At 37.8% G+C, this 72,089-nt stretch overlaps 3 protein-coding genes across 4 annotated transcripts; all 3 read right to left on the reverse strand.

The window, feature by feature from the left end:
* Positions 1 to 3,750: 3,750 nt before the first annotated feature.
* On the reverse strand, positions 3,751 to 6,978 carry LOC132890004 (uncharacterized). Of its 2 annotated transcripts, none has more exons than XM_060926806.1 (6): positions 6,893 to 6,978; positions 6,187 to 6,552; positions 5,940 to 6,032; positions 5,202 to 5,324; positions 5,075 to 5,100; positions 3,751 to 4,943 (listed from the first exon to the last, which is right to left on the reverse strand). In XM_060926806.1, the coding sequence occupies exons 1-6, from the start codon at positions 6,933 to 6,935 to the stop codon at positions 4,806 to 4,808; spliced, it is 789 nt and encodes a 262-aa protein (XP_060782789.1). In that variant the 5' UTR covers positions 6,936 to 6,978; the 3' UTR covers positions 3,751 to 4,805. The 2 variants fall into 2 exon arrangements, with proteins under 2 accessions (XP_060782789.1, XP_060782790.1); XM_060926807.1 differs by having other exon boundaries at positions 5,029 to 5,100.
* Positions 6,979 to 19,204: 12,226 nt separating this feature from the next.
* LOC132890341 (uncharacterized) lies at positions 19,205 to 23,491 on the reverse strand. Its single transcript, XM_060927152.1, has 7 exons — positions 23,433 to 23,491; positions 22,872 to 23,249; positions 22,621 to 22,704; positions 22,434 to 22,523; positions 22,307 to 22,350; positions 21,473 to 21,580; positions 19,205 to 19,339 (listed from the first exon to the last, which is right to left on the reverse strand). The coding sequence occupies exons 1-7, from the start codon at positions 23,473 to 23,475 to the stop codon at positions 19,205 to 19,207; spliced, it is 882 nt and encodes a 293-aa protein (XP_060783135.1). The 5' UTR covers positions 23,476 to 23,491.
* Positions 23,492 to 25,883: 2,392 nt separating this feature from the next.
* On the reverse strand, positions 25,884 to 28,055 carry LOC132890342 (uncharacterized). The gene is made up of 6 exons (XM_060927153.1): positions 27,977 to 28,055; positions 27,262 to 27,627; positions 27,015 to 27,107; positions 26,277 to 26,399; positions 26,150 to 26,175; positions 25,884 to 26,018 (listed from the first exon to the last, which is right to left on the reverse strand). Exons 1-6 carry the CDS (start codon positions 28,017 to 28,019, stop codon positions 25,884 to 25,886), a joined length of 786 nt encoding a protein of 261 aa, XP_060783136.1. The 5' UTR covers positions 28,020 to 28,055.
* Between the last annotated feature and the right edge of the window lie 44,034 nt (positions 28,056 to 72,089).

Consider the following 72,089-nt stretch of genomic DNA (forward strand, 5'->3'; position numbering starts at 1 on the left):
TCATCTTGCAACTGCTCTAACAGGAAATCCCCAAAGGACTCCCTGAGAGAGGGAGGAGGAGTGGGCTGCTCCTCACTCTGACACAGTGTTGACTTAGACGTCTCTGTGACAGCTTCTCCAGTCAATGCCACACCAGGATATGATGTGACTTACTAGTGCAGGACCCACTACATTTTAAATATCCCATTAGTTTTTTTAAATTCTGGCCAATCAGCACCCAAAATCAACGAGAGGGTGAGACGGGGACTAACCGCCGCCTTTATTCTATGCATTTGGCCCCAGAATAGAATTTGGACAGACATTAGAGGTAATGGTTAACATCTCTGTGCACACACAACACTTTCACCACTTGTGCTCCCCCCAGTGCCTCACCTTGCACCAGGCATTGGTGAATTGAGGTCTGATTACAACCAGAATCCACCAAAGCATGATATGTAGCCCCTTGACTACTCACCGGTATGCAATACGCCCAATCGGGGGTGGTTTCTGCTGCATTGGGGATCCAGATTACAGCACTCACCTCCCGTGCAGAGCTCTGACCCTGGAGATGCTCTGATTCCCTGCCGCGCCAGCACACCAGCCCAGGCTTTTCCTCTGCACTGGTGTTATGGGTGTCACTCACCTGAGGGGGAGACAACACAGACACAAGAGAGGGAGAGGGGAGGACATGAGTGTGACGGGCCGGCTGGGGAGGAGCCAGCCACCACCTCCGTGGCAGGGGAACAGGGTGGAGAGAGGGATGAGAGATGTGGGAGAAGAGAGAGAGAGAGAAGAGAAGCAAGGGGAGATGCCTCGTCTGCCTGCCGTCAGAGCCGCCTCCAGATGGTCCTCTGCCAGCTCGATGGCTTGCTCCAGCAACGCCGGGTGATGACACTGGACCCATTCCGCCTTTCCTTCCGGAAGTCGAGAGACAAACTGCTCCAGTGCCACCAGATCAATGATCTCGTCAGCGTTGTGGTCTTCCGCCCTCACCCTCCCTTCTGTCTGTCTGTCTGTCACTCACTCACTCACTCACTCACTCACTCACTCACTCACTCACTCACTCACTCACTCACTCACACATGCATTGTGGTTGGGGAGAGAGCTCCTTTTCTCTGCTCTCTCTCTCCTTTTATGCTCCATCCCTGTAACAAACACACCCACACTAATTGACAGCAGGTAGAATGACTTAGCCACTTACCTTCCCCGACCCCACCCTCCATTCACAGACTGCTGCTTGGCCACACCCCCGCTGCCACAATCACACTAAGTGTGATTCTGTCACTTGTTCAATTGGCCTGAGAACTTTCTTATCTAGAGGTTCAGCACTTTTTGTACCTGACTTTTGCACTTGTTGTACATCATTCTAGATAAGAGTGTCTGTCTGCTAAATGCCATGTAACGTAATGTCGTGAAAATGTCTATATGCTAGAATATGAATTGATCTAACTTTTAATTGAGTTCATGAGCATTTTATTTCCCTATACGTTTTTGATTTAAAGAGTAACCTTCGTGGCCTTTAGCAGCTCCAAGAACTTCAGACTGAAAGAGGTTTAAATTCCTGGGACTGAAATGACCTTTTGGACATCCACTGTGTTTGCAACCTCTACAAAACTTAACAGCAGAGTTGTTAACTATTACACATCAAACACAGCCTGTGTTCATTTTCTCTCTCTCCTTCTGTCTCTCTCTCTCTCTCTCTCTCTCTCTCTCTCTCTCTCTCATCTTCATATTCTCTGAAATGTTTTATTTTGATATGATGGTCCAGTGTTATGAGGTGATGAAGTCTGCACCATCATTTCAGTTGATCAGGTTCAATGCCTGAACTGATCAGTTTTTCATTGGCTAATCAGACACAAGGTATGCCACCACTTTTGCCAGGGCAGTTTGGGGTTAGGCATCTTGCTCAACAGCACTTAAAGGAGATGCACAGAGCCCTAATTTTTAATTAAATTTCTGAGTGGATAGTATCCCCATCCCTGACTCTTGTATGCAAAAATTATGGTGAAAGTAAGAAATACCATTACTGACTTGCTCAACTAAGACTGATTTGACTTCACTGATTGTGAATTGACTCTCATTAAAACAGGATAGGTGTTATAACTTATGCAACATATAAGTACATGCATGCATTTTCACTGATAAAACGTAAAAGGCTAATTATGTAAATAATCAGATGAACTCAGACAATCACTTTCTGAAGCAAATTAAATAATCTTATAGCAGGAACTTAAACACACAATACAAGTCCCATGTATTAATCTAAATGCAGGTAAACAATGTTGTTGTTTTTTTTATCCAAATGAGAGTCAGAGTTTACCCATCTGTGTTCTCGCTTCTTGAAGGCTGATTGTTTTTGAAACAATCTGACTTTCATTTGTTCGTTCAGTTCTCCATTCATTCACTTCTTCCATGTAAGGGCAAGATGGCAGCAATATCCAGTTTATCTGCTCCACTCATTCACTTTTCTGCATACTGTGTAGTCTGCCATTATTACTCGGCTCAGGAAATTACGAAAACCCAGGATGGAGCGGGATGTCACCGGTTTTAGCAACAACTGCAGGGAGGTCACTGTCTGAGCGATATGTTCCATCCGGTTCCATCCCAGGTTTTAGCAACAACCCTCAGCTCACTCTGGGAGGACTGGTGCAACTAAACTCACTTTCCTTTAAAAAAAATAAAAATAAATAAATAAATACTTTCCTTTTCTTGTAGTTTTCTTTTTCTTTAATTGTTGGTACTGCACCCTCTCAATATGGGCTTATAGCCAACGCTCCTCAACAGATCAGAGGTTTCGTATGAGTCTTCAGTAAAATGTGCGGAGCAGAGTAGAGACCACCTCATAGGCACCCAATGTGCCCGTGAATTCTTGCAAAATGCGTCCAAGTCTTTGCAGTTTGAAAATTCTTGGATAATGAATGCAACATAAATCCACCTTCTGTCATGTTGCTGCACCGGCCAAAAATACATCTACATGGCATGGCGATAAATTAGCTCAAAATGGAGGATCGGCGTTGCAGTCAGCTCTGTGTTTTAGTATAATGGAAGTGGCAATGAGACCGATAGACTTCCTGCTGTGACGTTACGGACGTCAAGGTCATTCATTCAGACCGCTACCTATATAAATCAGTTTAATCGTAAAAATTACTATAATAGATTTATTGTTAACGCTTAAAACTATTCCTGTGCCATTCTTGAGGTCTCAGGGCATTTATAAACAAAAAGTGAGGCCATGGTTCTGCGTATATGCTTTAAGCTAGTCCTGTTGGTCCAGGGAATCGAGCCAGCAACCTTCTGGTCCCAAAGCTGTTTCTCTAAAGGCTTCCCTTAAATACATCAGTGTTTTTTTTTTTTTTTTTTGCTTACTGCTGTTGTCATAATCCCCTGCACAATCACTGATTTCTCACTAATACTGGTAGTAAACCTCCCACTACTATCTGAGCCCTGGTGTCCTTTGACTCGTGCTGGAAACACGGCCACAGAGTGAATAAAACAAGCCCCTCCCCAATGAATGTGGCTGTCACAGTCCTTGACTTATGTTTAAGGCCAACCCCCAACCATTATGAAATATTTCTAATCATGTTTTTGTTCCATCTTTAATGAAATTGCTCTTCAGCTAAAGATAGTCACACAAATGAGGCCACAAAATGTTATGTTTTGCAAAAATGTATTATTCACATGTTCTCCATTAGTTATGCTTAATTATCCACACTTGAAATAAACACAGGAAAAAATATTGAATATAAGCAAATTTATTGAATATGCCTTCGCAGATTATTGTAAACAGATATGATTATCAGCTTCTCTGTTTTTTTCTGCTGTCATTTACAGCATTTTTGCTTCTAGAAATAAATATATGTCCCATAGCAAGAACTGAAAATGAAGTCTAGTGTTCAAGGTCAAGCTCAGGGTTTGTTCAACCCACTTTCTGGAACCCACCCTGGCTTTGAAATCAGTGAGACTCGGATCCAGGTGATGACCATAAGATTGTGTCTGTAGACCTCACATTACAGGATTATTTGGGTTGCTATTCAGTTCCGACCAGGCTTGAATCAGGAACGCCACCAGGATTATCAGATGGAGTGAACTGGACCCAAAATCAGCCCAATTATCCTCTCGTGTGGGGCGAGCCTTACTCAACACTTAATTCTGAACAATATTATCTCCAGGTTCTGGGCACCACATTGATACACGATACATGATTTTCTGTTCTTTCACTTTTGCCGGAACACAAGCACAACGGTGAGTGATACGACTTAGATTTAAGTCCAACACACATCCTTTTTGAAAATCCACTGAAAGGTTACTTTTGTTGAAACTCAGAATATTATTCATTATTCAGAATGATGATTAAGAGAATGCATTTGGAACATTTTTAATTAAGTTGATTTTTTACATTTATTGTGTATTCAATAAAATTCAGAGGTAGATGATTGACACCACAAAATCTCCACAAAGTTCAAGTTAAATAATAATAATAATAATAATAATAATAATAATAATAATAATAATAATAATAATAATTTTAAAAAAGAATGGGAAAAAGAATCAAACTCTGGGGGGGGGCATCAGGAGATATTTTAAAAATGGATATGGAATAAATGTTGTTGCATGGTAGTTTATCTAATATGTTGAATTTTGGGAAAATTGATTGAACATTTCTTATCAGATATTGGAAATCAACCAAATATTTTTTTTTTTCCTTTTGGTATATTTCTATATTTATTTTATGTTTAGAAATAAACTATTATAATTGTGAAATGAAAAAAAAAAGAAATAAAGAATCATAATGATGTATTTGTAGTGTTACTGTGTGTTATGTTACTTCATGTTCTGTTATGTTTGGTTTTCTTCACACCAGAGTACACACACTCATCACATGAACCAGCATTTCTCTTTTCAGCTTTGGCTTCCTGTTTGGAGAATTTCAGAGCTGCGTAATTCACTGTTTCAGCTTCATGTTCCTGGAAAAATAATAATATTAAAGCAAAAACAAAATAAGAATTTCAGCTCAAAGTAAAAAACAGACAATATGGGTACTTCACTCACTGTATAAAAGTTATAGCAGAAAGTGTTTATGTATCTGCACACGTACCTCCATTGTTCCTTGAGAAGCCTTCACTATTCATGCAGAAACACACATCAGTCTTTCTGATGGTCAACAATAGTTAAATATGTATACTGCTGTGAGGTAAAGTATATTGGTGGACAAAAACACTTACATCTACAGTTTTCACATTTTCTTCTCCTCAGTATGATATAAATGAGGCAGAAAATCAGAAGTGCACAAAAACCCAAAGCCGTTCCCAAACCGAACACTGAGGAGTGCAGAGATCTGGTCACTTCTGAGAATGTTAGGAAGATATGAACAGTTTATGGGAGATGATAAGAAATATATATATGTATGTATATTTCTTACATGCACAGTCCTGTGCAAAAGTCTTACAGAGATGTAAAGAAATGCTGTCGACCAAAAATGGCTTAAAAATAATGAAATGAAATAAAAAATAAAAATACTAAAAACAGTAAACCATAAAAAATGAAACAAAGTCAGTATTTGGTGTGAGATGAAATTTCCTTTGCTTTAAAAAAAAATAGTCGTCTCAGGCACAGTGAGGGCAGTTTTATAAGGAAATGAGCTGTAGGTTTTACTGAGCATCTTACAGAACTAGACACAGTTCTTCTGGACACTTTGACTCAGTAGCCTTCGTTATGCTTTCTTTTTTTATCTGAAAAGTGCACTCTTATGGAATATGCTGCTCAGATACATTTTTTTTTCCTGTAGCATTTAATTTTGTGCTGGGAAAACAAAAAAACAAACAAACAAAAAACATTTGGAACTCTAAAATGTTTTTGTGCTGACTCAGTAATGTAGAAGTCATAAAATAGGAATCGATAACAAAGTTTGTATGAAAAGGGTGCCAAGACTTTTGCACAGTACTATACACCAGCAGTGTTACCTGATTTCTCTTGTGTGTTCATGTTTGTGCTGTTTCCATGCAGCATTGTTTCAGATGCCACTGAATTATCACACAGAGCTGGTTTCGATGTTCCTGATGCAATAATAACATTCGCACATATCAATATTTATCATAAATATCTAAAAGTCTGAATATCACTCTCACTAAAACTCATACAAACAGTAATATAGAGCACAGTGTTACTACATTCAGCCAGTCACACGGTTCATTTCAGTCCAAATCCTACCTTTTACTTTTAACTGAGTCCCAGATGAAAACGTGAGTCCACAGTAGTACATGGCTTCATCAGACAGTGTGGTCTTTGAAATGATCAGACTGAAGCAGTTTCCACTTTTATTAATCTGAAAATGGGAATTTTGGAATTCACTGTGAAATGTTTCTTCAGCAGGGTTGAACGGTCCAGCGATAAACACGGGCGTTTTTTTATTTTGTTGCTTAACCAAGAAAAGTTTTCCTCCTTTGTTCTGGAAAATACAACACCGTAGAGTCACCGAGCCACAGATATCCACACTGAGCTCTTCATCAGGCTGATAAACTTCTGCGTCGGTGAGGGATTGTGCAGCAATCCAGAGTCTGTCAGTTTGCATTGTGCCTAGAAAAGCAAATGTGTTAATTGGGAAACTTAAATAAATAAATAACAATATCCAGGAATAATAATAATAATAATAATAATAATAATAATAATAATAATAATAATTATTATTATTATTATTATTATTATTATTATTATTATTAATTTATTTATTTTTACAAAATTAATCTAAAGACTTTTAGTGATCACTTTTACAGATCAGACTAAGCTAGTTTAGAGTTTTAGTCTCTATAGGTTTTTTTTAGTACTCTGTGATAATAAGAAACCATCAATAATGATGAAAATAAGCATCAGACAATATTTAAATCAGTCAGCCGTAATGCTGAGACATTTTACTTACACATGGTGCTGAAGATCAAAACTAAAATCCACAAACCAGCCATTTTTCATTACATTGAAATTCTAGTGTTCGTATCTCACTGACGAATAGAATATGAATGTACTTGAAGCATGCTTTGAATTTATATTTATACTCTCGGCACTCTGTACTGAACACGCCCCAGGATATGACATGATTGGTTGGACAGGATCAGCAGCCACATGGTTTTCTCAACATCAGCTCACTTTTTTTTTTGTTCCATTTTTGTCACCTTGACAAAGGTCTCAAAATGGAAATGTGGTTTACTTTGACACGCACTCGCTCACATGTGTGCTTCATTGTAGTTTCTTGAAAATCCTTTCTTATTTCTTCTTGTAGAACATCTCAAGAAAGTATTCATGGAAAACTGGAGAAATCAAAGGAGAAGATAGGGCAGTTTTTTATGAGAAATTATATTATCAGTAATAAACTGAGAGAAAAGTAGATTTTTTTAATATTCATATTTATATTACATTGTTGTGTATATATATATATATATATATATATATATATATATATATATATATATATATATATATATATATATATGTATGATTGTGTGTGTGTATTCAATACCATATGTATATGAATATTTATAGTATTTTGTTAATTTATTAGTTTAGATATGAATATTTAAAAAAAAGTATTTATATGAATTCAAGAATTAATGAGTGTGACATCCACCCTCATTTTCTTTAGTTTGTCAAACTGTATGACATCATTATGTATTCATAATGAGTGAATGGCGTCATCTCGAGAGGTGGCTTCATTTTGTTCTGTGAAACAGGACGGCTTTATTCAGTAAGAACAAGTGTTGGCATAAACCTCACATGGTGCACACATGGCACCGATTCTGGTTTACAAAGTTTGAATATATGTCTATCTATCTATCTATCTATCTATCTATCTATCTATCTATCTATCTATCTATCTATCTATCTATCTATCTATCTATCTATCTATCTATCTATCTATCTATTTTACAATCTGAGCTGTTTAAACCCTTGACTGCACTGTGAAACATAGCACCTGATTTTTTAAACAGATTGCAAAAAATCAGTGGTGCTTCTTGCATTTTAGTTCTCATGAAACAAAAGACCTGTAAATAGCATTCAAACTACGGAACTTCAGTCCATCCACAGGGTTGTGGAGGAAGCTGGATCCAATCCCAGATGACTTCCGGTTAGAGGCGGGGTTCATCCTGAGCAGGTCACTCATCTATCGCACCATCAACATTTGAACATCTTCACACTCACATTCACACCTATGGACCATTTAGAGGAGCCGAGTTGACCTCATCCATAAATATGTGATTGGACTGTGGGAGGAAACCAGAGCACCCGGAGGAAACCCACACAAGCATGAGGAGAACATGCCAACTCAACATAGAATGACTCCAAATCGGCCATAAGGTTCAAACTCAGAACCTTCTGGATATAAGGCGACATTTTATATAGATAAAAATAGTCAATAATTATAATTGACAGTTCCATTAAAGCTAAAGTAACAAGTCTGATTTGAAAATGTAAGGAGGAGACAGGACAGATATTTGTGTTAAAGTGTTTGAAGTGAAAGTAAAGTTGTCAGAAAAATAAATACTCAAAGTAGAGATACCTGAGAACTTGAGTTAAGGGCAGGAATGAAGTCTTTACTTCCCATCAGGTGATCAACAAACAAGAAAACAGGAAACCAGAACTTGAGTCAAAACCAGAATAACACTTGTGAAAATAAACAGACTTGGTCACACCTTGAAGCTTAACCAACACATAGAGTACACTTTGCAAAGTCTCTGTGGTGTGTGTGTGTGTGTGTGTGTGTGTGTGTATGCATTGTTGGTGATTGTGTGAGTGAGTCCAGTTGTGTGCAATCAGTATGTAGCTGAACCAACAGTCAGGAGAGAGTTCGTGATGGTTGATGTGATGGTTTCTCAGAGTTGGAGTCTGCAGCGGTCAGGTCTCGATGCCATTGCGTGCTCTGGGAATCGGAGTGCGGAATGGACTCTGGTGCTGACATGACACACTATTAGTTAAACTTGGGGACGGGGGGAAATATCTCGAGGAGTTACTTTAAACATGTGTCCAGGAGTGAAAATATATATATATTTTTTGAATATCAGCAAATTATTTAATATATCTTTTTATAATATAAGTTTAGTTTAAACAAATACCATGTCAGATTATTTCTAGGCTTTTCCATATTTTTTTTTCCTTTGAATATAATTTTGCTTTGGCATGAAATCTATCTGTCAGCAACATGAGGCAAGTTCAAGCTCAAAATTTGCAAACATTTGTAAAATTGATAAGAATTATGATGGCGTACCTCACTCCAGCCCCATCTAGTCCAGAAGGAATGATGTAAAGTGGGCGCAATAAATGTTGCAAGCTAAATACACTAAGTACAAGCTACAGTGGTGCTTGAAAGTTTGTGAACCCTTTAGAATTTTCTATATTTCTGCATAAATATGACCTAAAACATGATCAGATTTTCACACAAGTCCTAAAAGTAGATAAAGAGAACCCAGTTAAACAAATGAGACAAATATATTAGACTTGGTCATTTATTTATGGAGGAAAATTATACAATGTGACATATCTGTCAGTGGCAAAAGTATGTGAACCTCTAGGTTTGGCAGTTAATTTGAAGGTGAAATTAGAGTCAGGCATTTTCAATCAATGGGATGACAATCAGGTGTGAGTGGGCACCCTGTTTTATTTAAAGAACAGGGCTCTATCAAAGTCTGATCTTCACAACACATTTTTGTGGAAGTGTATCATGGCACGAACAAAGGAGATTTCTGAGGACCTCAGAAAAAGCGTTGTTGATGCTCATCAGGCTGGAAAAGGTTACAAAACCATCTCTAAAGGGTTTGGACTCCACCAATCCACAGTCAGACAGATTGTGTACAAATGGAGGAAATTCAAAACCATCGTTACCCTCCCCAGGAGAGGTCAACCAACAAAGATCACTCATGACCTTGAGTTAGACATTTCAGAGTCACTCAATGTCAAAGGTCATGGTGGCAACTGAAAAACCCATATGGGACTTCTTATATGTTGATAATGGTAAACATCTGGCTATCATTAACCATTTTAAATTTATAGCCCTTTGAAAACCCATGACTTTGAATTTGGCCTTCCAAGGTCAATCAAGGTCAAAGATCATGGTGCCAAATAAAAGCCCATATTGCACTTCCTATAAGTTGATGATGGTAAATATCTGTCTGCCATCAACTGTTTTCATGTTACAGCCCTCTGAAAATCTGTGACCTTGAGTTTGATCTTTCAAGGTCACTCAAAGTCAAAGATCATGGTGCCAAATGAAAGGCCATATGGGAGTTCTTATATGCTCATGAGAGTAAACATATGTCTATCGGCAACGGTTTTGAGTTATAATGGAAATATGTTATTTTGACCAATGACATTGACTCCCCGACCTTTAACCCCAACTGCTATGGAGATTGTCCAAGCTACCCCGCCATGCAGCATATGTTTGGAAGCAGAAATGAAAGATGTACATTTGTGTTTTGGTTTGAAGTCAAAAATGATGCATTTGAAGAAAGTTATCACAAAAAAAGACTTTGACCTGTCCAGTGACCTTGAGGCAATCACCAACAAAATTTAATCAGATAATCTACGGACCACTGCTCACTTAGCCTAAAAATTTGAAGTCAATCGGCGTGAAGTTATAACCCTTTGAAAACCCATAACCTTGAGTTTGACCTTTCAAGGTCACTCTAGGTCAAAGGACATAATGCCAACTGAAAGCCTATATGGCACTTCCTATAAGTTGAAATAGTAAATACCTGTCTACCATCAACCGTTTTCAAGTAATAGCCCTCTGAAAATCTGTGACTTTGAGTTTGACCTTTCAAGGTCACTCAAGGTCAAAGATCATGGTGCCAAATGAAAGGCCATATGGGAGTTCCTATATGCTCATAACAGTAAACATCTGTCTATTGGCAACCGTTTTTGAGTTATAATGGAAAATATGTTATTTTGACCAAAAGGTTGACCTTTCCGGTGACCTTGACCTTCACCTTGACCCGATTACACCCAAAGTTTAATCAGATAATCTACGGCCCATTGCCCACCTACGCTGAAAATTTGAAGTCAACTGGTGCAACTGTCTAGACGCTAGATTGTTAACAGTCAGACACAAACACAAACCTCACTGATTACAATACTTCGCCCCACTTACTCCATCGCGGTTGAGGTAATAACAGGCACGGATTTGACCCTCAGTTCACCTGAGAGTGACCATCCTGGAACATGGGCGTGTCAGTGTGGTGTTCTGTTTCTCATGAAGAACAAACATCACCTCAAAATTTGACCATCATGGTGATTCATCAGGGTGCACAAACTATTGACACTCTAATGTTCTGTATTGTACATTAAACACTGCAATTGCTGAGCAACTCATTTTGTCTGTGTAGTTTATTATTAATGATATATAAGGAATAACATTTTATTATGAATGCATGCTGGAAAATCTGTATCATGTTATATCTGAATTTATATTGATTAATTTCATTATAAAATGTCATTATCTCTGACTGTTACAATGCACTGACACTGGAGACTCCTTCCTTTAATATTAAATAAAATCTAGAAAGTCTTGAGTCTTATCTGTAATTTTTGATAAATAAAATCTCATAAATCCCAGAAGTAAACAGCAAAGTCATGTCCTGCTCTGTGACCTGAAACAGATCAGTTATAAAAGGGACTAAAGGCTGAACAGTAAATCAAATAAACAAGACACTGAATTAGAAGAAGAAGAAGAAGAAGAAGAAGAAGAAGAAGAAGAAGTCAATTGTATTACAACTTTTTTTTACACCTAGATTTGACTATCAGAGCTGGACACTGCCTCCTAGTGGTTAAAACTGGTGTAGAGTTAAATCATTTGTGTAAACAGTTGTTTGGTCGCTGCTGGAGAAAGCTGTGAGTTTAAATGTAATTGAACTGAATCCAAATTTCAGATCTCTGGTCTGGTGAAGTGCATTATGGGATTGTCTTGTCTGAGAAGGAGACACGCCATGCTGCCTTCAAATCCCACCTTTTCTCAGGAGAGGACAAACACCACTCAGAAATACCTTACCTTGTACCTTGATCAGGTCTTCATCCGTCTTTCAACGGGTCTGCCTGCTCACAATTACTCAGATGAGATTTGGCGGACTTTAGGAGACGCCGCCAATTTGCGCGATCTGAGGCGATGCGCTTCCCCAACTCAATATCGCAATCTTCTCCTAGGAACATCTTTAGATCACTGCTTATGGCTTTTATTAGATGATGTCTTGGGCATCCAGCAGCGCGAGAACCATGGGAGGGGATCCAGTCTAGTAAAAACTTAGGAAGCCTGCCATCAGGCATACGGGCAACATGACCGAAGTATAGGAGGCAGGCGTAGCTAGTGGTGATACCCAGACTACAGCATCCAGTGCGATTCCTGATTTCCACATTAGAAATGTGGTCATAAAATCGTACTTTAAGGATACGACGCAGACAGTTATGATGGAAGGCATCCAGCCGATGCAACTGCTGCAGTTTAAGAGCCCAGGTAGCACAGCCATATAAGGGAGGTGTTATGACCCCACATTCGTAGAATTTAATCTTGGAGAGAGAAATTCCTCTGTTCCTTCAGATGTTATTGAGGGCATTAAAGGCATTAGATGCTAGGCTGATCCTCATGTTAATTTCTTTGTCAATAGATCCATCACTGGAGATCGTAGAGCCAAGGTAGCAAAAGTGGTTCACTTGTTCCAGGTGTGCACCATCAACCTCTAGATCTAGCATCTCAGACCAGTGGTAGGGACGCTGGTTGTGAAACTTACTGATGAGCATGATCTTGGTCTTGTTGACCCCTATCTGTAGGCCGGCTACCTTGCCGAAATTCCTGATGTTAGTGGTGGTTTCTTGTAAACCAGCAACGGAACTATCCAGGGCAGCTATGTCATCGGTGTAGTCCATGTCAGTAACAAAGATAGCAGGGTATCGTGAGCTCCTGCGGCGTTGGAGTAAGAAGCCACTCGATATGGACTTCTCATTGATGGCTTGTTCCATTACCCAGTTCAGGACAATGTTGAAGATTGAAGGGGCTTGGATATCGCCTTGCCCTGTCCCGGATTTCACCTTGAACCAATCTGTTAAATTGTCTTCGACACGCACTGCACTCACGGTGTTACAGTAAAAGGCTTTGAAGATGTTGATATACTTGTTTGGGAACCCGTAGTGCTCCAGGGCAGACCAGATGTATTCACGATTTACCGAGTCAAAGGCAGCTTTGAAGTCGATGAAGTTAATGTAGAGTGGTAGATTATAGTCAAGAGCACGCTCTATTATGACTCTTAAGGAAAAGAGTTGGTCTGTACAGGAACGTTTTTTTCTGAAGCCACATTGGTTCTCACGGAGTGTGGTTTCGATTCCATCAGACAATCTCGTGATGATGATGATTTGGAATAGCTTGGATGCAACACAGTGGAGAGTAATTCCTCTGTTGTTTTCACAATAGGAGAAATCCCCCTTCTTACCTAGTTTAGTAACTCAGAAATGATGTTTATATAAGACTCGGCCTTCTGATTGGAAGACAGTGCTGGACTATTTATTTATTCATTTGTTTTTGTTTGACACATTTGTCTGTACATTAATATGTGCTCCTCAATTATTCATCAGAATTTGTATTTGTTGTTGATTGTTGTGTTGTTTATGTTGCTCTGGTCAGTGAACTTCATTGGTTTTGTTACAGGAGTTTCAACACCATGGACAGCGACACACTGCATTTCTCACTGATCTCAAACTCTGGGGAAAAAAAAAAAAATTAAATCATCATTAATTACTCTCATCAGTCTGGAATGTATTTATTTATTTATTAATCAATCCCATCCTGAATATTAAGCAATATTTATCAAGCCAGCAGAGTGCATTACATGTTTATATTATATTAATAGTGGGGCTGTTAAGCTCTTATTATCAGAAGAATTGTGCACAAAATGAAAAAAGCATGAAACTTTCAGAGTTTGTTCTTGAAGGCATAAGCTTTAATTTGAGACGTGGAGGCATTCTCAGTTTGACCTCTGGGGTCAGCTAGAGGTCATTGACCTCCATGATGGCACATTTCTATGCATGAAATTAGAAAAGGCTGTATCTTAACATCTAAATGTGATGTAAATGTAAAATAAATGTGTTTTTCCATGTTACTGGGCATGAAAAAATCATATATAATACTGATATTCCTCTTAGGGGTAACTTCAGGGGTCAGGTAGAGGTCATTGACCTTTGAAATTTGAAGTTTCTATGCATGACATTCTAGACGGGTGTATCTTAGGATCTAAATGTGATAGAAATGTGAAATTAATGTGTATTTCCTTGTTTCTGACCATGAGAAACCCATTTTTAATTCTGGTATTACTCTTACGGGTCATCTCTGGGGTCAGCTAGAGGTCACTGACCTCCAGCATAATGCATACAGTATCTATGCACGAAATTAGAAATGGGTGTATCTTAGGTTCTAAATGTGATAGAAATGTAAACTAAATGTGTATTTCCATGTTTCTGGCCATGATAAACTAATTTCTAATACCGATATCATTTTTATAAGTCACCTCTGAGGTCAGCTAGAGGTCACTGACCTCCACGATAATGCATTTCTAAGCATGAAATTAGAAACAATCTATCTTTGGATTAAAATGTGAAATACTGTAAATGTAAAGTTAATATATGATTCCATGTTTCTGGACATGACACAACTCATTTCTGATAAGTAAAACATCTCCAGTGGTCACAAACTATGTCAGAAGCTGAACACAGTTGCCCCATTTCCATTGATAATTTCAAAGTGAGTAATGTTTTGGAGCATTTGCTCTCATTTGCACTAGAGTTGAAGAATACAGTATATTGTAGTTTAATTTTCAGTCATTTTAATGTTGGACATTGATAGGGCAATTCTAAATTCACAGGAATAACTATATGTCAGTCTAGCAGAGGTAGAGATTCAACGGAATTTTCATGTTCATGTTTTGTGCGTAGCCCATTATTTTCCCGTGGTTCAGAGTGGGGCAAGGGGTGTGGTTTTCCCACGCTTGGAACCTTCAAAACCTGTGTGCTGCTCTCTCTTTCTCACTCTCTCCCAACACTGTTCAGCAGCATGGGAAAATAAACAGTAGACTCAGTAGTACAAGTGCACCCTTGTGTGTTTTCTTTCCTTTCTTTAATAATATCAGTATTCTTTAGTAATATCAGTATCAAAAATGGGTTTCTCATGGTCAGAAACAAGGAAATACACATTAATTTCACATTTCTATCACATTTAGATCCTAAGATACACCCGTCTAGAATGTCATGCATAGAAGCTTCAAATTTCAAAGGTCAATGACCTCTACCTGACCCCTGAAGTTACCCCTAAGAGGAATATCAGTATTATATATGATTTTTTCATGCCCAGTAACATGGAAAAACACATTTATTTTACATTTACATCACATTTAGATGTTAAGATACAGCCTTTTCTAATTTCATGCATAGAAATGTGCCATCATGGAGGTCAATGACCTCTAGCTGACCCCAGAGGTCAAACTGAGAATGCCTCCACGTCTCAAATTAAAGCTTATGCCTTCAAGAACAAACCCTGAAAGTTTCATGCTTTTTTCATTTTGTGCACAATTGTTATGCTTAACAGGCCCACTATAAAATATTTAATGTATTTTGTGTTCCGTTAATGTCACTTCCGACCCCGATCCAGGCTTGAGGTAAACTGTGTTTGGTTGTGTGGCCCGTTCCTTTTTGCACACTCACACATACGAACAATTTAGAGGAGCCAGTTAACCTAACCTGCATGTCTTTGTACTGTGGAGGAAACTGGAGCACCCAGTGGAAACCCACACAGACATGGGGAAAACATGCAAACTCCACACAGAAAGGCCCTCGTTAGCCACCGGGCTCGAACCCAGAACCTTCTTGCTGTGAGGTGACAGTGCTAATCACAACACCACCATTTTGTGATCCAGATATTCTTTATCAGCCTTGCAGCGTAGGCCGACTGATGAAAAGCTGTGTGAGAGCTGTAGTCTGGGACAAGGTGGATACAATATGTGATGCATTATTCAGGAACGATGACTGATTGTAAAATTGGTTTCATATCTGTGGCAAAATGTATGGAAGTGTAACATCTCCTGGTCCTGTTAACTGTTGAATTGATTCAGGACATTTAAAAAAATATATTTTCTGTAGAATTAGTTTCCAGTTTAATAATTATGTACTGTGTGATGTAATATGGAAAACGATGTAGTTAGAATTTCAGTGTAGAAATTCAAATTGAAATGTCTCCCATCTGTTTTAACACCCTTCTGGTTCTACACACAAAATTACACAAAAAAACACAAAATTAAGTGCTGCGGATGAAGGGTGCTGGGAGAAACCTTTCCATCAGGTCCGTCATGTACTGAGAGTGAGAGCAGTGATGAAGATTTTGAGGAAGAGATGAAGACCAGAGCAATAAAAGAGACAAAGGCAGTGAAAGTGAGTTGAGCAGTGAGGTGAACTGAAGTAGTGATGAAGATCATCTAGAACAGGAGATGAACAGTTTAGAAAAAATAAAAAGTAGCAGTTGAAAAATATCACCAAGACACAGACAAGAACTGTTTTAACTTTATAGACAAGTGAAATTAGAAAATGAATTCATAGATTAAATTGAGCGTAAAAGTAAATGAAAAGTAAATGACATCGTTATCACAGTTTAATGTATTTTATCAACCTGATCACTCAAAGGAACCACTTTATTATCTTAAACTCTGAACCTAAAAGTCAAACCACAAATAAACATTAAATTAATAATTTACAACTTATTGAAAGAAACCCAGTGTGTGAAAGTCAGTATTAAAGAGTTGGAAGAGCTGAACACACTTCACCGTTGGTCAAAGCTGCTGTTGGATGTCAGTTGAGGTCAGTTGTGAGCTATTGTTAATCTTCCTGTTTAAGCGCAGTGACGTGCCAACAGATACTTGTGCAAAATGCTGTAACCACAATGAACAGGATGCAATAATGCACATGAAAGTGAACCTGAGTGCTGAACATTCAATCGCTCAACTGTCTCTGACACTGCTGTCTGGGTGACGCTGAAGTCTCCAGTGTGTCACTTCACTCATAGTCGAGATCTAATGTTGAACAATCTGGATGATCTGGATTTTCTATTCAGTGATCAAAATCATTCATGAAGCTCAGAGTAAAAGTACGACATTTATTTTTATAAACAAGTGTTGGAGATGGATGTCGTGTAGAACACAGAGCAATGAGAACATTGAGAGATACAATATACACTCAGATGTGTGACATTTATTTTACAAATATTCAATTATACAACAACAACAGCAGTAAAGTGTTCTGGGTCTTTTATGATAAATATTACAGTTTTACATACATCACATGAGAGTACACCAAATCATCCCGTCCTCCAGGTTTAACTTTCCTCTTCAACATCTGTGAAGCTTCATAAGTCAAACTGTCACCAACAGATTCCTGAGAAAAAAAAAGAAAGATTTAATTCACTTGGCTACTCTACTACTAGGATATCAGCTCATATACCGTGAGTAGAGAAAAACAAAATGGAGGAGCGTGTTGCTGAACCAACCGAGGATGAAATAAAAACTCTACTCGAAAACAAATCCCCAAAAAAATATAAAAAAATATATGGAGTGAAAGTATTTCATGGTAAAAATATATCTTTTTTTCAAGAATTATTATCGCAGTTTTCAAAAATTGCTCCTGTCATTTCACTGGTTTGTTTACATTCGTCATCTTTACACAATAAAACTTGTTGATTTTTTTTTTAGACTGGTTCAAAAACTCAAAGAAGTTTGAAAATTAAACAACTGAAATGTCCAAGGAAGAATTAAATAAATGTATGAAGCTGTTCTATACCTCGGCACGGCAGCAAGACGGCACTTTCTACACAAAAACAACACTAAAGTCATTTCGTGCAGCCAGCGATAGGTTTTTAAGAAGTCCGACTCAGCGGAAATGATTTTGTCGGACGTTATGTGTAAAGGTTTTTTTTTTATCAAATTTATCAAATTTGTAAAAAATAAAAATAAAAATGCTCTGTTTCTCAAAATCCAGTGAATGTGGAGTGAATAAAACAGTTATTCCACTCAATCTCGTCGTACATGGCTTATAGTCAACTCGGAGCAACTAAAACATCTGATTTGTGAAATGCTCTGATTTGTGATCGTTCATCTTCACTGATGTTTGTGCTACTTGGAAGGTGATGGTGTAATTGATTATACAATGTACGTGTATATCGGGTTACAACAGGACGAGCACTGAGCAGATTTTTTTTTTCTGAGTGGAGAAATACTCCATCAATCAAAATGTAATTCCTGTCAACTAAATACAACCCAAAGCAAAAAGTCTTTACTTACCTGCACATGTACCTGTCTTGTTCCTGGAGAAACTTCTACAGAGGAACCAAATATAAAAAAATAAAATAAAATAAAATAAAAGTCACTCATTAGATTATTATTAATTAGTGATTATCAAGTAATTATTACTATTATTTAATGATAGAATCACTTACTTTTATCCCATTTTCTTCTCCTCAGTATGAAATAAATGAGACAGAAAATCAGAAGTGCACACAAACCCAAAGCCGTTCCCAAACCGAGCACTGAGGAGTGGAGAGATCTGGTCACTTCTGAGAATGTTATTTCACTATATTATGAATTAAGGATGATTAATTAATAGTGAATTATCAGGCATCTGACCTGTTTTCTCTTGTGTGTTCATGTTAGTGCTGTTTCCATGCAGTGTTGGTTCACAGCCCACTGAATTATCACCCAGAGCTGGTTTAGATGTTTCTGATTCAATAGTAACATGTTCACCTGGAAACATTTATCATCATTCACTGACTAAAAGTCTGTAACTCAGTGTAGTTGAAGAAGAAAACACAGTGAACATTTCACTACTTCAGGATTATTTGTCTTCCAGGTTGAACATGTTAATGATAATAAGTAAAAATATCACAACATTAAACCAGGAGTTTAAGAAAGTTTAGTGGAAATCCTACCTTTAATTTTTAAATAAGTTCCATCTGCAAACACAAGGTCGGGTGTCGTCAGTGCACAGTAGTACATGGCTTCATCAGACTGAAAGGTGTTTAAAATGATCAGATTGAAGCAGTTTGAAGATCTTTCTATTTGGAAACGTGACTTTTGGGATTCATTGTAAAATATTTCTCCAGCACTTTTATACACCCTGACTATAATCTGAGGCTTTTTTCTGTTTGGTTGCTTAAACCAGGCGATTACCCCAACTACTTTTTCAGAAAGACAACACTGCAGAGTCGCCGAGTCGCCGATATCCACACTGAGCTCTTTATCAGGCTGATAAACTCCTGACTCTGTGAGGGATTGTGCAGCAACCCAGCGTCTCCCGGGTTGGACTGGATCTAGAGAAAAAAGAAAAAACATTGAAAGGTAGAGAAAAAAGCAGAACACAACACATAATAATGTACAGTATTTCAGATATTAATAAACACAGGGTTATTAACTAAAACCTTAAACAAAGTTTACGAAAGTTACTTCCACATTCAGCTCACAAAAGTGCTTTAAAACAACAGGTCATAATAATAATAATAATAATAATAATAATAATAATAATAATAATAATAATAATGTTCTAAATAGAAATTATTCAGCAATAATGAAGATGAATATAAATTAAGATTACTCATATTACTTACACATGGTGCTGCAGATCAAACTCAAAATCCAGAAGGTTTTCATGTTTTTTTAAATTATTTCTTATAAATTCGACAGTGTTTGTGTCTCATTTATGAACAGAATGTGAATGTGCTTGAAGCCTGATTTGAATTTATCCTGATACTAAAGACACTCTGCACTAAGGACGTCCCAGAGTATGACACGTGATTGGTTGTTTAAAAAAAAAAGTCATGATAAACAAGCACGTGGTATTCTGATGTAGTTACATCTGCCCCATATTGTATTTTCCATATCTCTGTTTTGGTTTTGCACTGAAAAGAAAAATGTGGTTTATTTTTACCCTCACGTGCGCCGACACTAACACCTCATTGTTGCTATTTTAATTGCTGTCTTTATTCAACTTGTTTGTACAAAATCGTCCCGACAGATTCATGATGATCTGGGACAAACACAGCGTCAATACATTTCAATTTTGCCATTTTATCAGGTGATCTTTTTTTTCCGTAAGGCCTTGACAGTCGTGTTCAGATTATAAGTGATGGATGATTTTATGTATTAAATGTGTTTCTACTGTATTGTTTGATCTCTGAAGGCGTCTGTAGCCCTGATGGCTGGATTTAATCATTTCCTCTACTGAGGGTGAACTTCCCACTGCAGCTGGATTAGACACTGAGGAGGATTTCCCTCAGAGAGACACGATGGTGCATTTACAAACAGTGCACTAAAAGGGATCATCATCATCATCATCATCATCATCACAAGACTCTGCTGTGGTTTAATGATTCACTTTGTTTCATGTAAAATGTGTTTGAAGAAGTTTTCTTCAACACTGAACTACTTCCTGGTTCTGGGTACTGCATTCACAGGGCATGAGTTTCAAGCCCAGAGGTGGGTGGAGAAAACAAGCCCCGCCCCCATTTAATGTCATGGTTGCAGTCATTGACTTTTATGTCCAACACACTTCTGTCTTGAACATACGCAACACTGAGACTTTACTTTTACTCAGAAATTTCAGAATAATGTTTCAGAGCATGTTTTTGTTACATCTTTAATGAAATTGTTTCTTGTAAAAAAAGAAGCGAAATTATACAAATGATACGACAAAACCTTTTATTTTTTCATTAAAACACTGAAAAAGAGCAAGCAAGCAAACAAACAAACAACAATCAACCCACCAAACAAATGAACAAACAAAAAAAAATCAATCAGCCCAAAAACTAACAAACAACCCATAAAACAAATAAACAAGCAAACAATCAACCTGCCAAAAACAAACTAACAAACTAACTAACTAACTAACTAACTAACTAACTAACTAACTAACTAACTAACTAACTAACTAACTAACTAACTAACTAACAAAAACAATCCAAACAAACAAACAAACAAACAAACAAACAAACAAACAAACAAACAAACAAAAGACAATAAGCAGTTATTGTGAACATCTGTACCAAAGTAAAACCTGTAGTCTGGAGGTTTAGCTCTACATTTAAACTGAAAAAAGAAAGAAAGAAAGAAAGAAAGAAAGAAAGAAAGAAAGAAAGAAAGAAAGAAAGAAAGAAACAAACAAACAAACAAACAAACAAACAAACAAACAATACCTTTCATGATGTGACTTTTTTTTTACAATTCTGCTTCTAGAATGTATATTTGCTGATAAATAATCAGTCAAGTTTTAAATTCCCCCAAATTTTCATTTATTAACCGTTTCTCTGTTACATTCTGATCTCATGATGAAAAGATGAAATAAATTCTCAAATAGTCCAGACACTCACTAAAATATGTTTTTCCTGTTTCCGCAGTGTAATCGCAGCGTGTTAAACATTATTTCTGTTCCATCTCCCAGTTTTCTTCACATCGGCGTACACACACTCATCCGAAGAGTCAGTTTTCTTTTTTCCAGCTTTGGGTTTCCTCTCAGAGAATTTCAAAGCTGCATAATTCAGTGTTTCAGCTTCAGATTCCTGAAAAATATAAAATAAAATAAAATAAATAATAATAGGGTGGCACGGTGGTGTAGTGGTTAGCGCTGCCGCCTCACAGCAAGAAGGTCCGGGTTCGATCCTCGTGGCCGGCGAGGGCCTTTCTGTGTGGAGTTTGCATGTTCTCCCCGTGTCCATGTGGGTTTCCTCCGGGTGCTCCGGTTTCCCCCACAGTCCAAAGACATGCAGGTTAGGTTAACTGGTGACTCTAAATTGAGCGTAGGTGTGAATGTGAGTGTGAATGGTTGTCTGTGTCTATGTGTCAGCCCTGTGATGACCTGGCGACTTGTCCAGGGTGAACCCCGCCTTTCGCCCGTAGTCAGCTGGGATAGGCTCCAGCTTGCCTGCGACCCTGTAGAACAGGATAAAGCGGCTAGAGATAATGAGATGAGATGAGATGAGATGAAAATAATAATAATAATAATAATAATAATAATACAGAAAAATAATAAGAAATAAGAAATCTGTGTCAAAGCCATGAAACACACTCAGGACAAAAACAAAACATGGGATTGTTGTGCAAATTTCATCAAAGTGACTGTAATATCTGTATCTTAAATCTTTAATGAGCAACATTTCACATCCATGAGAAGGAAAAGTCAAAGTGAGAATCAAACACGAATAAGGGACACTGATATCAAGAGAGAGAGAAAAACAGACTTACTGAGACACTATAATAATATAAAGTGATCATATAATTTCTTACACACGTACCTGATTCATTCCTTTAGAATCTTCTACAGAAGTGTTCACTATTAATACACAAACACAGTTATTAGTGTTTTAATAGAAATAAAAGTCACTGGAATTTTTATCTGATCACAGAATCGCTTACTTTTATCCCATTTTCTTCTCCTCAGTATGAAATAAAAGAGGCAGAAAATCAGAAGTGCACACAAACCCAAAGCCGTTCCCAAACCGAGCACTGAGGAGTGGAGAGATCTGGTCACTTCTGAGAATGTGATTTCACTATATTATGAATTAAGGATGATTAATTAATAGTGAATTATCAGGCATCTGACCTGTTTTCTCTTGTGTGTTCATGTTCGTGTTGTGATCACACAGAGCTGGTTTTGATGTTTCTGATTCAGTGGTAAAACTCTGACCTGTAAACATTTATCATGAATCACGGACTAAAAATAAACCCTGAATGCCGTGTTGTTAAAGTTACCAAACACAGTGAACATTTCACTCCTTCACACACTAACAGTAATGAAGAATGAAACGTTTCTACATTTAACCAGCACATTATTCATTTCAGTAGAAATCCTACCTTTAAATTTTAAATCAGTTCCTTCTCCAAACACAGGGTCGGGTCTCGTCAGTGCACAGTAGTACACGGCTTCATCAGACAGCGTGGTGTTTAAAATGGTCAGATTGAAGCAGTTTGTATGTTTTTTAATCTGGAAACGAGGATTTTGGAATTCATTGTAAAACGTTTCTCGAGCAGCGTTAAAGAATCTGACGATTATTCGAGGCTGTTTTCTGTTTTGTTGCTTAAAAAAGATCATTTCTTCAACTTCGACTTCAAAAATAAAACACTGCAGAGTCACCGAGGCTCCGATATCCACGATGAGTTTCTTATCAGGCTGATAAACATCTGGCTCTGAGGATTGTGTAGTAACCTGGTGTCTACCAGACTGGACTGGATCTAGGAAAAAAATACAACAAAAAAAAACATTAATTTCATGAAAAATGCAGCAAATGAAATTAACATCATTTGGAGAAGACTAATCAGCTCCAGGAGTTTTTTTTTTTTTTAGATATAGTTTGGTATTTTAAAATCATCCTAAAGAACCAATAAACAGAATGAGAAGAAAAAAAAAATACTCACACATGGTGCTAAAGACCAAAACTGAAATCCAGAATCCAGCCATTTTAAATTTCCTTTCGATCTCATTTATAATCAGATTATGAATGTGCTTGAAGCAACGATTTTATTTATACTATCACTGGTCTGGACTGAGCACGCCCCAAATACACCATGTGATTTGTTCTAATAAAAAAGGGGGGGGGAGCAGAGACAATAAGCCACGCAGTGTTTTGACAAAACCACATCTCACCCCATTCAGCTCCAGTGGTTTCTGTGCACTCACACGTGGAATGGAAACTTCACTGAAGTTTATTTTAAGGCCCGAATCATAATCAGCTTGAAAGAAACTCTTGTGTGAGTCGTTGGATCAGCATTGTTTAAATGGTTTATATCCCAGTGGTCTCTGCACGACCTATTACTGAAAACAGAAACATTTTTGAGGGGTCCAGGAGTGTGAGATCTGGATATATTTTATTATGATTTAAAATTGGGCATAAACAAAATGTTTCAGATTAAAACTATATATTTCTCATCTCATTATCTCTATCTGCTTTATCCTGTTCTACAGGGTCGCAGGCAATCTGGAGCCTATCCCAGCTGACTACGGACGAAAGGCGGGGTACACCCTGGACAAGTCGCCAGGTCATCACAGGGCTGACACATAGACACAGACAACCATTCACACTCACATTCACACCTACGCTCAATTTAGAGTCACCAGTTAACCTAACCTGCATGTCTTTGGACTGTGGGGGAAACCGGAGCACCCGGAGGAAACCCACGCGGACACGGGGAGAACATGCAAACTCCACACAGAAAGGCCCTCACCAGTCATGGGGCTTGAACCCGGACCTTCTTGCTGTGAGGTGACAGCACTAACCACTACACCACCGTGCCGCCCTGTATTTGAACTTATAATGAAAAATGTTGGTTTAATTTAAAAAATAATGCGAAATTGGAGCATTTTCACTTGTGATCTGAGACTTTTGGACTACGCTGGACATATAATTAGAAATAAAGTGAAAAAATCCTCCATAAACAGGGCAGTTGAACTCAATGACCCTCTCACTAGAATTAGAATTAGAATTACTTTATTAATCCCTGGAGGGAAATTCAAAATTGCAACCAAGCTCCGGAATCAAAGAAGTAAACATGTCTAAAAATAGAAGATAAAATAGTCTTTCAAAAAGAATAAATAAAAATAAAATAAATTTCATAAGTTCAATAACTTAAGTAAAAGCAAAATGAAGTGATTTTATATACAATGATTCCTCTCTATATATATTGCACCTGAGTTAAGGATACAGTATACATGGTAAGACAGTGTACCAAAGTTATACAGTGGCATTGTACAGCTTGACTGCAGCAGGTAGGAATGATTTCCTGTGTCTCTCAGTTGTGCAGCGTGGAAGAATCAGCCAGTTCACTGAACGTGCTCCTGTGGCTGATCAGCTCCTCATGTAGAGGGTGGGAAGGACAGTTTAGGATTGTTTTTATTTTGGACAGTGTCCTCTTCTCCAACACCACTGTCAGAGAGTCCAGTTCCTTGCCTACAACATGGCCGGCCTTCCTGATGAACTTATTGAGTCTGTTAGTGTCCTTCACCTTCAAGCTGCGGCCCCAGCAGACAACAGCGTACAGGATGGCACTGGCCACCACAGACTCATAGAACATCTGCAGCATCGTTCAGCAGATGTTAAAGGACCTCAGCCATCTCAGAAAATAGAGACAGTTCTGGCCCTTTTTGTATACAGTGTCCACGTTTTTGGACCAGTCCAGTTTATTATCCAAGTACACCCCCAGGTACTTATATTCCTCCACTATGTCCATACTGACCCCTTGGATGTTAACAGGGTTCACCAGAGCCCTGATTCTCTTCAGATCAACCACCAGTTATTTTGTCTTCATCACGTTGAGCTGTAGGTGGTTCTTCCTGCTCCATGTGACAAAGTTGTCCACCACCATCCTGTACTCACTCTCATCACCACCGGTAATACATCCAACCACTGCAGAGTCATCAGAAAATTTCTGGAGGTGGCAGGTCTCTGTGCAGTAGTTGAAATCAGTGGTGTAGAGAATGAAAAGGAAAGGAGAAAGGACAGTCCCTTGCAAAGCCACGGTTTTGCTGATCACTCTGTCCAACACACAGCACTGCAAGCACACGTACTTTGGTACACCAGTCAAATAATCTACAATCCAGGACACCAGTGGGGCATCCACCTGCATTGCTGTCAACTTCTCACCCAGCAGAGACATCCGGATGGTGTCAAAAGCACTGGAGAAATAAAAAAACATGATCCTCACAGTGCTGGCTGGCTTGTCCAGGTGGCTGTAGACTTTGTTGAGCAAGTATTGCATTCTCTACTCCAAGCTGGGGTTGGTAGGGGCACTGAAGGGGGGCAAGAAGTGGTTGGACCATTGGCCGGATCTGCTCCAGGATGAGTCTCTCAAGGGTCTTCATAATGTGTGACGTCAATGCCATGAGCCTGTAGTCTTCACACCAGAGTACACACACTCATCACATGAACCAGCATTTCTCTTTTCAGCTTTGGCTTCCTGTTTGGAGAATTTCAGAGCTGCGTAATTCACTGTTTCAGCTTCATGTTCCTGGAAAAATAATAATATTAAAGCAAAAACAAAATAAGAATTTCAGCTCAAAGTAAAAAACAGACAATATGGGTACTTCACTCACTGTATAAAAGTTATAGCAGAAAGTGTTTATGTATCTGCACACGTACCTCCATCGTTCCTCGAGAAGCCTTCACTATTAATACAGAAACACACATCAGTCTTTCTGATGGTCAACAATAGTTAAATATGTATACTGCTGTGAGGTAAAGTATATTGGTGGACAAAAACACTTACATCTACAGTTTTCACATTTTCTTCTCCTCAGTATGATATAAATGAGGCAGAAAATCAGAAGTGCACAAAAACCCAAAGCCGTTCCCAAACCGAACACTGAGGAGTGCAGAGATCTGGTCACTTCTGAGAATGTTAGGAAGATATGAACAGTTTATGGGAGATGATAAGAAATATATATATGTATGTATATTTCTTACATGCACAGTCCTGTGCAAAAGTCTTACAGAGATGTAAAGAAATGCTGTCGACCAAAAATGGCTTAAAAATAATGAAATGAAATAAAAAATAAAAATACTAAAAACAGTAAACCATAAAAAATGAAACAAAGTCAGTATTTGGTGTGAGATGAAATTTCCTTTGCTTTAAAAAAAAATAGTTGTCTCAGGCACAGTGAGGGCAGTTTTATAAGGAAATGAGCTGTAGGTTTTACTGAGCATCTTACAGAACTAGACACAGTTCTTCTGGACACTTTGACTCAGTAGCCTTCGTTATGCTTTCTTTTTTTATCTGAAAAGTGCACTCTTATGGAATATGCTGCTCAGATACATTTTTTTTTCCTGTAGCATTTAATTTTGTGCTGGGAAAACAAAAAAACAAACAAACAAAAAACATTTGGAACTCTAAAATGTTTTTGTGCTGACTCAGTAATGTAGAAGTCATAAAATAGGAATCGATAACAAAGTTTGTATGAAAAGGGTGCCAAGACTTTTGCACAGTACTATACACCAGCAGTGTTACCTGATTTCTCTTGTGTGTTCATGTTTGTGCTGTTTCCATGCAGCATTGTTTCAGATGCCACTGAATTATCACACAGAGCTGGTTTTGATGTTCCTGATTCAATAATAACATTCACACATATCAATATTTATCATGAATATCTAAAAGTCTGAATATCACTCTCACTAAAACTCATACAAACAGTAATATAGAACACAGTGTTACTACATTCAGCCAGTCACATGGTTCATTTCAGTCCAAATCCTACCTTTTACTTTTAACTGAGTCCCAGATGAAAATGTGAGTGCGCAGTTGTATGTGGCTTCATCAGACAGTGTGGTCTTTGGAATGATCAGATTGAAGCAGTTTCCACTTTTATTAATCTGAAAACGGGAATTTTGGAATTCATTGTGAAATGTTTCTTCAGCAGGGTTAAACGGTCCAGCAATAAACACGGGCGGCTTTTTATTTTGTTGCTTAAACAAGAAAATTTTTCCTCCTTTGTTCTGGAAAATACAACACCGTAGAGTCACCGAGCCACAGATATCCACACTGAGCTCTTCATCAGGCTGATAAACTTCTGTGTCGGTGAGGGATTGTGCAGCAATCCAGAGTCTGTCAGGTTGCATTGTGCCTAGAAAAGCAAATGTGTTAATTGGGAAACTTAAATAAATAAATAAATAAATAAATAAAAATATCCAGAAAATATATAATAATAATAATAATAATAATAATAATAATAATAATAATAATAATTATTATTATTATTATTATTATTATTATTATTATTATTTTATTATTTAGATTTATTTTTTAAGACTTTTACTGATCACTTTTACAGATCACACAAAACTAGTTTAGAGTTTTAGTCTCTATAGTTTTTTTTAGCGCTCTGTGATAATAAGGAACCATCAATAATGATGAAAATAAGCATCAGATAGAATTTAAATCAGTCAACCGTAATGCTGAGACATTTTACTTACACATGGTGCTGAAGATCAAAACTAAAATCCACAAACCAGCCATTTTTCATTACATTGAAATTCTAGTGTTCGTATCTCATCAACGAATAGAATATGAATGCACTTGAAGCATGCTTTGAATTTATATTTATACTCTCGGCACTCTGTACTGAACACGCCCCAGGATATGACATGATTGGTTGGACAGGATCAGCAGCCACATGGTTTTCTCAACATCAGCTCACGTTTTTTTTGTTCCATTTTTGTAACCTTGACAAAGGTGTCAAAAGGGAAATGTGGTTTACTTAGAAACGCACTCGCTCACACGTGTGCTTCATTGTAGTTTCTTGAAAATCCTTTCTTATTTCTTCTTGTAGAACATCTCGAGAAAGTATTCATGGAAAACTGGAGAAATTAAAGGAGAAGATAGGGCAGTTTTTTATGAGAAATTATATTATCAGCAATAAACTGAGAGAAAAGTAGATTTTTTTTAATATTCATATTTATATTATATTGTTGTGTGTATATATATATATATATATATATATATATATATATATATATATATATATATATATATATATATATATATTTATAGCATATTGTTAATTTATTAGTTTAGATATGAATATTTTAAAAAAGTATTTATATGAATTCAAGAATTAATGAGTGTGACATCCACCCTCATTTTCTTTAGTTTGTCAAACTGTACGACATCATTACGTATTCATAATGAGTGAATGGCGTCGTCTCGAGAGGTGGCTTCATTTTGTTCTGTGAGACAGGACGGCTTTATTCAGTAAGAACAAGTGTTGGCATAAACCTCACATGGTGCACACATGGCACCGATTCTGGTTTACAAAGTTTGAAAATATGGCTATCTATCTATCTATCTATCTATCTATCTATCTATCTATCTATCTATCTATCTATCTATCTATCTATCTATCTATCTATCTCTTTTACAATCTGAGCTGTTTAAACCCTTGACTGCACTGTGAAACATAGCACCTGGTTTTTTAAACAGATTGCAAAAAATCAGTGGTGCTTCTTGCCTTTTAGTTCTCATGAAACAAAAGACCTGTAAATAGCATTCAAACTACGGAACTTCAGTCCATCCACAGGGTTGTGGAGGAAGCTGGATCCAATCCCAGATGACTTCCGGTTAGAGGCGGGGTTCATCCTGAGCAGGTCACTCATCTATCGCACCATCAACATTTGAACATCTTCACACTCACATTCACACCTATGGACCATTTAGAGGAGCCGAGTTGACCTCATCCATAAATATGTGATTGGACTGTGGGAGGAAACCAGAGCACCCGGAGGAAACCCACACAAGCATGAGGAGAACATGCCAACTCAACATAGAATGACTCCAAATCGGCCATAAGGTTCAAACTCAGAACCTTCTGGATATAAGGCGACATTTTATATAGATAAAAATAGTCAATAATTATAATTGACAATTCCATTAAAGCTAAAGTAACAAGTCTGATTTGAAAATGTAAGGAGGAGACAGGACAGATATTTGTGTTAAAGTGTTTGAAGTGAAAGTAAAGTTGTCAGAAAAATAAATACTCAAAGTAGAGATACCTGAGAACTTGAGTTAAGGACAGGAATGAAGTCTTTACTTCCCATCAGGTGATCAACAAACAAGAAAACAGGAAACCAGAACTTGAGTCAAAACCAGAATAACACTTGTGAAAATAAACAGACTTGGTCACACCTTGAAGCTTAACCAACACATAGAGTACACTTTGCAAAGTCTCTGTGGTGTGTGTGTTTGTGTGTGTGTGTGTGTGTGTGTGTATGCATTGTTGGTGATTGTGTGAGTGAGTCCAGTTGTGTGCAATCAGTATGTAGCTGAACCAACAGTCAGGAGAGAGTTTGTGATGGTTGATGTGATGGTTTCTCAGAGTTGGAGTCTGCAGCGGTCAGGTCTCGATGCCATTGCGTGCTCTGGGAATCGGAGTACGGAATGGACTCTGGTGCTGACGTGACACACTATTAGTTAAACTTGGGGACGGGGGGAAATATCTCGAGGAGTTACTTTAAACATGTGTCCAGGAGTGAAAATATATTTATATATTTTTTGAATGTCAGCAAATTATTTAATATATCTTTTTATAATATAAGCTTAGTTTATACAAATACCATGTCAGATTATTTCTAGGCTTTTCCATATTTTTTTTTCCTTTGCATATAATTTTGCTTTGGCATGAAATCTATCTGTCAGCAACATGAGGCAAGTTCAAGCTCAAAATTTGCAAACATTTGTAAAATTGATAAGAATTATGATGGCGTACCTCACTCCAGCCCCGTCTAGTCCAGAAGGAAAGATCTAAAGTGGGCCACCTAGTGCAATAAATGTTGCAAGCTAAATACACTAAGTACAAGCTACAGTGGTGCTTGAAAGTTTGTGAACCCTTTAGAATTTTCTATATTTCTGCATAAATATGACCTAAAACATCATCAGATTGTCACACAAGTCCTAAAAGTAGATAAAGAGAACCCATTTAAACAAATGAGACAAATATATTAGACTTGGTCATTTATTTATGGAGGAAAATTGTACAATGTAACAAATCTGTGAGTGGCAAAAGTATGTTAACCTCTAGGTTTGGCAGTTCATTTGAAGGTGAAATTAGAGTCAGGTGTTTTCAATCAATGGGATGACAATCAGGTGTGAGTGGGCACGCTGTTTTATTTAAAGAACAGGGATCTATCAAAGTTAGATCTTCACAACACATGTTTGTGGAAGTGTATCATGGCATGAACAAAGGAGATTTCTGAGGACCTCAGAAAAAGCGTTGTTAATGCTCATCAGGCTGGAAAAGGTTACAAAACCATCTCTAAAGAGTTTGGACTCCACCAATCCACAGTCAGACACATTGTGTACAAATGGAGGAAATTCAAGACCATTGTTACCCTCTCCAGGAGTGGTCGACCAACAAAGATCACTCCAAGAGCAAGGCATGGAATAGTCGCCAAGGTCACAAATGACCCCAGGGTAACTTCTAAGCAACTGAAGGCCTCTCTCACATTGGCTAATGTTAATGTTCATGAGTCCACCATCAGGAGAACACTGAACAACAATGGTATGCATGGCAGGGTTGCAAGGAGAAAGCCACTGCTCTCCAAAAAGAACATTGCTGCTCATCTGCAGTTTGCTAAGGATCAGGTGGACAAGGCAGAAGGCTATTGGAAAAATGTTTTGTGGATTGATGAGACTAAAATTGAACTTTTTTGTGTGGAAACTGTTTCTTAGGGTTTAATTAATTACTCCATATCTTCATTATTAATTGCAATTATGCAAATTTGGGTAGAAGCCATATGTACCCCAGGCAGACCTACCTTCCTGCCAAAAAGAATAAAAATCAGTGAAGAATTGAGAGAGAAGTAGTGATTTTCGTGAAATGTGGATGATGCCAGATGGACAACGGACAACACATGATGGTATAAACTCATCACCTCTAGGCTGGATGACCTAATAATAATTAGTCATTATAATCTTGCAGTGATTAATTAACATGTTCACTGTTTTTTTGCAGTGTAATTTTATCACATGTTCTCAGTCATTCAAATGTTACATTATTTAAAAAGGTTTTCTTCACGTCGGAGTACACACACTCATCTAATGAGTCAGTTTTATTGTGCTCAGCTTCGGTGTTCCTCTTGGAAAATTGCAAAGCTGCATAATTTGGTGTTTCAGCTTCAGATTCCTAAAACACACACACACACACACACACACACACACACACACACACACACACACACACACACACACACAATAAAGCAAAGAAGTTCAGCTCAAAGTAATGATCATAAAAAAAAAAGTTTTACTGCACTATACACACTAAATCCACAGAACAAGAGCAGCATCCAAATAAAACCTTGTGTAAATCTCATCAAATTTCATTTTTAAATTATATCTAGAATATTTTAATGAGCAGCATACGAATGTAGTGACAATTTCACGTATATACTGTAAGTAGAAAAATCAGTACAATAGTTTATTGCATGTGTACTGTACCTGCCTCATTCCTGGAGAACTTTCTACAGATGTGTTCACTATTGATACAGAAACAAACCAATTAATCATTTTGATGGACATGAAATTATTATCTGATGACAAAATCACTTACTTTTATCCCATTTTCTTCTCCTCAGTATGAAATAAATGAGACAGAAAATCAGAAGTGCACACAAACCCAAAGCCGTTCCCAAACCGAGCACTGAGGAGTGGAGAGATCTGGTCACTTCTGAGAATGTTATTTCACTACATTATGAATTAAGGATGATTAATTAATAGTGAATTATCAGGCATCTTACCTGTTTTCTCTTGTGTGTTCATGTTAGTGCTGTTTCCATGCAGTGTTGGTTCACAACCCACTGAATTATCACCCAGAGCTGGTTTAGATGTTTCTGATTCAACAGTAACATGTTCACCTGGAAACATTTATCATCATTCACTGACTAAAAGTCTGTAACTCAGTGTAGTTGAAGAAGAAAACACAGTGAACATTTCACTACTTCAGGATTATTTGTCTTCCAGGTTGAACATGTTAAAGTTTAGTGGAAATCCTACCTTTAATTTTTAAATAAGTTCCAACTCCAAATACAGTGTATGGGAATGTGATGACAGTAGTACATGGCTTCATCAGAGGGAATGATGTTTAAAATGGTCAGATTGAAGCAGCTTGAAGATCTTTCGATTTGAAAACGTGATTTTTGTATTCCATGATAAAACATTTCTTCAGAAGATTTAAAGAACTTGATGATAATTTGAGGTTTCTTTCTGTTCAGTTGCTTAAACCAGGCGATCATCCCAAAATCCTTTCCAAAAATACAGCACTGCAGCGTCGCTGAGGCTCCGATATCCACACTGAGCTCTTTATCAGGCTGATAAACTCCTGACTCTGTGAAGGATTGTGCAGTAACCCAGCACCTACCAGGTTGGATTGGATCTAGAAAAAACAAACATTAATTAGGTAGAGAATTTCAGGTTTTTCAGAAATTAATCTACACACACAGTTTTTAAAGATCACTCAAAGGTATACTATTGCAGTTTCTTCCATATACCAGAGGAATAACTGGCTCATCTTACTTACACATGGTGCTGAAGATCAACATTAAAATCCAGAAACAAGTCATTTTTCATTCCTTACAAATTCTACACTGTTTGCATCTCATTTATCAACAGAATATGAATGCACTTGAAGCATGGTTTGAGTTTATAAATACACTACAGCCACTATGTACTGAGCACGGCTAAGAATATCACATGATCAGCAAGTATACTGTATTCTGACCTACATCTCCGCCACACTGTTCCAGATACTGTGTGTGTTTCAGTGCTACACAGACATATCATGACAAAGATGTTCTGACAGAATGGAAAATAAAGTTCACTTGTCACATTGTTCATTAAAACTGCTGCATTAATTTAATTTGTGTGAACAAAATGTCCAACAAGTGTTTCCAGGCAAAACAAACCTCACCTAGCAGCACTTATTTTATCACTATATGTTGATAATGGTAATATTTCTCAGTCATCAGCTCTCAGGTTATAGTCCTATGAAAACCCATGACCTTGTGTTAGACATTTCAGAGTCATTCAATGTCAAAGGTCATGGCGGCAACTGAAAAACCCGTATGGGACTTCTAATATGTTGATAATGGTAAACATCTGGCTATCATTAACCATTTTAAAGTTATAGCCCTTTGAAAACCCATGACTTTGAGATTTACCTTCCAAGGTCAATCAAGGCCAAAGATCATCGGGCCAAATAAAAGCCCATATGGCACTTCCTATAAGTTGATAATGGCAAATATCTGTCTACCATCAACTGTTTTCATGTTACAGCCCTCTGAAAATCTGTGACCTTGAGTTTGATCTTTCAAGGTCACTCAAAGTCAAAGATCATGGTGCCAAATGAAAGGCCATATGGGAGTTCTTATATGCTCATGACAGTAAACATCTGTCTATCGGCAACAGTTTTGAGTTATAATGGAAATATGTTATTTTGACCAATGACATTCACCCCCCTGATGTTTAATCCCAACTGCTATGGAGACTGTCCAAGCTACCCCATCATGCAACATATGGTTGGAAACAGAATTGAAAGATGTACATTTTTGTTTTGGTTTGAAGTCAAAATGATGAATTTGAAGAAAGTTATCACACAAAAAGACTTTGACCTTTCCAGTGACCTTGACCTTGATGCAATCACCACCAAAATTTAATCAGATAATCTACGGATCATTGCTCACTTAGCCTGAAAATTTAAAGTCAATCGGCGTAAAGTTATAACCCTTTGAAAACCCATGACCTTGAGCTTGACCTTTCAAGGTCACATAAGGTCAAAGGTCATGATGCCAACTGAAAGCCTATATGGCACTTCCTATAAGTTGAAATGGTAAATACCTGTCTCCCATCAACCGTTTTCAAGTTATAGCCCTCTGAAAATCCATGACTTTGAGTTTGACATTTCAAGGTCACTCAAGGTCAAAGCTCATGGTGCCAAATGAAAGGCCATATGGGAGTTCCTCTATGCTCATAACAGTAAACATCTGTCTATTGGCAACTGTTTTTGAGTAATAATTGAAAATGTTATTTTGACCGAAAGATTGACCTTTCCAGTGACCTTGACCTTCACCTTGACCCGATTACACCCAAGGTTTAATCAGATAATCTACAGCCCATTGCCCACCTACCCTGAACATTTGAAGTCAATTGGTGCAACTGTCTAGATGCTAGATTGTTAACAGTCAGACACAAAACTCACTGATTACAATACTTTGCCCAGCTTACTCCGTCACAGTTGAGGTAATAACAGGCACGGATTTGACCCTCAGTTCACCTGAGAGTGACCATCCTGGAACATGGGTGTGTCAGTGTGGTGTTCTGTTTCTTCATGAAGAACAAACACCACCTCAAAATTTGACCATCATGATGATTCATCAGGGTGCACAAACTATTGACACTGTAATGTTCTGTATTGTACATTAAACACTGCAATTGCGGAGCAACTCATTTTGTCTGTGTAGTTTATTATTAATGATATAAGGAATAATATTTTATTATTAATGCATGCTGGAAAATCTGTATCATGTTATATTTGAATTTATATTGATTAATTTCATTATAAAATGTCATTACTTCTGACTGTTACAATGCACTGACACTGGAGACTCCTTCCTTTAATATTAAATAAAATCTCGAAAGTCTTGAGTCTTATCTTTAATTTTTGATAAAGAAAATCTAATAAATCCCAGAAGTAAACAGCAAAGTCATGTCCTGCTCTGTGACCTGAAACAGATCAGTTATTAAAGGGACTGAAGGCTGAACAGTAAATCAAATAAACAAGACACTGAATAATAATAATAATAATAATAATAATAATAATAATAATAATAATGAGAAGAAGAAGAAGTAAATTGTATTACAACTTTTTTTTTACACCTAGATGTGACTATCAGTGCTGGACACTGCCTCCTAGTGGTTAAAACTGGTGTAGAGTTAAATCATTTGTGTAAACAGTTGTTTGGTCGCTGCTGGAGAAAGCTGTGAGTTTAAATGTAATTGAACTGAATCCAAATTTCAGATCTCTGGTCTGGTGAAGTGCATTATGGGATTGTCTTGTCTGAGAAGGAGACACTCCATGCTGCCTTCAAATCCCACCCTTTCTCAGGAGAGGACAAACACCACTCAGAAATGATGTTTATATAAGACTCGGCCTTCTGATTGGAAGACAGTGCTGGACTATTTATTTATTCATTTGTTTTTGTTTGACACATTTGTCTTTCCATTAATATGTGCTCCTCAATTATTCATCAGAATTTGTATTTGTTGTTGATTGTTGTGTTGTTTATGTTGCTCTGGTCAGCGAACTTCATTGGTTTTGTTACAGGAGTTTCAACACCATGGACAGCGACACACTGCACTTCTCTCTGATCTCAAACTCTGGGGGGAAAAAAATTCTTAATATCGTCATTAATTACCCTCATCAGTCTGGAATTTATTTATTTATTTATTTATTTATTTATTAATCAATCCCATCCTGAATATTAAGCAACATTTATCAAGCCAGCAGAGTTCATAATTTGTTTATATTATATTAAAATATTTAATGTATTTTGTGTTCCGTTGTCGTCACTTCCGACCCCGATCCTGGCTTGAGGTAAACTGTGTTTGGTTGTGTGGCCCGTTCCTTTTTGCACACTCACACATATGAACAATTTAGAGGAGCTAGTTAATCTAACCTGCATGTCTTTGGACTGTGGAGGAAACTGGAGCACCCAGTGGAAACCCACACAGACACGGGGAAAACATGCAAACTCCACACAGAAAGGCCCTCGTCAGCCACCGGGCTCAAACCCAGAACCTTCTTGCTGTGAGGTGACAGTGCTAATCATGACACCACCATTTTGTGATCCAGATATTCTTTATCAGCCTTGCAGCGTAGGACGACTGATGAAAAGCTGTGTGAGAGCTGTAGCCTGGGACAAGGTGGATACAATATGTGACAGATTATTCAGGAATGATGACTGACTGTGAAATTGGTTCCATATCTGTGGCAAAGTGTATGGAAGTGTAACATCTCCTGGTCCTGGTAACTGTTGAATTGATTCAGGACATTTAAAAAATATATATTTTCTGTAGAATTAGTTTCCAGTTTAATAATTATGTACTGTGTGATGTAATATGGAAAACGATGTAGTTAGAATTTCTGTGTAGAAATTCAAATTGAAATGTCTCCCATCTGTTTTAACACCCTTCTGGTTCTACACACAAAACTACACAAAAAACACAAAAGTAAGTGCTGAGGATGAAGGGTGTTGGGAGAAACCTTTCCATCAGGTCCGTCATGTAGTGAGAGTGAGAGCAGTGATGAAGATTTTGAGGAAGAGATGAAGACCAGAGCAATAAAAGAGACAAAGGCAGTGAAAGTGAGTTGAGCAGTGAGGTGAACTGAAGTAGGGATTAAGATCATCTACAGCAGGAGATGAACAGTTTAGAAAAAATAAAAAGTAGCAGTTGAAAAATATCACAAGAACTGTTTTAACTTTATAGACAAGTGAAATTAGAAAATGAATTCATAGATTAAATTGAGTGTAAAAGTAAATGAAAAGTAAATGACATCATTATCACAGTTTAATGTATTTTATCAACCTGATCACTCAAAGGAACCACTTTATTATCTTTAACTCTGAACCTAAAAGTCAAACCACAAATAAACATTAAATTAATAATTTACAACTTATTGAAAGAAAGCCAGTGTGTGAAAGTCAGTATGAAAGAGTTCGAAGAGCTGAACACACTTCACCGTTGGTCAAAGCTGCTGTTGGATGACAGTTGAGGTCAGTTGTGAGCTATTGTTAGTCTTCCTGTTTAAGCGCAGTGACGTGCCAACAGATACTTGTGCAAAATGCTGTAACCACAATGAACAGGATGCAATAATGCACATGAAAGTGAACCTGAGTGCTGAACATTCAATCGCTCAACTGTCTCTGACACTGCTGTCTGGGTGACGCTGAAGTCTCCAGTGTGTCACTTCACTCAGAGTCGAGATCTAATGTTGAACAATCTGGATGATCTGGATTTTATATTCAGTGATCAAAATCATTCATGAAGCTCAGAGTAAAAGTACGACAATCATTTTTATAAACAAGTGTTGGAGATGGATGTCGTGTAGAACACAGAGCAATGAGAACACAGAGAGATACAATATACACTCAGATGTGTGACGTTTATTAGTATCATTTATACAAAAACAACAACAATAAAGTGTTCTGGGTCTTTTCTGATAAATATTACATGTGACATCATTAATATTAAATACTGTAAAATCTCAAAAGTCTTGAGTATTCTCTTTAATTTTTGATAAATAAAATCTAATAAATCACAGAAGTAAACAGCAAAGTCATGTCCTGCTCTGTGACCTGAAACAGATCAGTTATTAAAGGGACTGAAGGCTGAACAGTAAATCAAATAAACAAGACACTGAATAATAATAATAATAATAATAATAATAATAATAAGAGGAAGAAGAAGAAGAAGTCAATTGTATTACAACTTTTTTTTTACACCTATCAGAGCTGGACACTGCCACCTAGTGGTTAAAATTAGTGTAGATTTAAATCTCTCATCTCATCTCATTATCTCTAGCCGCTTTATCCTTCTACAGGGTCGCAGGCAAGCTGGAGCCTATCCCAGCTGACTACGGGCAAAAGGCGGGGTACACCCTGGACAAGTCGCCAGGTCATCACAGGGCTGACACATAGACACAGGCAACCATTCACACTCACATTCACACCTACGCTCAATTTAGAGTCACCAGTTAACCTAACCTGCATGTCTTTGGACTGTGGGGGAAACCGGAGCACCCGGAGGAAACCCACGCGGACACAGGGAGAACATGCAAACTCCACACAGAAAGGCCCTCGCCGGCCCCGGGGCTCGAACCCAGGACCTTCTTGCTGTGAGGCGACAGCGCTAACCACTACACCACCGTGCCGCCCCTAGATTTAAATCATTTGTGTAAACAGTTGTTTGGTCGCTGCTGGAGAAAGCTGTGAGTTTAAATGTAATTGAACTGAATCCAAATTTCAGATCTCTGGTCTGGTGAAGTGCATTATGGGATTGTCTTGTCTGAGAAGGAGACACTCCATGCTGCCTTCAAATCCCACCTTTTCTCAGGAGAGGACAAACACCACTCAGAAATAATGTTCGTATAAGACTCGGCCTTCTGATTGGAATACAGTGCTGGACTATTTATTTATTCATTTGTTTTTGTTTGACACATTTGTCTGTACATTAATATGTGCTCCTCAATTATTCATCAGAATTTGTATTTGTTGTTGATTGTTGTGTTGTTTATGTTGCTCTGGTCAGCGAACTTCATTGGTTTTGTTACAGGAGTTTCAACACCATGGACAGCGACACACTGCACTTCTCACTGATCTCAAACTCTGGGGGGGAAAAAAATTCTTAATATCATCATTAATTACCCTCATCAGTCTGGAATTTATTTATTTATTTATTTATTTATTAATCAATCCCATCCTGAATATTAAGCAACATTTATTCAGCCAGAAGAGTGCATTACATGTTTATATTTAATGTATTTTGTTTTCCATTGTCGTCACTGCCGACCCCGATCCAGGCTTGAGGTAAACTGTGTTTGGTTGTGTGGCTCATTCCTTTTTGCACACTCACACATTCACGCCTATGAATAATTTAGGATCACCAGTTAACCTAACCTGCATGTCTTTGGACTGTGGAGGAAACCGGAGCACCCGGTGGAAACCTACACATACACTAGCCTGGGAAATCCCATGCTGCTTTGCACAATCGTTCTGATCTGAAAAGACAGCATGGAAACTATGGTCTAAAGGCTCGCCTGAGTTAGGGAGCCAATCAGAGAGTGGGGAGGGGTGGAAAGACGGTGACGCGTACTACTCGACAAAAGGAAGCTTGTAGTTTATTTGGGACTGTTTACGGATCACATTTAACATGGCAGCGAGCAATACGGACCAAACTTTCGATCAAGCTTTAGACACTGTTCTGAATAGTTTAGAGCGAAAGTTTGTTTTAAAAAAAAGAACAGCGTTTGGCATTACCGTCTTTCGTTGACACGAAGACAGATGCCTTTGCCTTGCTCCTGACAGGGTTTGGTAAAAGTCTCATTTACCAGCTAGCCCCCTTAGTGGCTAAGCAGATGGGGTTTAGCCAAACCCCGGTCGTTGCAGTAGTCTCGCCACTGACTGCCTTGGTGGAAGACCAAGTAAAGGAGGCAGGCGATCTCGGGATTTCTGTGGCACAGCTTGGTCCAGAGCAGGAAAATGCTATCAAGAGTTTCTTCTTCGTCGCTCTAACTACGTCACCGGGTACAACTGCCATGATTGGCCATGGGCTACATATACGCCAAATGATAGACATTCGCAACGTCCAATAAACGGCCGTTGACAATCTTAAACCGCACCTCCCCTACGAGAAATTCAATAGGCGGATTCCAGACCATATTTCACTTGTGATATGGTCTGGTATTAACCAGACTAACACAGACACAGGGAGAACATGCAAACTCCACACAGAAAGGCCCTCGTCAGCCACCGGGCTCAAACCCAGAAACTTCTTGCTGTGAGGTGACAGCGCTAATCATGACACCACTGTTTTGTGATCCAGATATTCTTTATCAGCCTTGCAGCGTAGGCCGACTGATGAAAAGCTGTGTGAGAGCTGTAGCCTGGGACAAAGTGGATACAATATGTGACAGATTATTCAGGAACGATGACGGATTGTGAAATTGGTTCCATATCTGTGGCAAAGTGTATGGAAGTGTAACATCTCCTGGGCCTGTTAACTGTTGAATTGATTCAGGACATTTAAAACAATTATTTTCTGTAGAATTAGTCTCCAGTTTAATAATCATGTACTGTGTGATGTAATATGAATAACGATGTTGTTAAAATTTCAGTGTAGAAATCAAATTGAAATGTCCCCCATCTGTTTTTAACACCCTTCTGGTTCGACACAGAAAACTACAAAAAAAAAAAAAACACAAAAGTAAGTGCTGAGGATGAAGGGTGTTGGGAGAAACCTTTCCATCAGGTCCGTCATGTAGTGAGAGTGAGAGCAGTGATGAAGATTTTGAGGAAGAGATGAAGACCAGAGCAATAAAAGAGACAAAGGCAGTGAAAGTGAGTTGAGCAGTGAGGTGAACTGAAGTAGGGATGAAGATCAGCTAGAACAGGAGATGAACAGTTTAGAAAAAATGTAGCAGTTGGAAAATATCACCAAGACACAGACAAGAACTGTTTTAACTTTATAGAAAAGTGAAATGAGAAAATGAATTCATAGATTAAATTGAGCGGAAAAGTAAATGACATCATTATCACTGTTTAATGTATTTTATCAGCCTGATCACTCAAAGAAACCACTTTAGAAATGATCTTTAACTCTGAGGCTAAAAATTGAACGGCAAATAAATTTTAAATTAATAATTTACAACTTATTAAAAGAAAGCCAGTGAGTGAAAGTCAGTATTAAAGAGCTGGAAGAGCTGAACACACTTCACCGTTGGTCAAAGCTGCTGTAGGATGACAGTTGAGGTCAGTTGTGAGCTATTGTTAGTCTTCCTGTTTAAGCGCAGTGACGTGCCAACAGATACTTGTGCAAAATGCTGTAACCACAATGAACAGGATGCAATAATGCACATGAAAGTGAACCTGAGTGCTGAACATTCAATCGCTCAACTGTCTCTGACACTGCTGTCTGGGTGACGCTGAAGTCTCCAGTGTGTCACTTCACTCAGAGTCGAGATCTAATGTCGAACAATCTGGATGATCTGGATTTTCTATTCAGTGATCAAAATCATTCATGAAGCTCAGAGTAAAAGTGCGACATTTATTTTTATAAACAAGTGTTGGAGATGGATGTCGTGTAGAACACAGAGCAATGAGAACATTGAGAGATGCAATATACACTCAGATGTGTGACATTTATTTTACAAATATTCATTTATACAACAACAACAACAATTAAGTGTTCTGGGTCTTTTATGATAAATATTACAGTTCCACATACATCACATGAGAGTACACCAAATCATCCCGTCCTCCAGGTTTAACTTTCCTCTTCAACATCTGTGAAGCTTCATAAGTCAAACTGTCACCAACAGATTCCTGAGAAAAAAAAAGAAAGATTTAATTAACTTGGCTACTCTACTACTAGGATATCAGCTCATATACTGTGAGTAGAGAAAAACAAAATGGAGGAGCATGTTGCTGAACCAACCAAGGATGAAATAAAAACTCTACTCGAAAACAAATCCCAAAAAAATTTTTAAAAAATATATGGAATGAAAGTATTTCATGTTAAAAATGTATCTTTTTTTAAGAATTATTATCACATTTTTCCAAAATTGCTCCTGTCATTTCACTGGCTTGTTTACATTCGTCATCTTTACACAATAAACTTGTTGATTTTTTTTAGACTGGTTCAAAAGCTCAAAGAAGTTTGAAAATTAAACAACTGAAATGTCCAAGGAAGAATTAAATAAATGTATGAAGCTGTTCTATACCTCGGCACGACAGCAAGACGGCACTTTCTACACAAAAACAACACTAAAGTCAATTCGTGCAGCCAGCGATAGGTTTTTAAGAAGTCAGACTAACCGGAAATGAGTTTGTCGGACGTTATGTGTAAAGGTTGTGTTTTTTAATCAAATTTATCAAATTTGTAACAAATAAAAATAAAAATGCTATGTTTCTCAAAATCCAGTGAATGTGAAGTGAATAAAACAGTTATTCCACTCAATCTCGTCGTACATGGCTTATAGTCGACTCGGAGCAACTAAAACATCTGATTTGTGAAAAGCTCTGATTTGTGATCGTTCATCTTCACTGATGTTTGTGCTACTTGGAAGGCGATGGTGTAATTGATTATATAATGTACATGTATATCGGGTTACAACAGGACGAGCACTGAGCAGATTTTTTTTTTTTTTTCTGAGTGGAGAAATACTCCATCAATCAAAATGTAATTCCTGTCAACTAAATACAACCCAAAGCAAAAAGTCTTTACTTACCTGCACATGTACCTGTCTTGTTCCTGGAGAAACTTCTACAGAGGAACCAAATATTAAAAAAAAAATAAATAAATAAAATCACTCATTATTATTAATTAGTGGTTATCAAGTAATTATTACTATAATTTAATGATAGAAACACTTACTTTTATGCCATTTTCTTCTCCTCAGGATGAAATAAATGAGACAGAAAATCAGAAGTGCACACAAACCCAAAGCCGTTCCCAAACCGAGCACTGAGGAGTGGAGAGATCTGGTCACTTCTGAGAATGTTATTTCACTATATTATGAATTAAGGATGATTAATTAATAGTGAATTATCAGGCATCTGACCTGTTTTCTCTTGTGTGTTCATGTTCGTGCTGTTTCCATGCAGTGTTGGTTCACAGCCCACTGAATTATCACCCAGAGCTGGTTTAGATGTTTCTGATTCAATAGTAACATGTTCACCTGGAAATATTTATCATCATTCACTGACTAAAAGTCTGTAACTCAGTGTAGTTGAAGAAGAAAACACAGTGAACATTTCACTACTTCAGGATTATTTGTCTTCCAGGTTGAACATGTTAATGATAATAAGGAAAAATATCATGACATTAAACCAGGAGTTTAAGAAAGTTTAGTGGAAATCCTACCTTTAATTTTTAAATAAGTTCCATCTGCAAACACAAGGTCGGGGTCCGTCAGTGCACAGTAGTACATGGCTTCATCAGACTGAATGATGTTTAAAATTATCAGATTGAAGCAGTTTGAAGATCTTTCTATTTGGAAACGTGACTTTTGAGATTTATTGTAAAATATTTCTCCAGCACTTTTATACACCGTGACTATAATCTGAGGTTTTTTTCTGTTCGGTTGCTTAAACCAGGCGATTATCCCAAGTACATTTTCAGAAATACAACACTGCAGAGTCGCCGAGTCTCCGATATCCACACTGAGCTCTTTATCAGGCTGATAAACTCCTGACTCTGTGAGGGATTGTGCAGCAACCCAGCGTCTACCAGGTTGGACTGGAACTAGAGAAAAAAGAAAAAAACATTGAAAGGTAGAGAAAAAAAGCAGAACACAACACATAATAATGTACAGTATTTCAGATATTAATAAACACAGGGTTATTAACTAAAACCTTAAACAAAGTTTAAGAAAGTTACTTCCACATTCAGCTCACAAAAGTGCTTTAAAACAACAGGTCATGATAATAATAATAATAATAATAATAATAATAATAATAATAATAATAATAATAATAATAATAATGTTCTAAATAGAAATTATTCAGCAATAATGAATATGAATATAAATTAAGATTACTCATATTACTTACACATGGTGCTGCAGATCAAACTCAAAATCCAGAAGGTTTTCATGTTTTTTTAAATTATTTCTTATAAATTCGACAGTGTTTGTGTCTCATTTATGAACAGAATGTGAATGTGCTCGAAGCCTGATTTGAATTTATCCTGATACTAAAGACACTCTGCACTAAGGACGTCCCAGAGTATGACACGTGATTGGTTGTTTAAAAAAAAAGTCATGATAAACAAGCACGTGGTATTCTGATGTAGTTACATCTGCCCCATATTGTATTTTCCATATCTGTGTTTTGGTTTTGCACTGAAAAGAAAAATGTGGTTTATTTTTACCCTCACGTGCGCCGACACTAACACCTCATTGTTGCTATTTTAATTGCTGTCTTTATTCAACTTGTTTGTACAAAATCTTCCCGACAGATTCATGATGATCTGGGACAAACACAGCGTCAATACATTTCAATTTTGCCATTTTATCAGATGATTTTTTTTTTTCCGTAAGGCCTTGACAGTCGTGTTCAGATTATAAGTGATGGATGATTTTATGTATTAAATGTGTTTCTACTGTATTGTTTGATCTCTGAAGGCGTCTGTAGCCCTGATGGCTGGATTTAATCATTTCCTCTACTGAGGGTGAACTTCCCACTGCAGCTGGATTAGACACTGAGGAGGATTTCCCTCAGAGAGTCACGATGGTGCATTTACAAACAGTGCACTAAAAGGCATCATCATCATCATCATCATCATCATCATCATCACAAGACTCTGCTGTGGTTTAATGATTCACTTTGTTTCATGTAAAATGTGTCTGAAGTTTTTTTCAACACTGAACTACTTCCTGGTTCTGGGTACTGCATTCACAGGGCGTGAGTTTCAAGCCCAGAGGTGGGTGGATAAAACAAGCCCCGCCCCCAGTTAATGTCATGGTTGCAGTCATTGACTTTTGTGTCCAACACACTTCTGCTTTGAACATACGCAACACTGAGACTTTACTTTTACTCAGAAATTTCAGAATAATGTTTCAGAGCATGTTTTTGTTACATCTTTAATGAAATTGTTTCTTGTAAAAAAAGAAGCGAAATTATACAAATGATACGACAAAACCTCTTATTTTTTCATTAAAACACTGAAAAAGAGCAAGCAAGCAAACAAACAACAATCAACCCACCAAACAAATGAACAAACAAAAAAAATCAATCAGCCCAAAAACTAACAAACAACCCATGAAATAAATAAACACGCAAACAATCAACCTGCCAAAAACAAACAAACGAACAAACAAACGAACAAACTAACTAACTAACTAACTAACTAACTAACTAACTAACTAACTAACTAACTAACTAACTAACTAACTAACTAAAACAATCCCACCAAACAAACAAACAAACAAACAAACAAACAAACAAACAAACAAACAAAAGACAATAAGAAGTTATTGTGAACATCTGTACCAAAGTAAAACCTGTAGTCTGGAGGTTTAACTCTACATTGAAACTGAAAAAAGAAAGAAAGAAACAAACAAACAAACAATACCTTTCATGATGTGACTTTTTTTTTTACAATTCTGCTTCTAGAATGTATATTTGCTAATAAATAATCAGTCAAGTTTTAAATTCCCCCAAATTTTCATTTATTAACCGTTTCTCTGTTACATTCTGATCTCATGATGAAAAGATTAAATAAATTCTCAAATAGTCCAGACACTCACTAAAATATGTTTTTCCTGTTTCCGCAGTGTAATCGCAGCGTGTGTTAAACATTATTTCTGTTCCATCTCCCAGTTTTCTTCACATCGGCGTACACACACTCATCCGAAGAGTCAGTTTTCTTTTTTCCAGCTTTGGGTTTCCTCTTGGAAAATTTCAAAGCTGCATAATTCAGTGTTTCAGCTTCAGATTCCTGAAAAATATAAAATAAAATAAAATAAATAATAATAGGGTGGCACGGTGGTGTAGTGGTTAGCGCTGTTGCCTCACAGGTCCGGGTTCGAGCCCCGTGGCCGGCGAGGGCCTTTCTGTGTGGAGTTTGCATGTTCTCCCCGTGTCCGCGTGGGTTTCCTCCGGGTGCTCCGGTTTCCCCCACAGTCCAAAGACATGCAGGTTAGGTTAACTGGTGACTCTAAATTGAGCGTAGGTGTGAATGTGAGTGTGAATGGTTGTCTGTGTCTATGTGTCAGCCCTGTGATGACCTGGCGACTTGTCCAGGGTGTACCCCGCCTTTCGCCCGTAGTCAGCTGGGATAGGCTCCAGCTCGCCTGCGACCCTGTAGAAGGATGAAGTGGCTAGAGATAATGAGATGAGATGAGATGAAAATAATAATAATAATAATAATAATAATAATAATAATACAGAAAAATAATAAGAAATAAGAAATCTGGGTCAAAGCCATGAAACACACTCAGAACAAAAACAAAACTTGGGATTGTTGTGCAAATTTCATTAAAGTGACTGTAAAATCTGTATCTTAAATCTATAATGAGCAACATTTCACATCCATAAGAAGGAAAAGTAAAAGTGAGAATAAAACATGAATAAGGGACAGTGATATCAAGAGATAGAGAGAAAAACAGAATTACTGAGACACTATAATAATATAAAGAGATCATATAATCTCTTACACACGTACCTGATTCATTCCTTTAGAATCTTCTACAGAAGTGTTCACTATTAATACACAAACACAATTATTAGTGTTTTAATAGAAATAAAAGTAACTGGAATTTTTATCTGATCACAGAATCACTTACTTTTATCCCATTTTCTTCTCCTCAGTATGAAATAAAAGAGGCAGAAAATCAGAAGTGCACACAAACCCAAAGCCGTTCCCAAACCGAGCACTGAGGAGTGGAGAGATCTGGTCACTTCTGAGAATGTTATTTCACTATATTATGAATTAAGGATGATTAATTAATAGTGAATTATCAGGCATCTGACCTGTTTTCTCTTGTGTGTTCATGTTCGTGTTGTGATCACACAGAGCTGGTTTCGATGTTTCTGATTCAGTGGTAAAACTCTGACCTGTAAACATTTATCATGAATCACGGACTAAAAATAAACCCTGAATGCCGTGTTGTTAAAGTTACCAAACACAGTGAACATTTCACTCCTTCACACACTAACAGTAATGAAGAATGAAACGTTTCTACATTTAACCAGCACATTATTCATTTCAGTAGAAATCCTACCTTTAAATTTTAAATCAGTTCCTTCTCCAAACACAGGGTCGGGTCTCGTCAGTGCACAGTAGTACACGGCTTCATCAGACAGCGTGGTGTTTAAAATGGTCAGATTGAAGCAGTTTGTATGCTTTTTAATCTGGAAACGAGGATTTTGGAATTCATTGTAAAACGTTTCTTGAGCAGCGTTAAAGAATCTGACGATTATTCGAGGCTGTTTTCTGTTTTGTTGCTTAAAAAAGATCATTTCTTCAACTTCAACTTCAAAAATATAACACTGTAGAGTCGCCGAGGCTCCGATATCCACGATGAGTTTCTTATCAGGCTGATAAACATCTGGCTCTGAGGATTGTGCAGTAACCTGGTGTCTACCAGACTGGACTGGATCTAGGAAAAAAAATACAACAAAAAAACCATTAATTTCATGAAAAATGCAGCAAATGAAATTAACATCATTTGGAGAAGACTAATCAGCTCCAGGAGTTTTTTTTTTTTTTTTTTTTTTTAAGATATAGTTTGGTATTTTAAAATCATCCTAAAGAACCAATAAACAGAATGAGAAGAAAAAAAAATACTCACACATGGTGCTCAAGACCAAAACTGAAATCCAGAATCCAGTCATTTTAAATTTCCTTTCGATCTCATTTATAATCAGATTATGAATGTGCTTGAAGCAAGGATTTTATTTATACTATCACTGGTCTGGACTGAGCACGCCCCAAATACACCATGTGATTTGTTCTAATAAAAGGGGGTGGGGTGGAGCAGAGACAATAAGCCACGCAGTGTTTTGACCCAACCACATCTCACCCCATTCAGCTCCAGTGGTTTCTGTGCACTCACACGTGGAATGGAAACTTCACTGAAGTTTATTTTAAGGCCCGAATCATAACCAGCTTGAAAGAAACTCTTGTGTGAGTCGTTGGATCAGCATTGTTTAAATGGTTTATATCCCAGTGGTCTCTGCACGACCTATTACTGAAAACGGAAACATTTTTGAGGGGTCCAGGGGTGTGAGATCTGGATTTATTTTATTATGATTTAAAATTGGGCATAAACAAAATGTTTCAGATTAAAACTATATATTTCTCATCTCATTATCTCTATCTGCTTTATCCTGTTCTACAGGGTCGCAGGCAATCTGGAGCCTATCCCAGCTGACTACGGGCGAAAGGCGGGGTACACCCTGGACAAGTCGCCAGGTCATCACAGGGCTGACACATAGGCCGAATCCCATTTCACCCCTTGGACCAACCCCTTGGCCCTTCCCCTCCATTTTGCGCGTTCACGTGAAGGGGTAGGGGTATCCCAATCCCAGTTAACGCGGAGGGGTAGGGGAAGGGGGAGGGCTTCTGTACCCCTCCAAATGGAGATTTTCCTGGAGCTGACTCCGAACGAAGGGGTTTGAGTGATTTCCCACAATGCCATGCGGATTTCAGCGAGATTTCATGCAGATTTCAGGAAGATGGCGGTTCCCGCGGCGAAAGATTGTCATAAATGTATTTTCTCCATTATTTACGTGTTTTAAGTTGTTATCCAGAGGAAACACGCCGCTTGATTCGCTTTCGAGCTGAGAATGAGCAGCGATTTCTGAAATCCAAGCTGCTGCTAAAAAGCTTTGGGAGTGAGTATTGTTTTCGGTTGCTTTACTGCGTACGTTTTGTTCTGTTATTCTCGCTTTTATTGTTTACATGAGTGTTCTGACACCTCATTCTGTCGGATGTGGTGCACGAAGCGCCAAAGATATCCCATTCAGTGGTGTTAGTTAACAAATCACACCCTGCCAGCAGAGATTTCTGGTTCTGGCTCTGACTGTAGCGGCTGGTCGCAGCCAATGACGCATTTGGTCGCGTTTTGCTAACGTAAACGCTGACGGAGGTATGCGATGACGTATGCGATCGTTGAAGGGCTATCCCAATACGTAAGGGTTGAATTTCAAGCCCTATCCCTTGTAGCTCAGTTTCAAGGGGAAGGGCCAAGGGGAAGGAGGAGGGGAAGGGGGAGGGGTAGGGGTAGAAATTAGAATTGGGATTGGGCCATAGACAGACAACCATTCACACTCACATTCACACTACGGTCAATTTAGAGTCACCAGTTAACCTAACCTGCATGTCTTTGGACTGTGGGGGAAACCGGAGCACCCGGAGGAAACCCACGCGGACACAGGGAGAACATGCAAACTCCACACAGAAAGGCCCTCACCAGTCATGGGGCTTGAACCCGGACCTTCTTGCTGTGAGGCGACAGCGCTAACCACTACACCACCGTGCCGCCCTGTATTTGAACTTATAATGAAAAATGTTGGTTTAATTTAAAAAATAATGCGAAATTGGAGCATTTTCACTTGTGATCTGAGACTTTTGGACTACGCTGGACATATAATTAGAAATAAAGTGAAAAAAATCCTCCATAAACAGGGCAGTTGAACTCAATGACCCTCTCACTAGAATTAGAATTAGAATTACTTTATTAATCCCTGGAGGGAAATTCAAATTTGCAACCAAGCTCCTGAATCAAAGAAGTAAGCATGTCTAAAAATAGAAGATAAAATAGTCTTTCAAAAAGAATAAATGAAAATAAAATAAATTTCATAAGTTCAATAACTTAAGTAAAAGCAAAATGAAGTGATTTTATATACAATGATTCCTCTCTCTATATATATATATTGCACCTGAGTTAAGGATACAGTATACATGGTAAGACAGTGCACCACAGTTATACAGTGGCATTGTACAGCTTGACTGCAGCAGGTAGGAATGATTTCCTGTGTCTCTCAGTTGTGCAGCGTGGAAGAATCAGCCAGTTCACTGAACGTGCTCCTGTGGCTGATCAGCTCCTCATGTAGAGGGTGGGAAGGACAGTTTAGGATTGTTTTTATTTTGGACAGTGTCCTCTTCTCCAACACCACTGTCAGAGAGTCCAGTTCCTTGCCTACAACATGGCCGGCCTTCCTGATGAACTTATTGAGTCTGTTAGTGTCCTTCACCTTCAAGCTGGGGCCCCAGCAGACAACAGCGTACAGGATGGCACTGGCCACCACAGACTCATAGAACATCTGCAGCATCGTTCAGCAGATGTTGAAGGACCTCAGCCATCTCAGAAAATAGAGACAGTTCTGGCCCTTTTTGTATACAGTGTCCACGTTTTTGGACCAGTCCAGTTTATTATCCAAGTACACCCCCAGGTACTTATATCCCTCCACCACGTCCATACTGACCCCTTGGATGTTAACAGGGTTCACCGGAGCCCTGATTCTCTTCAGATCGACCACCAGTTCTTTCATCTTCATCACGTTGAGCTGTAGGTGGTTCTTCCTGCTCCACGTGACAAAGTTATCCACCACCATCCTGTACTCGCTCTCATCACCACAGGTAATACATCCAACCACTGCAGAGTCATCAGAAAATTTCTGGAGGTGGCAGGTCTCCGTGCAGTAGTTGAAATCAGTGGTGTAGAGAGTGAAAAGGAAAGGAGAAAGGAAAGTCCCTTGCGGAGCCCCGGTATTCCTGATCACTCTGTCCAACACACAGCACTGCAAGCACGTGTACTGTGGTATGCCAGTCAAATAATCTACAATCCAGGACACCAGTGGGGCATCCACCTGCATCGCTGTCAACTTCTAACCCAGCAGAGCCATCCGGATGGTATCAAAAACAATGGAGAAATCAAAAAACATGATCCTCACAGTGCTGGCTGGCTTGTCCAGGTGGCCGTAGACTTTGTTGTGGAAGTATATGATTGCATTCTCTACTCCAAGATGGGGTTGGTAGGCGAACTGAAGGGGGGGAAGAAGTGGTTGGACCATAGGCCAGATCTGCTCCAGGATGAGTCTCTCAAGGGTCTTCATAATGTGTGACGTCAATGACACGAGGCTGTAGTCTTTGAGGTCACTGGGAGGCAGCTTCTTTGGTACAGGGATGAAGCATGATGTCTTCCACAGCACAGGGACCCTCTGACTACGTTATATTTAATGGTTATTCCATTAAATCGAGTCGTACATGAGCTGATAGTCAATGAGACACATAGCACTGAGTTAGCTATAATCCATGTATGATGCAATTGAGTGGAATAACTGTTTTATTCTATCCACATTCACTGGATTTTTATAAACAGAGCATTTTTGTTTTTGTTTTTTTTGCAAATTCGAGGAAAAAAATCTTTATACAAAAGGTGTGACAAAATCATTTCTGCTTTGAATGTAAACAAACTGGTGAAATGACAGGAGCAATTTGTGAAAAATGTGATAATTCTTGAAAAATAAAAAAAGATACATTCTGACCATCGAAATACTTTCATTACATCAGTGTAAAGTTACAGCCCTTTGAAAATGCATGACTTTGAGTTGGACCTTTCAAGGTCAAAGATCATGGTGCCAAATGACAGCCCATATGGCACTTCCAATATGTTGATAATGGTAAATATCTGTCTACCATCAACCGTTTTCAAGTTACAGCCCTCTGAAAATCCATCACCTTGAGTTTGACCTTTCAGGGTCACTCAAGGTCAAAGATCATGGTACCAAATGAAAGGTCATATGGGAGTTCCTATACACTCATAATAGTAAACATATGTCTATCAGCAACCATTTTTGAGTTATAATGGAAAATATGTTATTTTGACCAAAAGGTTGACCTTTCTGGTGACCTTGACCTTCACCTTGACCTGATTACACCCAAAGTTTAATCAGATAACCTATGGCCCTTTGCCCACCTACCCTGAAAATTTGAAGTCAATTGGTGCAACTGTCTAGATGCTAGATTGTTCTCTCTCTCTCTCTCTCTCTCTCTCTCTCTCTTTCATGTATCATCATCATATGTCCAGCTTTGTGTCGTGTAGCCATGCCCTCATCTCAGGTCCCCCTCGGAAGAGGCCCTCCTCTGAAGGTAGTCTATGCAGGGGACAAGTGGTGATGATGTGGTTGGCAGTCTGCTCAGGCTCCCCGCACTCACATGCTGCACTGTCTGTGAGGCCCCACTTCTTCATAGAGGCTTTGAAGAAGCCAACCCAGGTGCGTACACAGCAAAATCCCCAGTGTTGAATTAACACCCAGAGTGTTTATATAGGTCCAACTGGACCCAAATTAACTCTGAAAGTGATAATTCAACACTGAGGAATTTGCTGTGTAGGCAATTCAGGAGAGTCCACTGGCGGCGAGGTAGGTCTTCTCCTTCAGCGCCATCTCCAAGATCCTGGATGTAGTGGTGTATACATGTCTGACCTGCTGACTCCCATTCCTGCTTCCATGCCACCGCCAGCCAGGCTTTAGTTGACAGGTCCTCCGGAAAGAAGTGAGCATCTCTTGGGCCACCAAGTTGTATGGGTGGTGGGACTTGAGTCTGCTTGGAGGTGTTGCCATGGTTGTGGTGTTATGGAGGAGGTGCCAATCATATTCCTGGGCTTTCCTTGCCAGGGCGAGGGTGGCAGCCTCTTGCCGTAGGCTGGCTGGTGCAATTCCTGCTAGGACTGGCAGGTAGGACATGGGGGTGGGTTTCAAGCAGCCAGTTATGATCCTCAGGGCATTGTTAATGGCCGCATCCACCATCTTGGTGTGTGGGCTTCTGCTCCAGGTTGCGGCACAGTACTCGGCAGCAGAAAAGAGATTATATGATTAATTTCATTATAAAATGTCATTACTTCTGACTGTTACAATGGACTGACACTGAAGACTCCTTCATTTAATATTAAATAAAATCTAGAAAGTCTTGAGTATTCTCTTTAATTTTTGATAAATAAAATCTAATAAATCCCAGAAGTAAACAGTAAAGTCATGTCCTGCTCTGTGACCTGAAACAGATCAGTTATTAAAGGGACTGAAGGCTGAACAGTAAATCAAATAAACAAGACACTGAATAATAATAATAATGAGAAGAAGAAGAAGAAGAAGAAGAAGAAGAAGAAGAAAAGGAAGATTTCAATTGTATTACAACTATTTTTTACACATAGATTTGACTATCAGAGCTGGACACTGCCACCTAGTGGTTGAAATTGGTGTAGATTTGTGGAAACAGTTGTCTGGTCGCTGCTGGAGAAAGCTGTGAGTTTAAATGTAATTGAAATGAATCCAAATTTCAGATCTCTGGTCTGGTGAAGTGCATTATGGGATTGTCTTGTCTGAGAAGGAGACACGCCATGCTGCCTTCAAATCCACCTTTTCTCAGGAGAGGACAAACACCACTCAGAAATGATGTTTATATAAGACTCGGCCTTCTGATTGGAAGACAGTGCTGGACTATTTATTTATTCATTTGTTTTTGTTTGACACATTTGTCTGTACATTAATATGTGCTCCTCAATTATTCATCGGAATTTGTATTTGTTGTTGATTGTTGTGTTGTTTATGTTGCTCTGGTCAGTGAACTTCATTGGTTTTGTTACAGGAGTTTCAACACCATGGACAGCGACACACTGCACTTCTCACTGATCGCAAACTCTGGGGGAAAAAAACCTTAAAATCGTCATTAATTACCCTCATCAGTCTGGAATTTATTTATTTATTTATTAATCAATCCCATCCTGAATATTAAGCAACATTTATTCAGCCAGAAGAGTGCATTATCTGTTTATATTATATTAAAATATTTAATGTACACTCAAAAAAAACAACATGGGTGTTTGTTACATGAAACTGAGTCTAACATGTCACGGTTGACATTTAGGTCACTCAACAAAATTGTTTCTGGCTAAGTTAACACATTTTACTTGGGTGGAAATACTTTCCATAATTTTATTATGTTCACTGAGCAAGTTATTTGCAAGTTATTTTTTTGAGTGTATTTTGTGTTCCACTGTCATCACTGCCGACCCCGATCCAGGCTTGAGGTAAACTGTGTTTGGTTGTGTGGCCCGTTCCTTTTGCACACTCACACATTCACACCTACAGTGATGTAATATGAATAACGATGTCGTTAAAATTTCAGTGTAGAAATCAAATTGAAATGTCCCCCATCTGTTTTTAACACTTCTGGTTCGACACAGAAAACTACAAAAAAACCACAAAAGTAAGTGCTGAGGATGAAGGGTGTTGGGAGAAACCTTTCCATCAGGTCCGTCATGTAGTGAGAGTGAGAGCAGTGATGAAGATTTTGAGGAAGAGATGAAGACCAGAGCAATAAAAGAGACAAAGGCAGTGAAAGTGAGTAGAGCAGTGAGGTGAACTGAAGTAGTGATGAAGATCATCTACAGCAGGAGATGAACAGTTTAGAAAAAATGTAGCAGTTGGAAAATATCACCAAGACACAGACAAGAACTGTTTTAACTTTATAGAAAAGTGAAATGAGAAAATGAATTCATAGATTAAATTGAGCGGAAAAGTAAATGACATCATTATCACTGTTTAATGTATTTTATCAGCCTGATCACTCAAAGAAACCACTTTAGAAATGATCTTTAACTCTGAGGCTAAAAATTTTAAATTAATAATTTACAACTTATTGAAAGAAAGCCAGTGAGTGAAAGTCAGTATTAAAGAGCTGGAAGAGCTGAACACACTTCACCGTTGGTCAAAGCTGCTGTTGGATGACAGTTGAGGTCAGTTGTGAGCTATTGTTAGTCTTCCTGTTTAAGCGCAGTGACGTGCCAACAGATACTTGTGCAAAATGCTGTAACCACAATGAACAGGATGTAATAATGCACATGAAAGTGAACCTGAGTGCTGAACATTCAATTGCTCAACTGTCTCTGACACTGCTGTCTGGGTAACGCTGAAGTCTCCAGTGTGTCACTTCACTCAGAGTCGAGATCTAATGTTGAACAATCTGGATGATCTGGATTTTCTATACAGTGATCAAAATCATTCATGAAGCTCAGAGTAAAAGTACAACATTTATTTTTATAAACAAGTGTTGGAGATGGATGTCGTGGAGAACACAGAGCAATGAGAACATTGAGAGATACAATATACACTCAGATGTGTGACATTTATTTTACAAATATTCATTTATACAACAACAACAACAGTAAAGTGTTCTGGGTCTTTTATGATAAATATTACAGTTCCACATACATCACATGAGAGTACACCAAATCATCCCGTCCTCCAGGTTTAACTTTCCTCTTCAACATCTGTGAAGCTTCATAAGTCAAACTGTCACCCACAGATTCCTGAGAAAAAAAGAAAGATTTAATTAACTTGGCTACTCTACTACTAGGATATCAGCTCATATACTGTGAGAAGAGAAAAACAAAATGGAGGAGCGTGTTGCTGAACCAACCGAGGATGAAATAAAAACTCTACTCGAAAACAAATCCCCAAAAAAATTTTAAAAAATATATGGAATGAAAGTATTTCATGTTAAAAATATATCTTTTTTAAGAATTATTATCACATTTTTCAAAAATTGCTCCTATCCTTTCACTGGCTTGTTTACATTCGTCATCTTTACACATTAAACTTGTTGATTTATTTTTAGACTGGTTCAAAAGCTCAAAGAAGTTTGAAAATTAAACAACTGAAATGTCCAAGGACGAATTAAATAAATGTATGAAGCTGTTCTATACCTCGGCACGACAGCAAGACGGCACTTTCTACACAAAAACAACACTAAAGTCAATCCGTGCAGCCAGCAATAGGTTTTTAAGAAGTCAGACAAAGCGGAAATGATTTTGTCGATGTGTAAAGGTAGTTTTTTTTTTTTAATCAAATTTATCAAATTTGTAAAAAATAAAAATTAAAATGTTCTGTTTCTCAAAATCCAGTGAATGTGGAGTGAATAAAACAGTTATTCCACTCAATCTCGTCGTACATGGCTTATAGTCGACTCGGAGCAAGTAAAACTTCTGATTTGTGAAAAGCTCTGATTTGTGATCGTTCATCTTCACTGATGTTTGTGCTACTTGGAAGGCGATGATGTAATTGATTATATAATGTACATGTATATTGGGTTACAACAGGATGAGCACTGAGCAGAATTTTTTTTTTACTGAGTGGAGAAATACTCCGGCAGCACGGTGGTGTAGTGGTTAGCGCTGTCGCCTCACAGCAAGAAGGTCCTGGGTTCGAGCCCCGGGGCCGGCGAGGGCCTTTCTGTGTGGAGTTTGCATGTTCTCCCCGTGTCTGCGTGGGTTTCCTCCGGGTGCTCCGGTTTCCCCCACAGTCCAAAGACATGCAGGTTAGGTTAACTGGTGACTCTAAATTGACCGTAGGTGTGAATGTGAGTGTGAATGGTTGTCTGTGTCTATGTGTCAGCCCTGTGATGACCTGGCGACTTGTCCAGGGTGTACCCCGCCTTTCACCCATAGTCAGCTGGGATAGGCTCCAGCTTGCCTGTGACCCTGTAGAACGATAAAGCGGCTAGAGATAATGAGATATACTCCATCAATCAAAATGTAATTCCTGTCAACTAATACAACCCAAAGCAAAAAGTTTTTACTTACTTGCACATGTACCTGTCCTGTTCCTGGAGAAACTTCTACAGAGGAACCAAATATAAAAAAAAAATAAAATAAAAGTCACTCATTAGATTATTATTAATTAGTGATTATCAAGTAATTATTACTATAATTTAATGATAGAATCACTTACTTTTATCCCATTTTCTTCTCCTCAGTATGAAATAAATGAGACAGAAAATCAGAAGTGCACACAAACCCAAAGCCGTTCCCAAACCGAGCACTGAGGAGTGGAGAGATCTGGTCACTTCTGAGAATGTTATTTCACTATATTATGAATTAAGGATGATTAATTAATAGTGAATTATCAGGCATCTTACCTGTTTTCTCTTGTGTGTTCGTGTTAGTGCTGTTTCCATGCAGTGTTGGTTCACAGCCCACTGAATTATCACCCAGAGCTGGTTTAGATGTTTCTGATTCAATAGTAACATGTTCACCTGGAAACATTTATCATCATTCACTGACTAAAAGTCTGTAACTCAGTGTAGTTGAAGAAGAAAACACAGTGAACATTTCACTACTTCAGGATTATTTGTCTTCCAGGTTGAACATGTTAATGATAATAAGGAAAAATATCACGACATTAAAGCAGGAGTTTAAGAAAGTTTAGTGGAAATCCTACCTTTAATTTTTAAATAAGTTCCATCTGCAAACACAAGGCTGGGTCTCGTCAATGCACAGTAGTACATGGCTTCATCAGACTGAATGATGTTTAAAATGGTCAAATTGAAGCAGTTTAAATGTTTTTCTGTCTGAAAACCAGGATTTTGGAATTCAATGGAAAATGTTTCTCCAACATCTTTAAAGAGTTTGACTATAATCTGAGGTTTTTTTCTGTTTGGTTGCTTAAACCAGGCGATCATCCCAACTACATTTTCAGAAATACAACACTGCAGAGTCGCCGAGTCTCCGATATCCACACTGAGCTCTTTATCAGGCTGATAAACTCCTGACTCTATGAGGGATTGTGCAGCAACCCAGCGTCTACCAGGTTGGACTGGATCTGGAGAAAAAAGAAAAAAAAACATTGAAAGGTAGAGAAAAAAACAGAACACAACACATAATAATGTACAGTATTTCAGATATTAATAAACAGGGTTATTAACTATAACCTGAAACAAAGTTTAACAAAGCTACTTCCACATTCAGCTCACAAAAAGTGCTTTAAAACAACAGGTCATAATAATAATAATAATAATAATAATAATAATAATAATAATAATGTTATAAATAGATAGATATAATTCAGCAATAATGAATATGAATATAAATTAAGATTACTCATATTGCTTACACATGGTGCTGCAGATCAAACTCAAAATCCAGAAGGTTTTCATGTTTTTTAAAATTATTTCTTATAAATTCGACAGTGTTTGTGTCTCATTTATGAACAGAATGTGAATGTGCTCGAAGCCTGATTTGAATTTATCCTGATACTAAAGACACTCTGCACTAAGGACGTCCCAGAGTATGACACGTGATTGGTTGTTTAAAAAAAAAAAGTCATGATAAACAAGCACGTGGTATTCTGATGTAGTTACATCTGCCCCATATTGTATTTTCCATAACTGTGTTTCAGTTTTGCACTGAAAAGAAAAATGTGGTTTATTTTTACCCTCACGTGCGCCGACACTAACACCTCATTGTTGCTATTTTAATTGCTGTCTTTATTCAACTTGTTTGTACAAAATCTTCCCGACAGATTCATGATGATCTGGGACAAACACAGCGTCAATACATTTCAATTTTGGCATTTTATCAGATGATTTTTTTTTTCCGTAAGGCCTTGACAGTCGTGTTCAGATTATAAGTGATGGATGATTTTACGTATTAAATGTGTTTCTACTGTATTGTTTGATCTCTGAAGGCGTCTGTAGCCCTGATGGCTGGATTTAATCATTTCCTCTACTGAGGGTGAACTTCCCACTGCAGCTGGATTAGACACTGAGGAGGATTTCCCTCAGAGAGACACGATGGTGCATTTACAAACAGTGCACTAAAAGGCATCATCATCATCATCATCATCATCATCATCACAAGACTCTGCTGTGGTTTAATGATTCACTTTGTTTCATGTAAAATGTGTTTGAAGTTTTTTTCAACACTGAACTACTTCCTGGTTCTGGGTACTGCATTCACAGGGCATGAGTTTCAAGCCCAGAGGTGGGTGGATAAAACAAGCCCCGCCCCCAGTTAATGTCATGGTTGCAGTCGTTGACTTTTATGTCCAACACACTTCTGCTTTGAACATACGCAACACTGAGACTTTACTTTTACTCAGAAATTTCAGAATAATGTTTCAGAGCATGTTTTTGTTATATCTTTAATGAAATTGTTTGTTTCTTGTTAAAAAAGAAGCAAAATTATACAAATGAGATGACAAAACCTCTTATTTTTTCATTAAAACACTGAAAAACAGCAAGCAAGCAAACAAACACACAACAATCAACCCACCAAACAAATGAACAAACAAAAAAAATCAGTCAACCCAACAAACTAACAAACAACCCATGAAACAAACAAACAAGCAAACAATCAACCTGCCAAAAACTAACTAACTAACTAACTAACTAACTAACTAACTAACTAACTAACTAACTAACTAACTAACTAACTAACTAACTAACTAACAAAAACAATCTACTCACCAAACAAACAAACAAACAAACAAACAAACAAACAAAGACAATCAGCAGTTATTGTGAACATCTGTATCAAAGTAAAACCTGTAGTCTGGAGGTTTAGCTCTTCATTGAAACTGAAACAAACAAACAAACAAACAAACAAACAAACAAACAATACCTTTCCTGATGTGACATTTTTTTACAATTCTTCTTCTAGAATGTATATTTGCTAATAAATAATCAGTCAAGTTTTAAATTCCCCCAAATTTTCATTTATTAACTGTTTCTCTGTTACATTCTGATCTCATGACGAAAAGATGAAATAAATTCTCAAATAGTCCAGACACTCAATAAATATGTTTTTCCTGTTTCCGCAGTGTAATTGCAGCGTGTGTTAAACATTATTTCTTTTCCATCTCTCAGTTTTCTTCACATCGGCGTACACACACTCATCCGAAGAGTCACTTTTCTTTTTTCCAGCTTTGGGTTTCCTCTTGGAGAATTTCAAAGCTGCATAATTCAATGTTTCAGCTTCAGATTCCTGAAAAATATAAAATAAAAAAATAATAAAATAAAATTAATAATAATAATAATAATAATAATAATACAGACAAATAATAAGAAATAAGAAATCTGGGTCAAAGCCATGAAACACACTCAGGACACAGAACAATTTTAACAAAACAAAAACTTGGGATTGTTGTTAAAGTTTCATCAAAGTGACTGTAAAATCCGTATCTTAAATATATAATGAGCAACATTTCACATCCATAAGAAGGAAAAGTAAAAGTGAGAATCAAACATGAATAAGGGACAGTGATATCAAGAGAGAGAGAAAAACAGACTTACTGAGACACTATAATAATATAAAGAGATCATATAATCTCTTACACACGTACCTGATTCATTCCTTTAGAATCTTCTATAGAAGTGTTCACTATTAATACACAAACACAATTATTATTGTTTTAATAGATATTGAAAGTAACTGGAATGATTCGCTGGTGACAAAATCACTTACTTTTATCCCATTTTCTTCTCCTCAGTATGAAATAAAAGAGGCAGAAAATCAGAAGTGCACACAAACCCAAAGCCGTTCCCAAACCGAGCACTGAGGAGTGGAGAGATCTGGTCACTTCTGAGAATGTTATGAACCATGAACGCAGTTTATTGTGAATCATAAAATTATGAGACATCTGACCTGTTTTCTCTTGTGTGTTCATGTTCGTGTTGTGATCACACAGATCTGGTTTCGATGTTTCTGATTCAGTGGTAAAACTCTGACCTGTAAACATTTATCATGAATCACGGACTAAAAATAAACCCTGAATGCCGTGTTGTTAAAGTTACCAAACACAGTGAACATTTCACTCCTTCACACACTAACAGTAATGAAGAATGAAACGTTTCTACATTTAACCAGCACATTATTCATTTCAGTAGAAATCCTACCTTTAAATTTTAAATCAGTTCCTTGTCCAAACACAGGGTCGGGTCTCGTCAGTGCACAGTAGTACACGGCTTCATCAGACAGCGTGGTGTTTAAAATGGTCAGATTGAAGCAGTTTGTATGTTTTTTAATCTGGAAACGAGGATTTTGGAATTCATTGTAAAACATTTCTCGACTAGCATTAAAGAATCTGACGATTATTCGAGGCTGTTTTCCGTTTTGTTGCTTAAAAAAGATCATTTCTTCAAATTCAACTCCAAAAATATAACACTGCAGAGTCGCCGAGGCTCCGATATCCACGATGAGTTTCTTATCAGGCTGATAAACATCTGGCTCTGAGGATTGTGCAGTAACACGGCGTCTAGCAGACTGGACTGGATCGAGGAAAAAAAAAAGCATTAATTTCATGAAAAATGCAGCAAATAAAATTAACACCATTTGGAGAAGACTAATCAGCTCCAGGATTTTTTTTTTTTTTTTGAGAAATAGTTTGGTACTTTAAAATCATCCTAAAGAACCAATAAACAGAAAGAGAAGAAAAAATAAAATACTCACACATGGTGCCAAAGACCAAAACTGAAATCCAGAATCCAGTCATTTTAAATTTCCTTTCGATCTCATTTATAATCAGATTATGAATGTGCATGAAGCAAGGATTTTATTTATACTATCACTGGTCTGGACTGAGCACGCCCCAAATACACCATGTGATTTGTTCTTATAAAATAAGGGGGGAAAAAAAGCAGAGACAATAAGCCACGCAGTGTTTTGACCCAACCACATCTCACCCCATTCAGCTCCAGTGGTTTCTGTGCACTCACACGTGGAATGGAAACTTCACTGAAGTTTATTTTAAGGCCCGAATCATAACCAGGTTTAAAGAAAATCTTGTGTGAGTCGTTGGATCAGCATTGTTTAAATGGTTTATATCCCAGTGGTCTCTGCATGACCTATTACTGAAAACGGAAACATTTTTGAGGGGTCCAGGGGTGTGAGATCTGGATTTATTTCATTATGATTTAAAATTGGGCATAAACAAAATGTTTCAGATTAAAAAATAGATATTAAAACAGAAAAATAAATATTCAAGATCTTGAATATTTATTATTCACGATTCTGCTTTAGATCGTGATTCCTATGTAAATGTAACTAAAAGTGTGATATTGACCAGGTTAACTATTTTGTATAAAGGTCAGATTTTCCTCATGTCTGATCTCATCTCCTGAAGCACATGTTCAGAAGACACTTGAATGGATTTCATATAAAATGGATCATAAGGTTTTGGACAAACGTACAGTATGGAGTCCACGCCTGCTCGAGTGAACACTGTCATTAAAGCAAAAAAGAGATAAAACAAATATGAAGAGACTCTGAAATTCATGCAAATATTTCTGAGATTCTTTTTTCTTTTTTTTTCACTCAGATTGCTGTCAGTATCTCATCTCATTATCTCTAGCCGCTTTATCCTGTTCTACAGGGTCGCAGGCAAGCTGGAGCCTATCCCAGCTGACTACGGGCGAAAGGCGGGGTACACCCTGGACAAGTCACCAGGTCATCACAGGGCTGACACATAGACACAGACAACCATTCACACTCACATTCACACCTACGGTCAATTTAGAGTCACCAGTTAACCTAACCTGCATGTCTTTGGACTGTGGGGGAAACCGGAGCACCCGGAGGAAACCCACACGGACACGGGGAGAACATGCAAACTCCACACAGAAAGGCCCGCACCAGCTACTGGGCTTGAACCCGGACCTTCTTGCTGTGAGGCGACAGCGCTAAGCACTACACCACCATGCTGATTGCTGTCAGTATTTTTACTTATAATGAAAAAGTTTGCTTTAATTTCAAAAATAATGCAAAATCAGAGCATTTTCACTCATGATCTGAGACTTTTGGACTACGCTGGACATATAATTTGAAATAAAGTGAAAAAAATCCTCCATAAACAGTGCAGTTGAACTCAATGACCCTCTCACTATGTTATATTTAATGGTTATTCCATGAAATTGAGTCGTACATGAGCTGATAGTCAATGAGGTGCATAGCACTGAGTTGGCTATAAGCCATATATGATGAGATTGAGTGGAATAACTGTTTTATTCTATCCACATTCACTGGATTTTGAGAAACAGAGCATTTTTATTCTTATTTTTTTGCAAATTCGATAAATTAAAACTTTACACAAAATGTCCAACAAAATCATTTCTGCTTAGAATGTAAACAATCTGGTGAAATGACTGGAACAATTTGTGAAAAATGTGATAATAATCATTCTTGAAAAATTTAAAAAAGATATGTTCTTTCCATCAAATACTTTTCATGCCATCGGTGTAAAGTTATAGCCCTTTGAAAACCCATGGCCTTGAGTCTGACCTTTCAGGGTCACTCAAGGTCAAAGATCATGGTGCCAAATGAAAGTGCATATGGCACTTCCTATAAGTTGCTAATGGTAAATATCTGTCTACCATCAATCCTCTGAAAATCCATGACCTTGAGTTTGAGCTTTCAAGGTCACTCAAGGTCAAAGATCATGGTGCCAAATGAAAGGCTATATGGGAGTTCCTCTAGGCTCATAATAGTAAACATCTGTCTATCGGCAACCGTTTTTGAGTTATAATGGAAAATATGTTAATAATTATTGAAAAAAATTAAAGATATGTTCTTAACAGCAAAGACTTTTATTCTATATTTTGTTGCTTTTATTTTGTAGTATTTGGGGGGTCTTGTTTTCAAGCAGAGTTCTTATATCGTCCTCGGTTGGTTCAGCAACACGCTCGTTCATTTTCTTCTTCTTTAGATTTTTTTTTGTTTCTGGCAGTTGGCAAACCAATTTAAAGGTGCATTACTGCCACCCACTGGTCTGGAGTGTAGAACAGGAGATAGTGGGTGGGCAGGGGACCAAAAAAAAGCTATATTATTTTAGCTTTTTCTCTTTCTTTTAAATACTTGATAATAAAGTGATCTATCAGACTGACTTGATGCGTTCCACCATTCTGTTCTTCTCTACTCATGGTATATGAGCTAATATCCTAATAGTAGAGTAGCCAATCAGAGCAAGCGACTGCTCGTATCCAGTGAATATGGATAGAATAAACAAAGATATATGCAGGACAGTGGCGGTCTGCTCTGTGACCTGAAACAGATCAGTGATTAAAGGGGCTGAAGACTGATGTTCTATTCTAATGTCAGGAAGTGAGGTGTGAAAATGTCAAATATATATATATCATAAATAATATCAAATATGCAGTACTGTATAATTGTCACTGAATTTATACTAAATTTACACTAGTTTTTTTTTTAAGAAATGTGTGTAAGAATGTTAAAAGTTCTTCAGTTGTATAATTGATTGAGAGTCTGTGTATGACTAGATTTCACTCTCAGACCTGGATGCTTCCATCTAGTGGTTAAAACTTTATCCAGTTGGTGGTGTTTTTCACAGATGTTTGCTGTCTGTTGTAGATGAAGGCTGAAGTTAAAATGACTCTCAGACATTCGAAGAATAATTGTCATGAATCGGGACACGAAAGGATGTGATGAGTCCTGAGCTTTAAACACGTTTACAAATCGAGTTCATCATTTATTCGACCATTTCCATCACTGATGTTTATTTTCAGTTGCTTGACATGTCTGAGATGATCAACATGAACACAGAAAATATTTGTATTGCAGGCTGAAAGACTGAGTTTTTTCTGAATTTCTTTTCCATGGTGTATTTTTATATCCTGCAATTATGACAATTAACTCAGTTTGTGACTTCACTCAAGTTTCAACACCATGGACAGCGACAAAATATATGAAGATGAAAGACTGGGCCCCAAACCGCATAGTAAATAGTGTACCATTTGTGTAATAATGATAAATAATAATCAGTTCAATTTATATTGCGCCTTTCTCATGCACAAGGTCGCTTTATAATTAAGGGGAGAAACAAAAGTCCACCAAAAGAGGATCAGGATGCAATTCCAGTGGCGTAGCTACCACAGTCTCATCAAAAGGTGCATGAGGGTATGTCCCACACCACCTGCAAAGCCGCTGCAACACTGCCGGGCAACATCACTCGGAACACCACGCCATGGATCCACAAAGCGAGCACAGAAGCACTCCACACAGAGCGCTGGTGTGTCCAACACCACCTGCTCAGCCACTGTAATGCCACCAGGCAACATCACTCAGAACACCATGCCAAACACAGAAGCACTGCCACACAGAGTACTGGATAACCCAGATGTTAAAAGAGCAACGAGCTCACTGCAGTCCATAGCGAGCAGCACAGACATCACTAAAACCTCATGCCACAGAAACAGTTTCTTTCCTACCGCTATTGGCCTCATAAAAATAACTAGTGACCCCCACTTACTCCGCCCCCTGCCAGTACCATACCTCAGACTCCTGACCTACTCTGCACCCCCCACCCCAATGACCCCATTTACTCTATATGAAGCAGTAGCCACAAAAACCTTGACTGGATGACCCCCAAAATGCTGGAGGTTCGATTTGTGAACAATGCCCATCTATCCTGAAAGTTTCATGAAGATTTCCTGTAATATCATAAAAAAAACACTAAGAACAATTCCTCGCCCCCTGGTGGACCCTGTCCCAGGCGAGGTAATAATTTTCTTTTTTACTTGACATTTATTCATTTTGCTTGTAGTTATTTATGTATTTTTATTTATTAATTTTTATATTTTTTATTGACAGACTGAATGAGTGAGAAATCATGTGAAGAAGAAGAAGAAGATTATGATGATGATGATGAACAACAAAAGTGCCTGTGCAGCTTTACAGCTTTGTCCCCAATAATAGTAAAAAATTCTAATAACTACAATCGGTGCCTTGCGCTTTCTCTCCTTGACCCCAAATAATGAGTGAATCAACATTCACTGGATATGAGCAATCGCACCCTCAATCCATAGAGTGCTACAGTACTAAATTGACCGTAGGTGTGAATGTGAGTGTGAATGGTTGTCTGTGTCTATGTGTCAGGCCTGTGATGACCTGGCGACTTGTCCAGGGTGTACCCCGCCTTTCGCCCGTAGTCAGCTGGGATAGGATCCAGCTCGCCTGCGACCCTGTAGAAGGATAAAGCGGCTAGAGATAATGAGATGAGATGAGATAAATATATGGATGTTGGTGCTTACATAAATGAGGAAGTAATTTTCATGTTTGTAAACAAATTAACTGATAACGTTTAACCTGCATCAGAAAATCTTTTTGTTCCACTTTCTACCTACTTTCTAAATATTTTCGTAGATCACATTTTGTTAATCGTTCGTTGTTATTTGTATTCATTTCTAGTTTTGTAGTTTACCAATAAATGTCAACAGGAAATTGACATTGTAACCAGATGAAAATCCAGGTCAAAGTCACATGTCATTCGTTGAACGAAAATATAAAACATCTACTGATATTGTAATATGTGGTCGATATTTACAACAAACTGCATAAAATATTTATAAATATTTTCTGAATGGAATAGAAAAATCAGAATATTTCAAGCATATATATATATATATATATATATATATATATATATATATATATATATATATATATATATATATATATATATATATGTGTGTGTGTGTAATATGTATGCTAGGAATGTAATTTTGGTCAAATTCTATTTATTGCAATCAGATTCCAAATATTCTATAAGCATTCTGTTATGAATCAGAATATATATATATATATATATATATATATACACACAACCCCAATTCCAAAAAAGTTGGGACAAAGTACAAATTGTAAATAAAAATGGAATGCAGTAATTTACAAATCTCAAAAACTGATATTGTATTCACAATAGAACATAGACAACATATCAAATGTCGAAAGTGAGACATTTTTAAATTTCATGCCAAATATTGGCTCATTTGAAATTTCATGACAGCAACACATCTCAAAAAAGTTGGGACAGGGGCAATAAGAGGCTGGAAAAGTTAAAGGTGCAAAAAAGGAACAGCTGGAGGACCAAATTGCAACTCATTAGGTCAACTGGCTTTTGTCATTAACATGACTGGGTATAAAAAGAGCATCTTGGAGTGGCATCGGCTCTCAGAAGTAAAGATGGGAAGAGGATCACCAATCCCCCTAATTCTGTGCCGACAAATAGTGGAGCAATATCAGAAAGGAGTTCGACAGTGTAAAATTGCAAAGGGTTTGAACACATCATCATCTACAGTGCATAATATCATCAAAAGATTCAGTTAATCTGGAAGAATCTCTGTGTGTGAGGGTCAAGGCCAGAAAACCATACTGGGTGCCGGTGATCTTCAGGCCCTTAGACGGCACTGCATCACATACAGGCATGCTTCTGTATTGTAAATCACAAAATGGGCTCAGGAATATTTCCAAAGAACATTATCTGTGAACACAATTCACCGTGCCATCCACCGTTGCCAGCTAAAACTCTATAGTTCAAAGAAGAAGCCGTATCTAAACATGATCCAGAAGCGCAGATGTCTTCTCTGGGCCAAGGCTCATTTAAAATGGACTGCGGCAAAGTGGAAAACTGTTCTGTGGTCAGACGAATCAAAATTTGAAGTTCTTTATGGAAATCAGGGACTCCATGTCATTCAGACTAAAAAGGAGAAGGATGACCCAAGTTGTTATCAGCGCTCAGTTCAGAAGCCTGCATCTCTGATGGTATGGGGTTGCATTAGTGCGTGTGGCATGGGCAGCTTACACATCTGGAAAGACACCATCAATACTGAAAGGTATATCCAGGTTCTATAGCAACATATGCTCCCATCCAGACGACGTCTCTTTCAGGGAAGACCTTGCATTTTCCAACATGACAATGCCAAAACACATACTGCATCAATTACAGCATCATGTCTGCGTAGAAGAAGGGTCCGGGTACTGAACTGGCCAGCCTGCTGTCCAGATCTTTCACCCATAGAAAACATTTGGTGCATCATAAAACGGAAGATATGACAAAAAAGACCTAAGACAGTTGAGCAACTAGAATCCTACATTAGACAAGAATGGGTTAACATTCCTATCCCTAAACTTGAGCAACTTGTCTCCTCAGTCCCCAGACATTTACAGACTGTTGTAAAGAGAAAAGGGGATGTCTCACAGTGGTAAACATCACCTTGTCCCAACTTTTTTGAGATGTGTTGTTGTCATGAAATTTAAAATCACCTAATTTTTCTCTTTAAATGATACATTTTTCTCAGTTTAAACATTTGATATGTCATCTATGTTCTATTCTGAATAAATTATGGAATTTTGAAACTTCCACATCATTGCATTCCGTTTTTATTTACAATTTGTACTTTGTCCCAACTTTTTTGGAATCGGGGTTGTATATATATATATATATATATATATATATATATATATATATATATATATATATATATATATATATATATATTATAAATCACAGCACTTTTTAAAGTACTTCATCTACTTCAACAATGTTACACAAAGATCGATCCATAACAGTGATAAATGTCACTTAATTCCACAGGGTGTCGATAATGGTGGATACCGGTGAAAGTGATCACTATTATCGACACCTCACGTGATTCTCAAATGCGTGTTTAGATACAAAATCGCACCTGTCGAATGAAAGTGTAAGAAACAAAATAGGTTTCAACGAGGAGATCATGAAATATTGGTGAATTTGATGAGTAAGAACATGTCCATGACCTTTCCACCATGCTTACCTGTGATGATAACATCTGGGTTTTCCTCAAATTTCTGATCATGCTGAAAAAAATTCCATTTCTGGTTGCGAGCTGTGTCATCAGACAACAAGAACAAAGGGCAAGGTGGGTCTTCCAGTTGATTAATTAACCAATAATAACTGTTGTAACTGAAACTCACCTTTTATAAAGTTGCTTTTTATTGGTAAATCTAAAAAGGTGTCAATATTTATGGACTGTCGATAATTGTAGCCGACGTTCGAGTCAATTTTAATTGATTTTATTAAAGATTCAGGATGTTATGCAGCTCCTGTGATCCATAATGTTGTAATCAATAGTGCCAGCTCCAAAAACATATGGTGTATTTCTATATTCCTTCACTTGTATGAATTTTATAAGAATTAGATGAATAAATGGTTCATTTATAACGGAGGCAAACGTTGATGATTTATCATGTATCGCAAAATATTCAGTGAAAGACAATTTTGAAAAAGACAATTCAGAACTATAAGTTTCATTCGCTGTTAAATAAATTAATAATAAATAAATCCACAAAACCACAAATAAATAAATAGATAGATAAATTAATAAATTAAATGGGTGTATTTATTTCCAGACTGAGGCTGAAGATGACGTACAGTACGCAGCGGTGAATATCTCTATCCGTAATGAAGAAACAGAAAAGAAGACGACCGAGAGCAAGAGAGAAGACACTGTGCACTCTGACGTGGCGAGTTTCGGCTGGGAGTGACGCACTTGTCTGTTTCTGAAAGCGTTTTGATGTGCAATGGATATCACATTGTATTTACAAGACAAGAAATACTGAAACGTTCATCTCAGCGGACTGTGGTATTTTTTTTAAATTGATTTTACAGAACAATAAACGTGTTACAACAACGTTTTGCAGCGAACAAAGTTGAACAATTTCAGATTTTTATTTCATAAGAAATTTCATTTTAATTTAAGATTGAAAATTTATATATAAAATGTATTTTCTGTTTTAAAGTAAAGTTATAATTTCAAAAAATGTTATTTAAATAAATGATATTTATTCCCCCCACGGCGGCAGGGGCTGATATCCCACTGTCGCAAGATCCTGTTTTAACCTTGTAGAGGTGTGGGGGCTGGTTCCAACCGAACACAAATGCTCGGGTCTCATATCAGGGGACCTGTAACCTTCGGGGAGCAGTGTTTGGAAGGTACAAATTGACAGGGTCGCACAACCTGCGACAGGCCTAGCAAGCCGGCGGGGAAGAAGAACCACGTGCTCAAGAAACGCAAGACGACACTCCGGATGGACATACACGATGCACATACACGCCGCCCCTTGGGCAACGGGCGCGTGAGTTGATGAACTGGAACTACAACGAACACTCTCAACGGAAACGGCGAACGATCAGAGCGGCAACCATAAATGTCTCTACTCTTAGAGAAAAGGAAGAGGAAATTATAGAAATGATGAAAATGCATAAATTAGAGATTCTTGGGATGTGTGAGACAAGACTTAGAGGCAATGGTGAGAAAATATTGCATGACAACTACAAGCTGATATACAGTGGTGAAGAGGACGGTAGGCACGGTGTAGCATTCATGCTGGCTCCCAACATAGCAGAAAGAGTAGACAGTGTGAGACGAAGAGGAGGAAGAAAGATCAATATATCCTTAAAATTGACGAATTACAGCATCAGTCTTATACAAGTTTATGCACCCCAGACTGGAAGGCCATTGGAAGAGAAGGAGAGTTTTTATGAGGAACTACAAGAGATGGTAGACGAGGCAAAGCATGGAGAAAACATGATAGTGATGGGAGATTGGAATGGGCATGTGGGAAGGGAGAGAGATGGCTATGAGGGAGTTGTTGGAGCACATGGTATTGGAGATAGAAACGACGATGGTAGAAGAATATTGGATTTCTGCTTAGTAAACAATGCTGCCATTATGAACACATTCTATGAGCATCAAGAATCGCATAAGTGGACCTGGTATGGGTGGAACCAAGAGGAGTTGAGGTATACAAGAAGATCGATGATAGACTTATTTATCACTAATAAAAAGAATATGTTTAAAGATGTAAAAGCCATACCATCTGTATCAGCAGACTCAGATCACCGGCTAGTGGTGGCTAAGCTAAATTTGACAAAGCCAAAACAGAATGCAAGACAAGGTAGACTGAGACTCAAGCTGGAAAACCTGAAAGATGAAAATAAGAAAAGAGAAATACAGAACAAAGTTGAAAACTATGCAAGAACACAGAGAGAAGACCAGGTGAATGTACAGTGGGAAACACTTAGAGGAACACTAATGCAGATATGCACTGAAACGTTGGGTACAAAAACCATAAAAGGAACAAAGAAGAAACAAACACCTTGGTGGACAGAAGAGCTTAAGGAGGTTATTAGACGAAAAATGCAGGCTTTCCGGAGATGGATGAAGACAAGGCAGTCACATGATAGAGCAGCATATATAGCTGAGAGGAAAACAGTTGAAGATGTAAAAAAGAGATGTAAGAGAGAGGCTTGGGAGAAGATCGGAAGAGACTTAGAAGAAGATGTAAACGGAACGAAAAAGTTGTTGTACAGTATGGCTAAAAATTACAGAAGAGGTGACGGAGGAAAAACATATCCTATCAACGATGAAAATGGAACCTTACTAGTAGAGGAAGAAAAAATTGCGGAGCGTTGGAAGGAATATTTTGAACAATTGTTAAATGTAGAAGAGGAGTTGCAATATGAAGATGAGGGAGAGGAAGAAGCAGCGGAAGAGGAAGAAACAGCAAGTATCAACGAACAGGAGGTGAGAACGGCACTCAGCAGAATGAAGAATGGGAAGGCAGCCGGGGAGGACGGAATACCAGTTGAAATATACAAGGCGGGCGGAAATGAAATGATTAGATGGTTAACATATATATACAACTTGGCTTATGAGCAAGAAGAAACACCAGATGAGTGGCAGTATGGTATAATATGTCCAATTTATAAGAAAAAGGGAAATAAAACAGATTGCAAGAACTACAGGGGAATAACACTACTAACACATGCAGGAAAGATATATGAAAGAATAATTGAGAACAGACTGAGAATACAGGTGGAGGATAAGATAGGAAATTGGCAGCATGGCTTTAGACCTGGAAGAAGTACTGTTGACTTGGTGTTTGCCCTTAAAATGTTGTTAGAGAAAGGATGGGAATGGAACCAAAATAAATACTTGGCCTTTATAGATCTAGAAAAGGCATTTGACAGAATCAACAGGGAAAGACTTTGGAAGATTCTGAAAGATGAACATTATGGCATACAACCTAAATTAGTGAGAATAATCAAGAGCATGTATAAAGAATGTAGAAATAAGGTAAAGAACAGTCAAGTGGATAGCAACTGGTTTGATGTTAAAACAGGGGTAAGGCAAGGAGGAGTGCTCTCCCCTCTGTTGTTCATTATATATATGGACAAATGTCTAAGACACATTTGCGAAGAAAGAACAGATGTAGAAACTTTTGTTTATGCAGATGACGTGGCTGTGATAGCTGACACGGCAGATCAGCTACAGGAGGAGATAGAGAGATGGAGTACAGGGCTAGAAAGAAATGGTTTGAAAATGAATAAAAATAAAACTGAAGTGATGTTTGTAGGACGCAGAAGAGAGGAGTTAAACATCAGGGCAGGGGAACATCAACTTATGCAAGGAGAAAATTATACATATCTAGGAGTATACTTTAATGAAAGAAATGAGCAAGAGGTGGAACTCAATAAAAGGATAGAAAAGTATAATGCCAATGTAAACATGCTGTATCCGATACTAAAAGATAAATACGTACCTAGAAAATGCAAGATAATAATATATAAAACCATATTAAAACCAATATTAACATATGCTGCGGAATGTTGGACACTGACCACCAAGACCAAGTCCAAGGTACAAGCTGCC

Source organism: Neoarius graeffei, chromosome 8, assembly GCF_027579695.1.
Source record: "Neoarius graeffei isolate fNeoGra1 chromosome 8, fNeoGra1.pri, whole genome shotgun sequence".
Lineage (NCBI taxonomy): Eukaryota > Metazoa > Chordata > Actinopteri > Siluriformes > Ariidae > Neoarius > Neoarius graeffei.

Coding starts and splice junctions, on each gene's coding strand:
- LOC132890004 (XM_060926806.1), bottom strand. CDS start 6,935: ATGGCTGGTTTGTGGATTTTAGTTTTGATCTTCAGCACCATGT. Junction 5,101..5,201: donor AAAATGTGAAAACTGTAGAT/GTAAGTGTTTTT, acceptor CTGCATGAATAG/TGAAGGCTTCTCAAGGAACA. Junction 4,944..5,074: donor CTTCTCAAGGAACAATGGAG/GTACGTGTGCAG, acceptor TTATTTTTCCAG/GAACATGAAGCTGAAACAGT.
- LOC132890341 (XM_060927152.1), bottom strand. CDS start 23,475: ATGGCTGGATTCTGGATTTCAGTTTTGGTCTTTAGCACCATGT. Junction 23,250..23,432: donor TTTGGTCTTTAGCACCATGT/GTGAGTATTTTT, acceptor TTTTTTTCCTAG/ATCCAGTCCAGTCTGGTAGA. Junction 22,524..22,620: donor GAACACACAAGAGAAAACAG/GTCAGATGCCTG, acceptor TCCACTCCTCAG/TGCTCGGTTTGGGAACGGCT.
- LOC132890342 (XM_060927153.1), bottom strand. CDS start 28,019: ATGGCTGGTTTGTGGATTTTAGTTTTGATCTTCAGCACCATGT. Junction 27,108..27,261: donor GACTCAGTTAAAAGTAAAAG/GTAGGATTTGGA, acceptor TTATTGAATCAG/GAACATCAAAACCAGCTCTG. Junction 26,400..27,014: donor GAACACACAAGAGAAATCAG/GTAACACTGCTG, acceptor TAACATTCTCAG/AAGTGACCAGATCTCTGCAC.